General features: G+C 36.4%; 2 protein-coding genes across 4 annotated transcripts in view; both read right to left on the bottom strand.

Moving 5' to 3' along the window:
• Positions 1–2,118: 2,118 nt before the first annotated feature.
• On the bottom strand, positions 2,119–39,409 carry LOC121384323 (flotillin-1-like). 2 transcript variants are annotated; one of them, XM_041514663.1, is made up of 12 exons: positions 39,254–39,409; positions 35,894–35,969; positions 23,670–23,760; positions 20,540–20,683; positions 19,647–19,766; positions 15,588–15,683; positions 11,056–11,208; positions 9,241–9,422; positions 8,939–8,984; positions 7,406–7,543; positions 6,277–6,441; positions 2,119–5,091 (listed from the first exon to the last, which is right to left on the bottom strand). In XM_041514663.1, the coding sequence occupies exons 1-12, from the start codon at positions 39,297–39,299 to the stop codon at positions 5,062–5,064; spliced, it is 1,287 nt and encodes a 428-aa protein (XP_041370597.1). In that variant the 5' UTR covers positions 39,300–39,409; the 3' UTR covers positions 2,119–5,061. The 2 variants fall into 2 exon arrangements, with proteins under 2 accessions (XP_041370597.1, XP_041370596.1); XM_041514662.1 differs by lacking the exon at positions 15,588–15,683 and adding an exon at positions 14,653–14,748.
• Positions 39,410–47,888: 8,479 nt separating this feature from the next.
• LOC121382708 (SH2 domain-containing protein 3C-like) overlaps positions 47,889–61,363 on the bottom strand; it is a 67,184-nt gene continuing 53,709 nt past the window's right edge. For both annotated transcript variants that reach the window (XM_041512251.1, XM_041512252.1), the window contains exons 2-7: positions 58,920–59,049; positions 56,825–56,936; positions 55,901–55,967; positions 53,653–55,212; positions 51,015–51,183; positions 47,889–49,860 (exon numbers count right to left, since the gene is read on the bottom strand). In XM_041512251.1, coding sequence (XP_041368185.1) covers positions 49,357–49,860; positions 51,015–51,183; positions 53,653–55,212; positions 55,901–55,967; positions 56,825–56,936; positions 58,920–59,012 — 2,505 coding nt within the window. In that variant the 5' untranslated portion in view covers positions 59,013–59,049 and the 3' untranslated portion in view covers positions 47,889–49,356. The remainder of the gene's footprint in view (positions 49,861–51,014; positions 51,184–53,652; positions 55,213–55,900; positions 55,968–56,824; positions 56,937–58,919; positions 59,050–61,363) is intronic.

Genomic DNA, 61,363 nt, shown 5'->3' with positions numbered 1-61,363 from the left:
AGTTTGTACATACCGTGTATTTCACACAACATAAGCCGCCTTTCCGGGTACTTCTCTTTGTCAAACATCCGAAGATCCGTTTCGACATGCAAGCTCTTGGTTACACATAAATTGTGGAATTTCAGTTAGATTCGGCAAAGCGAAACGATATTACCGTGTTTATTATTAAAGTTAAATTTTATTATTATATTTGAAAACCTGAATTATTTGAAAGAGAATACGAAAATAATCCATTTTTGTAATTAATTTTTTTATAATATATGAGACGAGATGTTTAATTATGGTGACATACAATTGACATATATATATATATATATATATATATATATATATATATATATATATATATATATATACATGTATATGTGTGTATGTATGTATGTATGTATGTATGTATGTATGTATGTATGTATGTATATATATATATATATATATATATATATATATATATATATATGTGTGTGTGTGTGTGTGTATATTATTATTATTGTTGTTGTTGTTGTTGGTAATTTAGTATTTAAGCAACCTATTACCATAGTAAAAAAAAGTTAAAGTTTGCTTTGTTTAATGACACCACTAGAGCACATTGATTTATTAATCATAAGCTGTTGGATGTCAAATATTTGGTAATTTTGACATAGTTTTAGAGAGGAAACCCAATTTTTTCGATGAGTAGCACCATCCCACAGACAGGATAGCACATACACAGCCTTTGATATACCAGTCATGGTGCACTGGCTTGAGCAGGAAATAGCCCAATGGGCGTACTGATGGGGATCAATCATAGACAGGGGGGGGGAGCAGGGATCCCATTCCCACCAAATATATATTCAAGTATCTCTGTTTCCTGGGGTTTTTTTTTTAGATAAGTGGGTTTCCCTTTTTATTATTTGGATCATGTGCTCTTTTTGTTTTAGTCCTCCACCAAAATATTTCCTGAAATGCTCATCTGTTTAATAGGTACCGGCCATCGGTCTGCAGGCTGGTAGGTACTGGGTTCGGATCCCAGTCGAGGTTGGGATTTTTAATCCAGATACCGACTCCAAACCCTGAGTGAGTGCTATGCAAGGCTCAATGGGTAGGTATAAACCACTTGCACCGACCAGCGATCCATAACTGGTTCAACAAAGGCCATGGTTTGTGCTATCCTGCTTGTGGGAAGCTCAAATAAAAGATCCCTTGCTGCTAATCGGAAAGAGTAGCCCATGTAGTGGCGACAGCGGGTTTCCTCTCAAAATCTGTGTGGTCCTTAACTGTATGTCCGACACCATATAACCGTAAATAAAATGTGTTGAGTGCGTCGTTAAATAAAACATTTCTTTCTTTTGTTTCTGTTTAATAGGCTTACTAGTAATTATAATTTTATTCGCTGTAAATTGTTGGTTTAAAAATCAATAATTTTTAGAACATGCCATGTCCACACATTACAATGGAAGAAGCTGAGGTACTTTTTAAAACCCATTTCACGAAAAATGTAGAAAATATGTACTGGCCCTTAATTTCATGTACTTTTGTCGAGTATACTTTGTACATGTACACACACACACGTAATATGCCAGGGATCGTTTATATTTTCACAGACAGGATAGTACATACCTTGCCGTATTAAGTTAATGTACCAGTTATGGAATACTTGATGGCATGGAGGGGAAAATTAGGCTTTCAAATTTTAACAGAGCACTTCCTCTCTATATGAACAAAGAAGTTGTGTTGCACTTGTGCAAGGAACATGATGAGGTCCATCTAATAGCACAGTGCAATACAAACATATATGGAAAGGTCCAGCAAATGGTGTAAATTATATCTCATATTATATAAATGTATTACATAAGATAGATAAGTACATGTACATGTTTTGTTCTTTATGGCGTGTGTGTGTGTGTGCATGTGGTGTGTGCATGTGGTGTGTGCATGTGGTGTGTGCATGCTTGCCTGTGTGTGCGTGTGTGTGTGCATGTGTTTAACAAAAAAGTAAATGTGTTGAGCCTCAAGAGGAGGCACAACTCCCCACACACCCCCACCCCTGATCTATATGTAATGTCTGATATTAATAAACAAGTAGTGAAAGGGAAAACAAGAGACATCCATTGATTGGGAATGAAAAAGGAAAACAGCAAGTTGATTCACAACAGATTTTTATTTCTGTAAAAGGAAAGGATACAAAAATGGTACAAAGTTTGAAATAATATCACTGTAATACAAAATTACACATTAAGATGCCTAGACAGATATACGAATTTACATGGTACACATATACATGTATTGAACTTTTAGTTAAATATGCCAGAAATACAAATGTAAAATCGAACATGATCATGATTCTAGACAATCTACCACTTGAATTCCATTTCACTTGTACTATACATGGTATAGCTAAAATGTGGTTAAAGATGATTTTAGTTGTTTTTTTGTTTTTTTAATTTCTGTTTCATAAAGATGGGTTTTTAAAATTTCTCTCGGTCATATTTTGCATTGAGTGTAAATGAATAAATCTCGCATGTCACAATGTCCATTTCATTCAGCATCCAAGCTCAGGCCTTAGTCGCCATGTTCCAATCTTTAAAGCTCATCTAAATCTCGTCTCACTGAACAATTAACGTACTATTCCAGTATGCTATTAATAATTCATTGCAGAGACAATAAAGCCCAAGTCACAGACGGTATTAACCTGATCATCTCGTTTCTTCTCAAATGAAAAAAGGTGTTAAAATTCTACAATTATAACCGAGTGACGTGGGGTTTTTTTTAATCAATATTTTTTTTAAAGCCCTCAAATGTATGCAGATCATTGGTGACTTACAGCAATTTTTGTTAAAAAGAATTTTCCTTGTATTCCTTAAATGAACAAAGCAGACTTTCAGAGGTAGGCTACATCAGTCTAAATAGTTTGACACTAGGGTCAGTGCCTTTAATCATTACTTTGTATTAATTCATTTGGCTGTTCTGTGAATTCAAATAAATCAATGTGTGCTGCCTGTGTGAAAACAATCACAAACAAAGCCATTCCTGATTAAAAAAAAAGTGAAGAATATTAACAAAGTAAAGAGCAAGTGTAACATACATAACACTATGAAAAAACTAACAAGTGTGGAAAAACAATTGTGCCAAAGCACAAATCATTGTAAATAATTAAATTTGAGTTTCTTTAAAACTGTAATAAAAAAACGTCTACTGACTAGTATTAAAGTATGTAATCATGGTGTCTGGGATGAATCTAGATGTTGACGACAGTAAGTTTGTATATTATTGATTTGAAATATGACGTGAAAGATCTCAATTAATTTGTTTTTAAATATTTAATATGGAAGCTATAATTTAGTCTGTAATATAAAACTTCAGGAGTCTTCCCCCACCCCCAACCCCCCAAAATAATGAGACCTCCACTGTTTTCAAGTTTTTCTGGACCAAGTTAAATACTTTGTTAAAAGTTACTTTACAAATTATTGTCTTGAAAAGTAAAGGGGGACAGCTGAGTCGATGACCAAAATGCATCACACCAACAGGTGTCCAGCATGTGGCAACTGTGATTATGGCTCTGTTTATTAATTAATGTGTTCGGCTGTCAGTCAGTCTTACCATTTTCCTTTAGTGCAGGATTCTACTGCAATTACTGGCATGACATTCTTTTTTCATATCAAATGTTCAAACTTATTCCCCCTCAACAGGATTATTAAAACTCTCAATACCCACAGTATAAAAATGGAAAATATGCCAGAAAAAGTTGTACCTAAAATCAATTAGGGTCTGCCATTCAACAATGTAAACAAACTTGTTTTATACCCCTTGCCTCTCCTGTAGGCGTATCTTTTCACAACCGAACATGCCTTTTTGTTAAACAATACTCGACAATATATGATACAACTGAGCAAGTACACTACATATTGAGCTGTTAATACTGCAATAATGTTTAATTAATTAGAACTGTCATCAAGATAACATTAACTTTTAACATGGCTAAAGGAATCTCCAATGTGTACATGTTATGGGGGTGGAGTACTCGGTACACCAAACATAGGCCTACTTCTACAAAGAAGGTTAATTTTGTGGATTAAATGCAAAGAAATTGTATTTTAAACCACCAAAAGTTCAAAACTGCTGTTTTCACACAATTTGCAAATACGCTTTGTATTAATTATTTTCCTTTCTTTTTTCTTTCATAAAACCTAGATCTTCCATACTTTATTCAAATATCCTTCCTGCATGCCTGTTTTACGAGAGGAATGAAAGGTGTGCCAACACCTGTTCTCCACACTCCCACACAAGGAATAAAAACACAACATATACAGTATACACAAACAATTCATATGATGGATTTACAACTGAATAAATGAAGTAACATAATGACAAGAATATACAAACATAATATACATGGTTATAAACAATAATACAAGTGCATTTTTTACCCACAGGTGTTCTGTCACTGGATTAGGTGGTTACAATGGTTAGTTAACTCTTAATCTTGTCGGTACGAATTGTGACAACACTACACCATGATCTACGAAAAAGCATGATGTCAAAGAGTTTCTCTTTTTTTTCAGTTTTATTTTCAGTGCTAAAATGCTGCAGTGGAACTGTTAAAATATCATTTGTAAAGCATGCATATCTTTGCTGACTTCTTTATTGAAAGTATCAAACATTAAAACTGAATGAATAAGCCTTTTAAGATTATAAAACTGAAAGTCATAATCATTTTAATTTGTCATTGCTAAAGTCTGTGACAAATGAAAATTCATTTGGAATATTATAACTAAATCATTTAATATTTGTTACATACACCATCATGAATATTTCTGTAAATATATCAATGAGCAGACCAATAACTGGCCAAACAGTGATTAGATGACAATCATTATAAAAAGATCAAATTATGTTAAAAAACATTGATATTTACAATTATGATGTACTACACATTGCTAACATCAAAGATAAGAGAGTAACAGTGAGAACTACAACAAACAAAATGTCAGAAATGTCAAGACCGTCTAAAAGGCAAATATTCAAAGATGGTGATTATGACAAAGTTCTTTGCAAATGGATGAAGTTGGTGCTGGTCTGGTTGTCTTATGCCTTCCTGTGGGTCAATTTCATGGACTGGAACGAAAAAAGAAAAGATGTCTTTTAAACATGTCTCACAAGATTATCAAGACTTATCAGCATACATGTAAGTATCAAAATCGTAAAGTCCAGGAGCATCGGAAGTAATTAAAAGTTGGTACAGCCATGAAAGCAATGTATATGATGAGATCTATACTACGCTAGCACCAGAGGAAGAGAAGACCTTCCTGGCCCCCAAAATGCCGTACCATTTCAGGGGACAATATTTTAAAATCTCAAGTAACCGGAAGTCGGTTCACGTGAGTTTTACTTAGGTAACCGATTGTTCGGTTACGTGAATATAGTTCTAGTAACCGATGAGTTAGTCCTATCTAACTGTAAAACACATGAACTACGGTTCTATGCTACATTGGTATAAACTGATTTTCAGTTTGACTTCCGATAAGGTACTTTTAATTATTTTAATTTTAGAAATTAATTGTTCACCACGTAACCAATTGGTAGTTCACAAGATGTTAAAGTTGCGTAACCGACACACGAACAGCACAATGGTTATCATGAAATATTGTGCCCTGCGCTTCAGGTGCCCTTGAAGTCTAGTGTAATTCTTAAGGTTCATTTGGGTAATGTTATTAAGTTTCTCAAAATAAAACGACTCAGCTTATGTTGTCAAGATTTTCTACATTCAACTCAGGCCCGTAGAAACTGGGGAGCTCCCTACATTTTTTCCTGTTATTGTAATTCATCACTCCCCTAATCTTTTTCATGGCTACACACCATGCATAATACTCAGTAAAACATTATATGCAATCCTCACAATGGAAGTATAATATGCAATGTTTGTACTGTCCAAGCCAGTGCTTCCAGAATTTTGATAAAATCCACTATCCATGGGATCAGTGATTTTAAAAATTTACTAGCCACGATTAAAATTTCACTAGCCCTACTTTACTTTAAGTTAATAGCATTTACTAAATAATAGTAATAATCAGATATGTCATTTAAACAGGTAGATGGAGCTTAAAAACACTAATATTGAGGGTTGGGGTGGGAAAGGATATTCATATTTACAAAATAAGACTTAACTGCAACATTTTGACCAAAAACATTCACTAGCCGTCGGGCATGGCAATAGTATTTATTTACTAACCCAACATTGAATATCACTAGCCATGGGAGTAGGGCTACCATAATCTAGAAGCCCTGCCAAGCAATACTCACTCTGGAAATGTTGATTCCAGTAAGATTTTCAACAACCATAGGCAGTTTCTCCATAATATTCATCACCTCGTTGGTCAGTTTAAGCGCACCCACATCACCCTTACCACTGGATACCATTGTAACTTTCCTGCATTTTGTCAAAGGAGCAGAAATTTCTGCTGCAACCTGAAAATAAACAGAAAAGCCACATTTAAAACTAAATCAATGTAATACAAGTAACAATAAAACATAAAATAATAAAACAATGTAATACAAGTAACATTTAACATAAAACAATGTAATACAAGTAACATTTAACATAAAACAATGTAATACAAGTAACATTTAACATAAAACAATGTAATACGTTTCTTTTGTTCAATGACACCACTAGACCACATTCATTTATTAATCATTGGCTATTAGATGTCAAACATTTGGTAATTTTAACTTTATTCATCAGAGGAAACCTGCTACATTTTTGCAAATGCAGCAAGGGATCTTTCATATGCCCTTTCCCACAGACAGGAAAGCACATACCAAGGCCTTTGACCAGTTGTGGTGCATTGGTTGGAACAAGAAAAAACCCAAATCAGCTGACAATGTAATAAAGACATGTCAACATAAAACAATGTAATAAATTGACAAATGAAACATAAAACAATGTAATAAATTGACAAATGAAACATAAAACAATGTAATACAAGTGGGAGTTAATAGAAAGCATTGTAGTAAAGTGACTATGTTATAAAAACAATGCAGTATCACTTGTTAGGTACACATAAATAAAATAAAAAAACCCACTCTTTTGTACTAAATAACTATTTATTTCCACTTGTGCAAGAAGATAAAAGAAACAAAAACAGCCAGTATCATTTTATACCTAATTCACCCTTTAGTAAAGATGTTGGCTATCATGTCTTTAAGAGAATTACTCAATTTAAAGTTTTTATTATAAAGTTTTTATTTTGTTTAACAACACCACTAGAGCACATTCTTAATTAATCATCGGCTATTAAATGTCAAACATTTGGTAATTCTGACAAACAGTCAACAGAGGAAACCCGCTACATTTTTCCTAATGCAACAAGGGATCTTTTATATGCACTTTCCCACAGACAGAATACTGAATTTAAAATGTGATTCGCACCTTTGGTAGAGTCTCAAGTACCATGTCAACCATGGCAGCATCCTGGTAATCCTTCCAAGCATCAGCTTTCTTCGCCATCTGTTCAGCTTCTGCTCGGGCTTTAGCTTCAATAGCAAAAGCCTCAGCTTCACCCTTCATCTGAAAAGACAAGTATTAATATCAAAAGCCTCAGCTACACCCTTCATCTAAAAAGACAAGTATTAATATCAAAAGCCTCAGCTTCACCCTTCATCTGAAAAGACAAGTATTAATATCAAAAGCCTCAGCTTCACCCTTCATCTGAAAAGACAAGTATTAATATCAAAAGCCTCAGCTACACCCTTCATCTGAAAAGACAAGTATTAATATCAAAAGCCTCAGCTTCACCCTTCATCTGAAAAGACAAGTATTTATATCAAAAGCCTCAGCTACACCCTTCATCTGAAAAGACAAGTGTTTATATCAAAAGCCTCAGCTACACCCTTCATCTGAAAAGACAAGTATTAATATCAAAAGCCTCAGCTTCACCCTTCATCTGAAAAGACAAGTATTAATATCAAAAGCCTCAGCTACACCCTTCATCTGAAAAGACAAGTGTTTATATCAAAAGCCTCAGCTTCACCCTTCATCTGAAAAGACAAGTATTAATATCAAAAGCCTCAGCTTCACCCTTCATCTGAAAAGACAAGTCTTTATATCAAAAGCCTCAGCTTCACCCTTCATCTGAAAAGACAAGTGTTTACATCAAAAGCCTCAGCTACACCTCCACCTTTGAAGAAACCAGTAAATCTATATCATATATCACATATTTATATCATATATCAAACATCATATATATCTTAGGGATGATTCACAAGTATAAAAAAATTTGGCGAGTGGGGGCTTAATGCCAGTGTATGCTTTTAAAACAAAAGTAAAAAATCACTATAAAAATATGCAGGTAAATTCAAAGTTTTTTTATGGACGCTTTAAGCAGATAAGGAAAGAGGTTAACAAAAACAAGTGTGCTTTGTATGTTCATTTAAAATATATGTATACATCATGAATGAATAAATTAATTTTTAAAGCCATCCCACCTTAGCACAAACATTCATTCATGGTTGTTCATTATACATGATAATAGTAGCCTGTAACTTTGGAAGAATAACAGTGAGAATTGCAAATTAATTAACAAATGAACAAACAAACGAAATAACGAACGAAGGAACAAATAAATAAATTTAAAGTTTGTTATGTTTAAAAACACCATTACAGCACATTGATTTATTAATCATCAGCTATTGGATGTCAAACATTTGTAATTTTGATGGAGTCTTAGAAAGGAAATCTGCCACATTTTTCCAGTGGTAGCAAGGGCTCTTTTTATATGCACCATCCCACAGACAGGACAGTACATACCACAGCCTTTGATATAACAGTTGTGGTGCACTGGCTGGAATGAGAAATAGCCCAATGGGCCCACCGACAAATGAACATATACATCAGATGTTGCATGTCAAACAAAGGCAAGTATTTGAACTTCAAATTAAATTTCAGGTAACTTTTAAAACTTACGCGGACTGATTCTGCTTCAGCTTCTGCTTCCATAACAATACGCATTCTGAAAATATTAATAATAAAACTGTAATAAAATGCAAAAGTAATACCAATATCATACACATAATTAACATAAGGAGTGCATTCAAGATCACTGGCCTTGAACAATTTTTTTTTTTTTTTTTTTTTTTTTTTAAATTAAGAAATTGACTGGAAATGTTTTTATACCTTTTCAGCAGCCATACTGTCTTCTGGATACTTTTTTACCTTTTTTTTTCAAACAATTATGACAAAATAACTTCAGAAAGGTAAACACTTACCTGTTTGCCTCGGCAATTTTCTCCATTCGGTATTTCTCAGCCTCTGCTGGTTTGCGCACTTGGGCTTCGAGTTCTCGTTCTCGGCGGGTGATTTCCTGGTCCTGTACCATGATCTGCTGGGCGCGCTCAACCACCGTCACCTGCATCTGTTCTTCACGGATACGCTGCTTCGTCTTGGCGGCCTGCAGTTGGATGAAATCACATCACTATTAGAATGCTGGTAAGATTGAGATAATTTTTAGAAGTTTTTTCAGTTTTTAGTAATATTTACAGGGTAACCTGGGCCCAATTTCACAAAACATCATAAGACTAGTTTTGCACGTAAATGTAAATCTACGACTAAACCACAATTTTTCTTATTATTATAGTATAAGAAATATAGTTTGTCGTACACATATTTAATTTTTTTTTGTCCTTAAAATGCTCCATCTTCCGTAATAATGTAATTTGCTGCGTGAAATAGATGTCAAACATGTGTAAATGAATGACTGGTATAACTGCTACTTACAGACGTAAACTTACGATGTTTTGTGAAATAGATGTCAAACATGTGTAAATGAATGACCGGTATAACTGCTACTTACAGCCGTAAACTTACGATGTTTTGTGAAACAGGCCCCTGACCTCTAACCGTATGGCATTCCCCATGTCAATCTCACGGACAGGTTGAAACATCCTAAAAGTCAAACAGGCCCCTGACCTCTAACCGTATGCCATTCCCCATGTCAATCTCACGGACAGGTTGAAACATCCTAAAAGTCAAACAGGCCCCTGACCTCTAACCGTATGGCATTCCCCATGTCAATCTCACGGACAGGTCGAAACATCCTAAAAGTCAAACAGGCCCCTGACCTCTAACCGTATGGCATTCCCCATGTCAATCTCACGGACAGGTCGAAACATCCTAAAAGTCAAACAGGCCCCTGACCTCTAACCGTATGGCATTCCCCATGTCAATCTCACGGACAGGTCGAAACATCCTAAAAGTCAAATAGCCCTAATCTTCCACAGTGTCAAAGGTGCCTATTTCTTATCATATTTGGGGTTGTTTGAACCAGTCCTTATGATTATGACAGTAGGAATGCACAAAAGTTAAAGAGGCCAGGTTAATGTATGAAAATAAAAATATCTTAAATGACAGTAACTTGTTACTTCACTAATTTTGTAAATGCAAACAGGGCTTCTAGATTATGGTAGCCCCACTCCCACGGCTACTGATATTCAATGTTGGGCCTGTAAATAACTACTATTGCCATGCCCAATGGCTAGTAATATTATTATTTTTGTCAGATGTTGTAGTTAAGTCTATTTTGTAAATATGAATATCCTGCCCCTACTCCAACCCTCCAGTGTTAGTGTTGTTAAGCTCTATCTCCCTTTTTAGGTGACATATCTGATTATTACTATTATTTAGTAAAATTGTATTACTTAAAGTAACGTAGGACTAGTGAATTTTTAACTGTTTCTAGTAAATTCTTTAAATCACTGATCCCATGGCTAGTGGATTTTATAGAAATTATAGAAGCCCTGGCAAATCAGTATTTACAGATACTGAAACTCATTTTATAAATTAAAAAAAATTGTACCAGACTGTTGGGTAAATATTAAGATTGATAATTAAGCTATACCATAATTTTGTTGAAATAAACACTCAAAATACTTAAACACTCAAAACTACACAAACAAAGAGAAAAAGCCAAATCAGCCTGAGCTTTCTTTTTTCTGTTATTTTCAACTCAGGTTTTGGATATAATTTTAATCAATTAATATTTGTTAAAAAATTTATAAAATATCAAATAAAAATTATGCATGCACCTGAAGACTATATGCCAAATCAGCCTGAGCCTTCTTGGTTTGGACTTCCAGGTCGTAATAAGCTTTCTTAAGCTGGAAATCTCTTTGAGACTTGGCGATCTCAATATCGTTGGCATACCGAGACTCCATCCGCTTCTGCTCAGCATAGGCTTCCTGAAGACATGTAAAATATCATGTAAAATATATACATCTATTGCAACCGTTCATATGAATCTGGAAAACATTTAAAATAATTTTTAAAATCCATAGTATAATTATCATAAGCTTCCTACAAAAATTAAAAATACTATTTTAAAATGCATTTTGTGAATTTTTCATACAAGTCTAAAACAATATATAAAACTGTTTTGAAAATAGATTATGAAATTTTCATAAGCTTTTTGGAAACATTAAACAAATAATTAAAAATATATATATCAGTAGTTTGTCTGGAAAATACTTATAATAATAATCTGGAAACTGTTTTTTAAAGTATCCTGTTAAATTCACTAAATCCATTTCAAAGATTGGAAAGTAATCTTAATACTGAAACACTGTCCAATACATAAAAAACAGTACAAGTTCTTTAGAAAGTAAAAGGCTCCAGCATAAGCTTCTTAAAGGGTGCATATTCCACCAAATCAATGTGGCTAAAACTCCTACCTGCAACGTATTAATAGGCATATACACCACTGATATAAATATCACCCTTAAAGTAAATCAGAAAAAAATGGGGGGTTAAGCTGCTCATTTCAGAGATAACGGGTAGCGTCTATGACTACCCTAGTTTGTGGTATTAACTGCTCTATCAAAAGTTAGGTGCACCTAGAACTTTTACCCAGCCGGATGTCATTTGGTTTAGTACTACCAAAACACATTTCAAGTAACGTATCATTTTTAAAAACACATTCAAAATTTTCAATAAGCTTTTAAAAACAATTAAAGAAATGATATATTGTGATTTTAAATATATTTAAATACTTTGAAAAACATTTAAGAACAATGACTTATTCACAGGCACGTGGAAACGGGGTAGAGGGGGCTTTAGCCCCCACCACAAATAATTCTGAAATAAAAAAATTAATTGACATTTACAAAAAAAATTTATGAAAATTTTACTTGTAGAATGCAGGAAATTCAATTTCAGGACATCTGTTTAAAAATGATCGAGGAGTTTTTACCCACAAACTGGTCTAGAATTCACATAAAAATGCTACGATGGAGTCAAACAAGTTTTTAAATATAGTTTCCTATACAATAACTGAAAAATTATAATTGCTAAATGACATTGATTAAATTGATATTTATGATTTGCAATTATAAATGAAACAAATTTAATTATTGATTATAGACTTGTTTGTTTTAAGTAACTGTTAGTATCTGATTGGATCCAACAATTTGGTGTTTATATATTCAATCTATAAATATGCACGTATGTAAAAAAAAATTCATCAATCACAAAAATGTTTTTTAAAAGTGTTTGTCATGATGATTTTTACCTGTAGAATGCGTAAAATTGCATTTTAGGATTTCTTGTTTTCAAAAATGTTTGTGAGAATTTGCTCCAGAACCCTCCCCTACAAACTTGCACCTCGATCTCATCATACACAAACACACCCAATATTCATCATGTCTGATTCAAATGCTACCTTTCAATGTGGGCATGCATATACACTGCATACAGTGCTGACAGCATGCAGTGTATGGAATACTAATGCTGTGCCATTTTGTGAAGAGATGATTACTAAACTATAGTGTGTTCATACTTCTAACCAGACACTAATATTTATATCTTTGTATCTAGATTTATTCTCATGTATACCCCAAAAATCCTTATAGTCAAATTAAAGGTTAGTTTTATTCCAGTGTTAACCCAGATGACCACAGAATATATTATCAGAGTGGTACTGAGCCGAATATAATAATGGGGGCAGGGACTGGGTATTTAACAACAACAAAAACCCAACCCCTCCCCCCCCCCCAAACAAAAAAACCCCATATAATATAGGGTCTCCTCCAGATAGACAGAAAAGGTGTTTTTTAAAACTAAAAGTGGCACTTTTCATATTGTTCGGAGATGGCATCAGCCCTACCTAGCCCTCAGGTATGGCCCTTGATTATAAGCATACATTTAAACATATATTTATCTTTTTGCTGTAGAGCTTTAGAATTATTTTTTTTACTAATTCTGTTAAAATTATGTAAACCTAAATGAATGAATGAATGAATGAATGAATAATGACATCCAAGCACAAAAATACACATAGGTTACTGTGTCAAACATCTCCTTCACCTGTAGGTAAGTTTAAGACTTTACCAACATAAAGATATACTTTCAAGTTTAAGCATTTAAGCAGATCTCTTTAATTTTCTTTTTAACACATTCTGTTAACATTCTGTAAACTTGTATATATTCAAAATGACCACCACACACCACAATCACCTACAGGTAAATTTTAAGGCTTTACCAACACAAAGATATACTTTAAGGTAGCAAAGGATGGGTATGCTATCACCTGTAAATATTCAGTGATTAGTACAAGCGTTATATTCATGAGTATTCATTTAGGTCAATGCGGGTACACTTCCACCATATTGAATTTAATAAGACCAGCACAGGTATACACTCACCTGTATCTATTTGATCTGACGAGCACAGGTATATTTTTACAGCAAAAATTCAATGATGAATTGTAACTGAAAACTGATCGGACGAGTTAATGTTTATTTTTGTTTAATGACACCACTAGAGCACATTGATTAATTAGTCATCGGCTATTGGATGTCAAAAATTTGGTAATTCTGACACGTAGTCATCAGAGGAAGCCCGCTACATTTTTCCTAATGCAGACAGGAAAGCACATACCACGGCCTTTGACCAGTTGTGGTGCACTTGTTGGAATGAAGACTGATCAGATGAGTTCTACCAATGTAATGATCAATTATAAAGTTTATAAATGACTTGTTATGGAAACTTTTTACTTTAACTGTTCCTACAATTTAGATAATGGAATTGATTTAACTATGATGGGGTTTGTGTTTGTGTTCATGTATTTGTAAAGAAAAAAAAAGAAGATATTTTTTGTTTGTTTAACGACACCACTAGAGCACATTGATTTATTAATCATCGGCTATTGGATGTCAAACATTTGGTCATTTTGACAAATAGTCTTGGAGAAGAAACCCGCTACATTTTTCCATTAGTAGCAAGGGATCTTTTATATGCACCATCGCACAGACAGGATAGCACATATCACATATTGTCTGGAATGAGAAATAGCCCAATGACGGGGATCGATCCCAGACCGACCGTGCATCAAGCTAGCACTTTACCACTGGGCTACATCACAGCCGAATATTTGTAAAGAAAACAGATACGGATGCAGTCCAAATTCAAATAGTTCTCGAGTTCATATAATTCTGACTGTACAATCAAAATTTGATCGGTTGTTGCAAACCGATTACAATCAACAATCAATGATGAAATTCCAACAAGTTTCCCACACTAATATCAACAAAAGGTGTTGTATTTCTCGGTCTGACCACCATTGGTGACCTACGTGTAACCAAGATCATTTTACATTGACACAGAACTAAAGACAATTTGTTCAATTTCACCTTGATGCCCGAGTCTCGCTGTGCCTCTGCCTCACCGATTCTCGCATCTCGTTTGACCTGTGCTGTTCGTGCCATACCTAAAGCTCTCAGATAGCCCTAACAGGAAGAGATAGACAAATGACACGGTTTAATTAAATATGATTGTGAGGTAACAGCATGCAAGGTGGGTTAGAATATGTAAAATCTTGGACACTCCTGGGCACAACTCAATGTCTAATGAATATACAGAGATTTTACTTTTTATGCAATACAGAATGTGTGTACTAACAGATAACATACATGTACTCCTGCAGATGAAAACAGTAAACAAATTGGACAAAAAAAAAAAAAAAAAAAAATGATTGGTCTCATTCTACAATGCAATGTAAAATACTTGCAATTCATTCCTTCAAAGCTCATAAAGAAAGAATAGAATGGTATTTTATTAGTGAATGAAAACGACCCCAGAAAATGCTGTCATCATAGTTTTAATTAGCAGCAAGTAATCTTTGACAGGAATTTTCATCAGGTTTTAATATGAAATGTTTGGAAGAGAGAACAACCACCGAGTTCTCTTGGGATGTTTCCACAACACAGAGCTAAATCCTGCTACTTATCAAATTACTGGAAGTCCAGTTTCGTACAACCAAACTGTGGTAAAAAATAGTAACCAAAATATTTTTCTTCGATCACAAAACAATTATCAAAACTAGGCCAAAAAAATAATAATAAAAAAAACAGGGGATGGTGGTTTTGAATTAAAAAAAAAAGAATTAAATATTAGTAAAAAAATAAAAGACGCTATTCATTGTCCTGCTGTCTGTACCCACATTGTTATATTTTGTATTGTATACATGTAGTTGTGAATGTCCCATGAATGTCCAAGAGAAGCGGTATCTAGTCAAAGCAGGGTCCAGCCTAAGCATATGAGACAGCAATGGTTAGCCATCTTTCACCTTGATTCCAGAATCTCTCTGAGCCTCAGCCTCACCAATCCGGGCATCTCGTTTCACCTCAGCTGTTCGTTTCATGCCTAAAGCCTTTAAATAACCCTGCAAACACGCTCAAACTATAAAAATCAATATTCACATACCAGCGAAAAGAAGGATGATTGTTTAATGGCATGTCGGCACATGGTTTAACCAGTGGTCATTACATGTCAAACAAATAAGGTATAATTCAGATCTAGAGTGTGAATTTTACAGTTTGCTTTCTTTAAAGACACTATAAGCATATTGATTAATTAATCATTGGCCACTGATGTCAAATATACTGATGGAAAGAAATAAAGGACCACTCAGATAGCGACAAGAAAAAATTACTGCATCAAAAATCAATTCATATTGTCAGAAATTGACTGGGAACATATAGGCAGCTCATTCAACACTACAGACATTCAATCCCACATTACAACTTGGTATGAAATACAGATATTACTACGCTAGTTGTGAATTAAACTTGGTCTACAATTTGATGCGTTCTCTTATTTCTTTCCATCAGTATATTTGGTCATTATTCTGTTATGTAATGTAGTCTTCAGAGGAAACTCGCTACATTTTTCAATTAGCAGCACGAGATTTTTTATAGGCACTTTCCCACAGATGGGACAGCACATACCAGTCTTTGATTATCAGTCGTGATGCACTGATGGGACAGCACATGCCAGTCTTTGATTATCAGTCATGATGCACTGATGGAGAAAGCAGCACAATCAGAGAGTGTAATGCTAGGATCGAAGCACCTCAGGCAAGCACTCTACCAACTAAGCTAGAGTCTTAAGAGACAAACCTACTGCTACTACAGTTAATTTGTTTTATTAGCAGGGGTATTTTAAAACACTTCCAAACAGGACAGCACATATCATAGCCTTTGACGTTAAAGTTAATGGAAAATAAACCAATGGGAACAATAATGAAATTAATCCATAGGTCATAAAATATTTCTAGAAACACAATAATAATAAATAAAATAAAGACACACACACAAATTTTTATTAATTCATTAGTTAAAGCTAATGATCAGCCATCATGTATTGATTAGTTCAAAACAGTCAGAAATTATATCATAAAATCTCTTGACAATTTATGAATATAATTAAATAAAAAATTAATTCCAGTTTATATTTTGTGGAGAACTAAATAAAATAAAAATATTTTTTATTTATGACAATTGTTTGGAATGTTGTAATAAATATTACTCATTGGGAATGTTTTAATAAACATTACTCATTGGAAATGTAGTAATAAACCTTAATAATCATTGGGAATGTTGTAATAAACTTGATTCATCAGGAATATTATAATAAACCTGATTCATTAGGAATATTATAATAAACCTGATTCATCGGGAATATTATAATAAACCTGATTCATCATGAATATTATAATAAACCTGATTCATCATGAATATTATAATAAACCTGATTCATCGGGGAATATTATAATAAACCTGATTCATCAGGAATATTATAATAAACCTGATTCATTGGGAATATTATAATAAATAAAGATTATTATACGAGCTTGTGTGTCGTATTGATTTTACGAAACAAGTGTCAGGATTTTCGAATTGCCTGAGTGGGAGCGAGTATACTAATTTCTTTATTATTCATATTATTATTGTTGTTTTCTTTATGAATAACAAGACCCAACTCAAAATGTTTCAGCCACAAGGAGACTATGAAATGACTTCATATTTCAAATGCACAGTCTGAGCTAGGACTGGAGAAGCAACGTCATGTTATGACGTCACTTCCCAAAATTATGTCATTACACTTGTTATTACACATGTGCTTCGTATGATTGTTATTAACTCGGTTATGTTGAACCATATGGATAATAAATCTGATTCATTGGAATGCTGTTAATCTAAAAAAGTATTTATTTTGAATGTTGTAATAAACAACATTTATTTTGGAATGTTGTAATAAACCTAATATATTTGGAATGTTGTAATAAACATTACTCATTGGGGAATGTTGTAATCGATCCCACACTGACCGCACATCGAGTGAACATTTTACCACTGGGCTACGTCCCACCCCGGAATGTAGTATCAAACCTGGTTCATTGTGAACGTTGATACAGATCTAGGGCCTAATTCACACAGCTCTCTTAGGCTCTGCTAGACAACAAAGCATCCTCTTTGCAAGTCTTTTAGCATTGCACTGCGAGATCGCAAAGTTGTGAGTCTAGTGAATTAGTCCCCCCGATTCATTGGAAATGTAGTAATAAACCTGGTTCATTGTGAACGTTGATACAGATCTGGGGCCTAATTCACAAAGGTCTCTTAGGCTCTGCTAGACAACAAAGCATCCTCTTTGCAAGTCTTTTAGCAATGCACTGCGAGATCGCAAAGTTGCGACATTCTAGTGAATTAGGCCCCCCGATTCATTGGAAATGTAGTAATAAACCTGGTTCGTTGTGAACATTGTTACAGATCTGATTCACTGTGCTACTCGCCAACCCCCACAGTTGCCCACAGCAATCGGCAATGCAGTGGAGTTTTTATTTCTCCACAGCACTTTTTTGCCGTGAACTATATTCAGGTTTTTTATTGTGGACATTTTCTTAATTGCAGGTATTGCTGACACAGTGATATTCAATGTCAGGGCTCAACCTGTGTATGACCAAATTAGCCAATTGCTAATTTATATTGTAAACTGATAGCGAGTGTGTTGTTTATTGTGATTGGTTAATTACATTCTTTTTCAGGGATCAAATGAAAATAACATCCGGAAAGCTAATGACGTTATTAGAAAGTGAAGTCATTAGCAATTGGAAGAGGTGAAGTTGATGATTTAAGGGTCTTCAGTTAGATTGTAGCAAGGTATTTTTTTCAAGAAATATGAAATATACAGTTAGTTCCACAGAAAAATGATTCAGTTTACAATGGACATAACCAATTTGAGTTTTTAGATTTTTAGATGCCCGCAAATGTTTCATTTTTTCACCTCAGGCTAATGCCTTTAGTCAAAAATTACATTTGCAGGATCAAATAGAAAATAACATTCGCAAATCTAAAAACTCCATATGGTTATCTCCTAATTCAAAGGGGGCGGGACGTAGCCCAGTGGTAAAACGTTCACTTGATGCACGGTCGGTCTAGGATTGATCCCCGTCGGTGGACCCATTGGGCTATTTCTCGTTCCAGCCAGTGCTCCAGAACTGGTGTAACAAAGGCCATGGTATGTACTATCCTGTCTGTGGGATGGTGCATATAAAAGATCCCTTGCTGCTAATAGCCCATGAAGTGGCGACAGCGGGTTTCCTCTCTCAATATCTGTGTGGTCCTTAACCGTAAATAAAATGTGTTGAGTGTGTCATTAAATAAAACATTTCCTTCCTTCCTAATTCAAAGTGGCTACAACATTTAGTTTTTGGTTAATAAAATATTCTTTAAATTAACCACATTTTAATATTTTTTAATAATTGACATACATGTACATATCTGAGAATTGGCTAAACCAAAATTGTTCCAGAGTGAGCCCTGAATGTGTACTAATCTCTTTTTTTCTTGAGATATTTTATTGATCAGAAAAAAGTCAAAAGGATTCCACAACAGGCAGCGCCTATATAAGTGCTCTCCTAAACAAGATGGACATCCGACAATAATCAATATTCATAATCATATATAACATGTAACAACATAATGTCCAATGGCATAAAGCATCTAACATACTTAATATTTATTAATATATAGCAATAAAAGGTAGAGAGTAGATAGAATAGAAATGGGATAGTTGAGACAAATTACGATAGTGATAATCCTATTGTTGGAGCTAAACCTTATATGGGGCAGTTATTTAGTTCAACTCAAATCTCTTACTTTCAGCTATATATGTATGTACTGCTTTAAAATCCGTCCTGGGTTGGGATTCCAGCTATCCTGAGGCGGAACATGGGACAGACATGCTCGAAACCTCTGTGGTATATGAGCATAATTGCAAGTCACACACACACACACACACACACTGCTTTAAAACATAGTTTTCTTCAACTGGTAGGTTTACTGACCTCCTCATCCCGGATGTCCTTCAGTGTGTAACTGACAACACAGATACCCATGTTAACCAGGTCAGACGATGCAACCTCAAAGACAGCTTTCGAAAACTTCTTCCGGTCTCTGTAGATTTCCTGCAAATTAAGCAAATCATTTGAAATTTAAAAAACCACAAAGAAATGCTGACAACAATTCAAGAGTGATTTATAAAACTTGTTACGTTCATACAATGTCAATTTGAGGAAAACAGCATTTTAGTTTTACGAAAAAATTTAACTTTGTGTATATACTACTGGCTTATAATTATCAACCATATGAACTATATTGTGCTACAGTTCATTTCCCAATTCATATTTCCAGCCGTTTAGCACACAGCACTCACCAGCAATAATAATAGAACACAGGAAATAGACAAATTGTGAGATATAAATTGCTGTAGGTCGGAAGCATCACTGTGCCATCGGCAAAGCTCCTCAATAATGGCAAAATGTTTACATCTGGTGTACACTGTACATGTACATTTAAAATATGACTATTGACAGCAAAATGATGTTTCAGTTGCTGTCGGTGGGCCATTTCACCAACAGCAATTGTGTTTTTAAATTACCGTAGGAAACAAATTCTTAAGTTCAAGCCCTGAAAACGTGATATGAAATGGTAGCAAGTTTAATATCTTATTTATTACCCGTAATCGATTGCAGTTTATATTACTGAACTCATTTGATTAATGTTCCGATAAGGTTACAGAGTATGGTTGTATGACCTCATCGTATGACATTGAAGTATTACGTCCCACTCGACATTCTAGTGGGACATATCACTTTGATATGAACCAAGATATATGCTAGACCATATGGGTAATAATTTCCATTTTTGCACCGCTGCATGCACATGTTTTTATTCATACCTCAACTGTCATGTTGCCCATAATGGCCCTCTGATGACCTTCCAGCGTTTCCTGGGCAACAGTACAAATCTCTCTTACTGACTTCCCAAGGAAGAGCTCACATGCTGACTGAAGCATTTCCTGGTTTGAACCTTGAACTTTTACCTAAATAATCAACAGCAGTAAAATCACGATTTATGAACAAAATAGTAAGAAAAAAAAGAAAAAACCCATCAAGAATAGTTTAATTTGGTATTAAAATTGGCAAATTTTAAGAGAAGTGGAAAATCAATTTTCAAAAGAAAGTGATTTTCAACATTTTGCAAAGAATCAGTCTAGCTAAATAGTTTATGTTAATGAACAAACAATAATCATTATGAGTTTTAAAAAACAATTGAGCAAATACAACATTTACACGTCTCCATTTTTATCAAACTGCATGTAATATATGTAAACATTTATAAAAGATTTAATACTAAAATAATATTATTTGACAATTACATGAAAAGATGTAAATAAATGAATGAATCAGTTAGTTTAGTAAATTTAATACCTATATATATTTATATATCAAATTCTTAAAGGTACATGAATCCTAGTGCAGAAATTAAACTATATCAAAAGTACACTTATCATGAAAATATTTTAAGTCAACATAAAATACATACAAACGGTATGTACCGTACAATGTGTAATTACAATGTAACCCTATTCATATCATACACCTTCTATAACTAATTATAATAAGACACATACCTTACACTTGTGTTACTACAATGTACAGATAACAAAATACACTACATGTACAGATAATGTACATACATGTATGTAATTACAGGTAAAATACATACGGTATCTTAAAGGAACAGACCCTAGTTTCAGCTTGTGAAAATGGACACTAATTTTAGTTGATCTACAAACCTGCAACACATTTGGATACAGTTATATCAGAGAGGAACTAAAAGCAATGATGTTTAAGAGGGAAAATACCATCTAAAAATATCTATAGCTTGTCCCGATAACCATTACTTCTCCGATAAACGTGCGTTTTTAGAATTATGGAAAATGTACTTTGAGGTATTAGAAAACTCTGGATGAGCAGAACAACTTCAGGTGTTCGAAAAGGAATATTCTAAATAAATGTAAATACTTAAATTATAAAAAATATCTGTAATTGAGATAAATATGTTGTAGTGTTTAAAAACTAGGGTCTGTCACTTTAAACACTGTGTAACTGCGATGGACATGGTACAGGTATAATATACATACATGTACCTTATAAATACTGTGTAACAACTATATACCAACCTAGGAAGTATAGTGGGTAAGTCATTGGCTATACAGCTGACCAGTAGGTACTGGGTTCATCTCCCAGCTCCCACCCAGAGCGAGTTTAACAAAACAATGGGTAGGAGTACACCGACTTCTCTCTCACTAACAACTAACTCTCTGTCTTAGCCAGTCCAGATAGCTGAGGTGTATGCCCAGGACAGCATGCTTGTACATAATTGGATAAAAGCATGAAAATAACTATAAATGAAAATGTATAGCTATCAAGTGCAGAGATTGTAATTAAGATGTGTGTACATACCTTGCATTATTAAGTTGTATACTTTTCAGATGTATATTGAGTCTGAGTCAAATTAAAAACTTCACAAACTAATTTTTTTAATAAAGTCGAAAACAGGTATTTTTCAGGAATAAATCTTATAATGGCAGTCTACACTCCATTTGAAGCCGATCAGTCGACGTGACCTGATCCATAGCATGTGCACAGCACCACTGAGACAAACGTGGTTTTGCAGAGGGTTTGGAGACAACGTGGTGAATGTCATGCTCAGTGTTGTGTCAGTGCAGTTGACAGATTCGAAAGAAAGAAATGTTTTATTTAACGATGCACTCAACACATTTTATTTATGGTTATACGGCGTCAGACATATGGTTACGGACCACACAGATTTTGAGAGGAAACCCGCTGTCGCCACTTCATGGGCTACTCTTTCCGATTAGCAGCAAGGGATCTTTTATTTGCACTTCCCACAGGCAGGATAGCACAAACCATGGCTTTTGTTGAACCAGTTATGGATCACTGGTTGGTGCAAGTGTTTTACACCTACCCATTGAGCCGTGTGGAGCACTCACTCAGGCTTTGGAGTCGGTATCTGGATTAAAAATCCCATGCCTCGACTGGGATCCGAACCCAGTACCTACCAGCCTGTTGACCGATTGCCTAACCACGATGCCGGTTGACAGATTCGAATGCAGAAGTATAATAGTTTGGGGTGCTTTCTGTGGAAATGGACGTTCTCGACTTCTTGTCATTCGTGGCAACCTCAATATACCAGGTGCTGGCCCAGGAACATGTGCCCTTCATGGCAGCTCATGGTCCAGGCCTGATCTTTCAGCATGACAATGCCTGACCTCACACAGCCATCTTGACAAGGGATTACCTGAGGAACGCGGGCATCAATGTCATGGATTGGCCTTCAAGGTCACCCGACCTGAATCCCATCGAGCATGTCTGGGATATGCTGGGAAGATGCCTGCTCACTCTCAGGAACCCTCTACAGACTTTGCAGAAACTTGGTGTCTCATTAGTGGAACAATGGCGTCATATCCCTAATGCAGTCTTTACAGGTATCAGGCAGTCAATGAGGAGGTGTTGACTTGCAGTTGTGGGTACACATGGAGAACATATGCGCTACTGAACCTGTGATTTCATCAGACGACCCTGCTTGTGAATTACAATTTTGACCGTTTGTGGTTTTGACGAATGCTGTGGGTGCATCGAACAGATTTTCGACTCATCATTTATTACTATTCTTTCTTTGGACATCATACAATAAAAAATACCTTATTTAACACATGCTAATTAGCCAAGATGAAACGGTTGTGAAGTTTTTAATTAACTCAATATATAATACATAGAATCCATCCTTGACCATCCTAGTCCTGCACAAATATTGTCTTGCTAATTTTAATTTACAACAGTACCTGGTACTGTGATACTACCTATATAGTTTAAATCATAAAAATCGTAAAAATGTACTAACCATACACTCTGCACTTAAGATTCTGAAAGCGAGAAGTTATTTGCCATACTGTTATCGTATATCATGTCTGACTGCATGCTCGTGATAAAAAAACTTACCTGGGCAATACCTGTGATTGCAATAGCCACACCTAACTTTGTGTACACCTGTGGACTTTCTATGACCAAGGTCATGGTATTGAGTGAAAGCCTGAAATAAACCACAATCACTAAGACCAACAATCAACAACAACAGGATAAAAACTGGTAAATCCATCATATGAGATGACACTATAAATCTCCTGTGTTTATACAGTGACATGTAAATTTAAAGAACAAACCACATGATGTATTTACCAACAATGTATTGACGTTACTTTGAATATGGTATGCCGAAAATCTGAAAATTGTGAAATTTGAATTGATAATTACGAGAACTTCACCATCATAAATTTTCAAGGCTGTACTTCCAATTGAAATTTAACTCTATAATCATTTAATTGTCATCTCATATGATGCAATTACCCCATCACCAGCAAGCAAATTAATTTGTTAAGCAAATGCCATGTACATACATGTATACATCTGTATACAACAACTTAAGTTCTTTGAACATCACTTCCAAGATTCACTTCCATAGATTTTCATGGATTTTTAGGATACCGCCAGAATGATACAAATTATGTAAATCCAGCTATTTTGAGATTCCATGGATCTCAAAATGTTAAGATTCACGGAAACACAGAATACAGCTAAATTGGCAGCATGATTTCCAATAGCATCATATGAACTTCAGCTAGCAGGTAAGTAATATGGACAATATTACATGTCTTTAAAACTATTATAGCTTATGTATATACTGTTACTGTATTATATCTTTAACCGATGATTAGTGGTAAAGGTTTGAACCCATTCAGTTGTTTTTCAGACAAAACCAGGCTACAGATTTTTTAAGCTATCTTAGCAATAAGATATAAAAACCACTGTATGCTCCGACATAATCAAGCATGGTGGAAGCAAGTAAACATTGGGGGGAGGGGGGTGACTGAGATCGAGGACACAAAGTTTCCCTGTAAAATTTAAAAAACTGAAATGCAATCAAATGCTGGTAAATGTAGCACTACTTAAGTGCATTTTTTTTTACAAGGATTTACTACCAATAATATTTTGCTATAGCCACCCCAGCCCCTCCTGCTTGGCTGTGCCTGATAATACTTTTAATAGCCTACAAATTTTACGATATAGTAGTGCTAAGGTAGCTTTGAGAATCTGGGCCCTGTTCTTCAATACTACTAGTGTGTCGAAGGCTGTGGTACAAGTGCAACATATTTATGTAGGCAAGGGCTGGACATAGCCCAGTGGTACACCCGTCACTTGATGTGCGATCGGTCTGGGTTCGATCCCCGTTTGTGGGCCCATTGGGTTATTTCTCGTTCCAGCCAGTGCACCACGACTGGTATATCAAAGGCTGTGGTATGTACTACCCGTCTGTGGGATGGTGCATATAAAAGATCCCTTGCTGCTAATCGAAAAGAGTAGCCCATGAAGTGGTGACAGCGGGTTTCCTCTCATATTATCTGTGTGGTCCTTAACCATATAACCGTAAATAAAATGTGTTGAGTGCGTCGTTAAATAAAACATTTTTTTTTTTTTTTTAGGTAGGCAAATGTCACTGAAAAGGATAGCATATGTAAAGGTAGTAACTTTCACCTCATTAAGTTACATTTATGGCACACAAAAAAACAAGGCTTTTGAGTAATAATCGTGACAAAAATACAGGTATTTGCAGTTTAAAGTTTGTTTTGTTTAACGACACCACTAAAGCACATTGATATTTTAAACAGGTATTTGAAATTTAAAAAAAAAAAAAAATTAAATGGTGAAATTGCTCAAATCACTGTTAACTCTACTACAACAAAGCAAAACTCATAAGTCATAAACATAAACATGTTTTTTGGCTAGCTCTGAAAGTCTTTTAAAGTTTTTCTTTAAATAATAATAAAATGACATATTTTTCCATTATTATTACATAAGTTATGATATCCATAATTACAATTCCAAGAAGAAAAGAAAATACTGTTTATCATGAACAGTAGACCACAAATTAGCAGCTACATGTCTAAGATATTAACCGTGACAGTTGCAAATGTTTATTTCAGGGAAGACACCCACTTCGATTATATAGACTGTTCCTATCAATGAACAGCAAGGGCCTCTTGTTGGAGTTTTTTTAATCCACTGAATGTGATCATGGTAACAGACGTGTTGTAACAGGTGAAGTAAGATGTTAGATGTGGTAAAATAACAAGTTAGTCACAGAAATTAGGTGAATAAAACTCTGCTGATAACTGGTAAAACAAAACAAGAAGCCTTATATTGGCACTTCTACAAAGAGAACGATACATAACAGCCTTTCATACACCAGTCATTGTTAGAACGGGATATAACCAAATGGGTGCACCAAGGACGGGACAGGGGTTCCTGAGGCATTAAACCACGAGCAAGCAATATAACCACTGAGCTACACATATATTTTACTTTATGTTCAGAAGGCAATTTGTCAATACATGACTTGCCAATGTGTAATTAAAGAATTAATATTATACATACAACTATTTCTGATTCAGGTCTACTAAATTAATATATGTATTTCCATGGCGTTATTATTAAAATAACACACTGTATACAGTAATGCTTGGAAGTGATAATCTGATAACTCATGTTGTTGCAGATATTTGTATCATGTACATATATTCACAGTGCACAATATTCTAACATGCAAGTACTGGTACATATTTCAGCCCACCCTAAACATGCTTTAAAAAAAATAACTAAATGTTAGGAGACATCAGAACTGGATTTAAACTAAAATTATTTATACTTTTTATACTTAATATGTAGGTAAGCAAGTGACCAACATGACAAAATTATAAAACAGGTGAAAATGTATGTAAAATGTGTTAATGTTATGTGTGCTTATAGTAGTTCCCTGTAGTTTCCCCAATTATGGGGATGCCAGGCACCAAAAGGGTATGCACACTCTGTGCAGACTGAGACATGTCTGTGTCCTCCTCCATTTAATGTTTTTAATTTTCTAAAATGTGTTTAGGCTGTAGATGTGCATGGGTATTTTGTATACTTACATATACAGATGTACAAAGTCAGTTGTCAGATAATGCATACTACCTCACAGGCTATTATTTTCCTCAAGGAGTCTCTTCACCAGCAAGAATAGGAAAGTACCCAGTATATCAATGCATTGAGCACTTAACAATATTATATCAATAATTTATCAGTGGTTGGAACAGGATAAAATAATAGACTAATAACACTGATTGATCAGAAATCTTTCAACTCTTGGCAAAACAAAATGTCCTGCTTCCTCAAAAAGTTCATAAGAAAACGTTTGCAGTGGTATAAATAGTGAGCCATCACCTGTCTTGACTAGAACTATGTGTGAGGGAACAAAAACACTCTGAATCTGAAAATGAGCAAAGGAGAAAGAAGGAAGCTTCGGTCACATGACCAGAACAGGACATAGAGATCTAAGTGCAAAATTTTAAGCCATCCCATTGGCTGTTCGGACCAGTGTACTAATTCAGGGGGTAAATGCCATTTGTTTGAGGTCAGGCTAAGTTAAAAAGAAATCAATTTTCCAGTTCTGATCACACTTCATAACAAAACCCAATGAACAGACCAACAAACATCTAAAGTGGATCTGAACATGTATGTTCCAGCACTGCATTCACTTCGCATAACTTACTTGCGAAATTCCTGTCACGGAAAGAGCTACCCCATGCAGGGTATAAACGTGTGGACTTGATATCGTAAGTGTCATAGTGTTCAAGCTCAATCTTTATCACACAAAAATAAACAAACATACACATCTTTAAATCTCGGCCAAAGCAAACTTTAAATTAATCAGGTTAGTATATTTTGCATTTTGCTTTGATTAACTTTGAATTAAATACACAACTGGTCATAAATGTGCTTTTAATGTGTTGATCAATACATTTACTAGTACTGTGTAAAACATTAATATTATGTGCTTATTACAAAAATTGCTTGGGGTACTTGCGTCACAGGATTGAACCACCTCAGTGGATCCATTCAACTGACTGGGGGGTTTTCTCATTCCAACCAGTGTACCACAACTGGTCAAAGGCCGTGATATATGCTTTGTCTGAAGGAAAGTGCATATAAAAGATCCCTTGCTGCATTAGGAAAAATGTAGGTTTCCTCTGAAGTACCAAATGTTTGATATTCAATAGTCGTTAAACAAAACTCTTTTTTTTATTCTTTGTTTTTATTCTTCAGTAGGCTGTACCACGACTATATATAGTCCAGCTACATACAGTTAATAATTAAAATAGAAGTGGATGTCCTGGGTACAGAAGCAAAACTGGTATAGGGCCATATGAGCAACCAGCACCCTCAATAGTTTAAGAAGTAGCAGGCTACAACAGTGATGATAGCAGGGGGCAAAGCTGGGGGTCTGGGGGCCCTCCCCTAGAAACATTTGAAAAATCGAACCTCTGAGATGCATTCTCATGGCCTCTGTTAGCGCAAATCAGTCACTATGAAAAGTAGGCGGCGGGTACTTTTGAGGGCTCTGAGCAACCTAGGGAGACACCACAGCATCGTAAAGGTCTAAAATTAACCAGCTACTCTCGATTCACTAATATCAAAACCTATATTAGCTCGGCCATTTACCTTTCGACCGACCGTTCAAAATTGCGCCAAATTCCCTCAATCAAAATTGCGCACCCTTTTCTCTTTGGCATTTAACTGCTCCATTCAAATTCCATAGCACCACCACCACCCCCACCTGCCTGCTACCGATTTGATCGGGCTGCTGGTGCTCCCTTGCACTTGTCAGTGCAGGCAGTCCCTCCTCTTCCCTCCCCCCACCTTTCCTGTCATGGACGGAGGAGCCGGCCAAGGCCGGCTCTTGTGCCCACAACAGGCGTGCGCTACAACAGCCTGTTCTAAATGTGCATGTAAAACCCTATGACATGACATGACAAAACTATGGTATGTATGTTCTGGTTCTTGTAGTCAAACTAAATAGTTATTACTTTTATAGGTTCTATTTCTACTTCCCAAAGCCCAATACAGTAAATGTTTTGTACAGGTAAGTTCTGGGCTTTGAAACATTGAGGTTTAAAACTGTTTAACCCTTAGAATTTTATATATTCTGGGTTTGAAACATCAGTTTAAAAAGGATTCATCCTTGATGCTAATTTAAATGTTTTATGTCCTGGTCTTGAAACATCAAGAGTTTAAAACATTTTAGTTCTTTAAGCCAAAACTATAATTAAAAGTTTTATGTGGTGCTGAAGCTAATGACATTGAAACCGAAAGGCCTGTACAGTTCTGATAGTCTCCACTGCAAAGCTGCACTAAAAAGCAATAAACAAACATCTAACATGGCAACCCCTGCAATTGCCCATGGCAATCAGCAATGCTGTGGAGTTTTTAGTTCTCCACGGCACTTTTTTTTGCTGTGGATGTTTGTTAGAAAAAAAAATTCACTGCTTGTTTTTTTTTGCTGTGGACGTTTTCTTAATTGCAGGGGTTACATGGGACTCAGTACCACCATGACATCAAGAGACATCACTTTGTACGACTTACTTGTGCGATTCCCGTAACCAAAATAGAAACTCCATGCTTCGTGTAAACCTGTGGACTCTCTATTGTAAGGGTCATTGTATTCAGGGTCATTCTTTACGGTGCAGCAAATAACAAATATATAAGAGTTTCAAATTATTTAATTTATTGTTTGGGTAGTGGGTATTAAAAACAAAACAGTTTAGTTTCTACTCTTCCTGTGACACACACCCTCCCATCAGTCATTTTGGAGAAGATTTTATTGTGCCAGTTTAGAATAACAAAAACACTGTTGTTCAACATAGATCTATGCTAGTGAAAACCCCACAGATAAATGTGAATATCACATTTAATATAAATTAACATATCACCTGTAAGAAAGTGCCGTATTTATAGCTAAACAATATCCACTTTCTATGTGCGTGTTTTGCACCAACTAAGATATTTAATTTAATACAGTATTACAAAAATACAAAGAATAGAAAGTATTGTTTGTTTAACAAAGATGTTTAACAAAGATCAATTAGGCAAAAGTGACACTTATCTAAAAAAAAAATAGATAAATGTAGAAAACACATAAATCATATACAGGTAGGCTACACTCAAATAGCATTAGCAGCATAGGATCGTGTAAATATGTAATTTCCCAACCAGGACAATAAATACCACAACCTTTGATATACCCTGTACCTGCTGTGAAGTGATCGTTGGAATTTGAAATATGAAATAGGTCCAATAATGGAGTTCGATTCCAAAGCAACTTAAGCATTTAAATATAGAGAGTGACACTGCATTATTAAATTGTCGGTTTAGATACTCGGTCTTTAGCAAGTTGGTTTACAAGATATCCTCTGGGAGAAAGACATTAATAAAGGCATTGGCTGTTGGTCAATCCTCAACGTTAACACAAACGTCAATAAATATTGTTTAAAAAGAAAAAAAACAAGATATCCTCAGTGGTGAAAATTTCAATCTTGGGACTGTGCAAGCCTCGATCATCCCAGATTGAAATTTCCACCACCTGATGGAAGTCTTATATTATAAAGACAAGCGAGAGCTAGAGATATAAAACAATTCTCAAACAAGTTCCATACATTCTTTATGGCACAAAACCAAGTGTGATAATTTATTTATTATCCACAAACTGTAATTTATAACAAATATTAAATATGATTCTATTTGCTACACAATCAACGTTAATATTCAGCAATGTCAGCTACAAAACTTTAAAAAAAATAGATCATGTTTATATTATCAAATTAAAACAACATAAATCCTGCTAACATAAGTTTTATGATTCATTCTACAGTCCGTCTAATCCTCCTACAAATATGTTTTTTAAAAATAATTTCTGTTTTGTTTGACATAAGAAGAAAAGTAAAAGTGTTTTGGAAATAACAAAAAAATAATACTATTTTTGTGTGCAATTTAGAAAACAATCAGCTCAGAAATAAAGCATTTGTAGTAAATTCCACAGCATGAAAAAAGGCGTTCCCTGTGGGACAAACTACAGTATATGTGTTTACAACTTGCTGTCAGAAGTGTGCCAAAACAAGACTGTTATGACACATAGCATAAAGAGTGCATTAAAGCAATACTGTTCTGAGTGTTCATTGAAAACCATGTTGGTAATAAGTTATACACAAACATGTGAAGTGCTACAGGTACATACAGCAAACTATAGGTAACACAGCTTAACAAAGTCTTTATTAGATTCTCAATAGAATTTAATTACCGGTATATACCTTTATGCAATAGGATTAAGAAATCTGTATTATTTTCTGGAATACTTACTAGTGTTTAAATTTTAAATTTGGCCCTCAATACATTTACATAATGCTTTGTATAGATTCGGGTAGCATAAACTTATATTGCTATTTTAAGGTCATTCTTATCTCCACCCCTACCCAAAGTTTTCCGACTTGTCAGACTCAGAGAAAAGTTGGAAATAAGGCTCCAAAAAAGGCTAGTTAATTTGAGTTAAAGAATACCGTATTGTTCCTATTTGTAGCACCCCCTCTAATATAAGCGCCCCCTATGATCACGAGAAATGTATCATGAAACGGTACCCGTAAAATAGTAAAACTGGCTTACCTGACTGCCGACTTGCAATGATTATAATCGGTAAACAAATAAAATCCAAACAGGTGAAGCACTACGACACTAGTATGGGCGAACAGTATGTCACACATGTCGTTTATCAAATGTATGTCGCTGTTATCTCCACGCAGAATGAACGCTGTTCAAAACCGGAAGTACAAACATACCGGTAGGTATTTACACCGACACACCATTTAAAAAACGGGTAAATGATAACTTTAACTAAACTGCAAACTGCAGTCAAATGTCAACAATTTAACTTTAACTAAACTTAAACTGGAGTCAAATGACAATAATTTTTGTACAGTGACAATCGAAACGTGTCAGAGCTATCGTAGTCTGTGCTGTCTGACTGATGATCCTCGTCGTCTGTGGAATCGTCGTCAGATAGAACAGCTGGCGCGTTCATAGCTTCCAGTAACTGTTTGTCCATTTCCACATCTTCAGGGGAAAACCCGTCAAATTGGTCATCACCATCGTCATCATCGTTAATGCAGTTAAAAGGGTAGTCTTCACTGCCGTCTAAGGCACTAGTGATGCCGCACTTCTTGAAAGACTTTCTGATGATGTCAGGGGTGATTGCCGCCCATGCTTCTTTCACCCATCGTAGCAATAACGGTTTAGGTGGAGCTTTACGATTACCGAATTGAGTGTTTTCAACAGGCCCGTTGAATAACCACTCGTATAGTTCTGAAAGCCGAGCCTTGAAAGGGCGGTTCCAGGACACATCGGCAGGCTGTAGTTTCGAAGTGCAACCTCCTGGTATTACTGTCATGTTGGTGTTTTCACACTCGATTTTACAGATTGAGTGAGGTGCCCACGAAAGGCATCCCACACCAGTAGACGACCATACAACTTGCTCAACCAAAATTTTATACTAGTCTCGTCTGCCCATGACTTTCTTTCCAGCCCCGCACATGTATACAATGATTCCACTAGGGACATCGTTCTTGGGCAGTGGCCTAAGCCCTGGTAGGTGAACTAGTGGTGAAAGCTTTGTGCCGTCAGCATACGCACCTAATGTCACTGTAATGCGCTGCTTCTTGTGGCCCGTCGACGACATAGCAACTTCATGAACACCTTTTACATTGAGTGTCGATTTTCCGGGCATTTCTAGCCAAACAGGGGTTTCGTCCATATTAATAATATCTCTGTCATCATATCTGCGAAGCTTCCTTAACTTGATAACGAAACGTAGAAATTTGTCCACTTTATCGTCAGTTAAAGACATGTGGGTTGTGCGCCGAAAAGTAAAACTGTGACGTTTCTTAAATTTTGAAAACCAACCCTGTGAAGCTTTGAATGACTGGTTGCCATTAATCTTATGAAGTCGCAAGGCTTCATATTTGAGTGCCTTACCCGTAACGCGCACACCCGCCGACCAACGCTCATTAAACCAAGACAGCAAAGTGTTTTCAATATCAGTGTACTTAACTGGTCTTCCGGCACCTGCCTTTCTTTTTTCTGTTTTTTTTGTCGATTTAAGGTGTTCTTTCGATTTACACCAATTTTGGACCCGTTTGCAGTGGACACCAAACAATTTTGCAGCATGATGCTTGCCTTTTTCTTCAGCAACGGAAATGACTTTCAGTTTAAACGCAGCGGTATAAGACCTGCGCGACATTGAACTACTAGTGCTCGCCATGTTTGCAAAGAGCAGACAGAGTGTGTACCGAAATCCTAGGGCATAGGCCGCTGAGCCGGGGGGATGGGGCTGGGGGTCCATGGCCTCCCAACTTTTTGGAGACGACTATTATTTATTTTTTTTGCTAAATAAAAATATATTCAGACTGGGTGACAAAATGAAGTGGGCGAGTATGAGGGGTCTCAATCACACACCCCTCCCCCACCCCACTTTCAAATACACTCCACAGGCCCTATATGCCTACGTGCACAGTACCATGTATTTCGATAAATCAGCTGACGATGTACGGTATGCTACGTCATTTCAACAAGAAAACGTCACTGGTGGAGTGACTCGGCGGCAAAGCTTTTGATGTCTCAGCGAGCCAGACGCATTGACAGTTTGATACAAGGATTTTTCACACATATTACGAAACGTGTTCTAGTACTCTAATTAGCGCGCCCCCTTTGTGTTTTGCATCGCCGGGCGCGCTACAAATAGGAACAATACGGTATTTATTGTCGTTCAGAAACAATAGTGGTCTGGGGATTGGCCAACATTTTACAATACAAATATTTCACAAGTAATAAAAATAAAACATAATGATTACAACTTCTTCCAAATTTACTAGTTAATTTGACATGTGCATTAAAATGGATTTTTTTAATTAATAAAATAGGGTTTTAAAAATAAGTTAAGAGTAGGACTTAAAATAAAGTTTCATCCATCATCTATTTTTAAAAGTAATACCATCTGTAATTATGAATGTTAGTTAATGGCTATAAGTACACCCACCCACCCACAACTATAAGTACACCCACCCACCACAACTATAAGTGCATCCACCCACAACTATAAGTACACCCACCCACCACAACTATAAGTGCATCCACCCACCCACAACTATAAGTACATCGACCACAACTATAAGTACATCCACCCACCCACAACTATAAGTACACCCACAACTATAAGTACATTCACCCACCATAACTATAAGTACATCCATCCACCATAACTATAAGTACATCCATCCACCCACAACTATAAGTACACCCACCCACCACAACTATAAGTACACCCACCCACCCACAACTATAAGTACACCCACCCACCACAACTATAAGTGCATCCACCCACAACTATAAGTACACCCACCCACCACAACTATAAGTGCATCCACCCACCCACAACTATAAGTACATCGACCACAACTATAAGTACATCCACCCACCCACAACTATAAGTACATCCACCCACCCACAACTATAAGTACATCCACCCACCCACAACTATAAGTACACCCACAACTATAAGTACATTCACCCACCATAACTATAAGTACATCCATCCACCATAACTATAAGTACATCCATCCACCCACAACTATAAGTACACCCACCCACCACAACTATAAGTATACCCACCCACCACAACTATAAGTATACCCACCCACAACTATAAGCACACCCACCCACAACTATAAGTACACCCACAACTATAAGTACACCCACCCACAACTATAAGTACACCCACCCACAACTATAAGTACACCCACCCACAACTATAAGTACACCCACCAACCCACAACTATAAGTACATCCACCCACCATAACTATAAGTACACCCACCCACCACAACTATAAGTACACCCACCCACAACTATAAGTACACCCACCCACAACTATAAGTACACCCACCCACAACTATAAGTACACCCACCCACCCACAACTATAAGTACACCCAACCACCCACAACTATAAGTACACCCACCCACCTATAAGTACACCCACCCACCTATAAGTACACCCACCCACAACTATAAGTACATTCACCCACCATAACTATAGTACATCCATCCACCCACAACTATAAGTACACCCACCCACAACTATAAGTACACCCACCCACAACTATAAGCACACCCACCTACCACACCTATAAGTACACCCACCCACCCACCCATAACTATAAGTACATCCACCCATCCACAACTATAAGCACACCCACAACTATAAGTACACCCACCCACCCAAACTAAAACAGAGTTGGCTTTCAACAAATCTGGGCAGGATTGGGTTGAGAAATATACTGATGGAAAGAAATAAGGGAACACATCAAATTGTAGACCAAATTTAATTCACTACTAGCTTAGTAATGTCTGTATTTCATACCAAGTTGTAATGAGGGATTGAATGTCAGTAGTGTTGAATGAGCTGCCTATATGTTCCAGTCAACTTCGGACAATATGAATTGATTTTTGATGCAGTCATTATTTCTTGTTGCTATCTGTGTGATCCTTTATTTCTTTCCATCAGTATATTAACCCTCAACAACAACTTGTCCTGTCTCTCCATATTCATTTGTCCTATCTGAAATATGCATGTCCCACCCAAATGTTTTTGTTGAAAGATTTTAGCACTATAATAGGGAAATTCTGCAATTTTGAAAACAACTGGCGAACTGTATTTTAATTTGGCGGAAAAAATTATATTTTGTTGGTAAATTACTAGGTTTTTTAGGTTATTGAAGTAAATTTGGTAAAATTTTCTGGTCGCCCAGAGCTCGTCCTACTACAACAACTAAAACATCTCAATTAATAATAGCAAAACTGTCAAACATACCACAAAAGTAATTTTGTCCAAAGGTATGGTCAGATGAGGCCCCATGCTCCCACTACCCCCAAAATCACACTTCCCCCCCCCCCCCCACACCACCTTTAATATTAGCTTGTCACCTCATACTATAACACATTTAAAAGACAGTGCTGTTGCTACCCCAAATGTAGGGCTGCCCCCCCCCCACCCCCACCCATCCAATATAAAATCCCAGCTACACCGATTGTTTTGTCAATATATTGTTATTTTCAGTTGACAGGGCTTGTAGGACAAGTTGTTTGAAGAATGTATCTGTTCTACACCCAACACCGCTTGTTCTGGACAAATGAACATGCCTTAGCATAGACTCCTGTGGTATATTATGATGATATGACACCATTGCTATCATTACCTTTGTAATCTCTGGATGCCAGGCCAGACGAAACAACGGCCTCCTGGTATAAACACAGACTGACCATGGCAGCATCCTGTGAAAATAAAATAACATACATGTATATATACATGTATATGTAACTACCCAATACTTAAAAATACATATAGAAACATGGGATTCTCAATGAACAATTGGTACACATATGATCTGTCTCAAGTCTCAATCCAGCCGATTTTTTTTCCTGTATTTTTGTTTTGTTTTTCCGACGCCATATAACCATAAGTAAAATGTGTTGAGTGCGTCATTAAATAAAAAAATTCCTTTCCATCCAGACGTCCACTGTAATTTGTAAATTAAGCCCATAGCCAAATTAGCCAACTGCTAATTTTAAACAATGTACTACAACATTGACTTTTAGCTAATATTTTTCAGGGCTTTTAGATCTCACTAATTTGGGCACAATGGTGACGTTTGTCTTTTTTCAGTGATGGAAGGTTGTTTTAATTCAGTATTGTCAGTATTGTCATTAACAGCTGCTGTAGAGTTGTGAATATCCAGAAATGCATTTCAAGTTGTTTTAATGTAATTAAACGTAACATTTCTATGGTTTGGAAGAGTAATATTTTGAGGTCAGCTGGTTTGTACTTAATTTGTGGGTGATTACTTTGGCCACAATCTTTATCGCCTTGACTTTAAAGCTCGGATTTTTTTTTTTAATCAGCCATTTTTAAAATATGTTTTAACTATTTAAGACAATAATAATTAATTATCGGTCACTTTTCTTCATGAAAATTGGCCGAGACAAAAATAAAATTCTAGTCACACATGAGCCCCATCAATGGTCCATTCCCAATTATCTTCTTTTTTATATACAGGGAAGGGTTAAAGTTTGTTTTGTTTAACAACACCACTACAGCACATTGATGTATTAATCACTGGCTATTGGATGTCAAACATCTGGTAATTTGGACATACATGTATAGTCTTAGAGGAAACCTGCCACATTTTTCTTTAGGTCAGGTCACAGGGCTCAACATGCATATTCAGAGCAAGCTGTTGTAGCGAACACCTGTCAATGGTGCAGGTGTCCACTTACGCTGGCTCATCTGTCCAGGACAGGATTTTTCTATTAGTAGCCAGGGGTCTTTTATATGCCAGGATTTTTCTATTAGTAGCCAGGGGTCTTTTATATGCCAGGATTTTTTTGCCATGGATCCATGTCTGATGATACATATATTTGGAAAATTAACTTGAGTAAAGATACTTGGGATATTTTCTCGGGCTACTGAATGATGCACTGTTGAATTCATTTATTGGAACAGACATAATTAAACATATATTTGGGGAATTTTTAGCATAGAATTAGAAATGGGAAATTTTCAGTGCCACTTTCTTTCTTATGTTCAGACCCAAAGAACGCCTGGATAAATCCACAGCCTTTGATATAACAGTCGTGGTGCACTGGCTGGAATGAGAAATAGCCCAACGGGGTCACCGGCGGGGATCAATCCTAACTGACCGTGCAGCGCTTTGCCACTGGGCCACGTCCTGCCACCCACAGGGAAGAACAAAATAGGGAAAAACAAGTTATAGATGAATGTATTACAAACATTGAATATTTTTTAATTTTAATTAGTGATGCACAGGACATTATATTGCATATTTTGAGTGGCAACAATTCCTGTCAATTCTGAGCCTAGCTTGCAAGGAATATTGTTTATCAAAATGCCAAACGTTTGTTTAAGTGTCCACTGGCATTAACCCCTCCCTATTAATAGTGTATGGTGAACAGCCCCCAACTAATTTGTCCATATGCATGAGATGGGGGGGGGGGGGGGGGGGGGCAGAGAGGAAAAGCTCAGAAGGGTTTTGAACGAACACCCCACCACCTCAGTGATGGAGCCAACCTTCATATTCAGGTAAAAATAGTGGAGATATTAAGACAAAATGTATTTGCATCATTCTACTTGCAGTATTAGTTGTCATGTCATCCATGGATGTAAAAATGTGTAGTGATTCATTAGGAATCCTACATGTATATGTTTGGTATTGTAGTACTAGTAGTGCAAACCTGTCTTGGATATATTCGCCAAGAATTTCAGAATATGCCAAAGTCAAACGTGCTTGTACCTTCAATGGATGTTAGGGTGTGTCAAATATGGTTGATTGATTTGTTTTGCAAATATGAATTCATGAATAAAAGTTGTTATTGAGATTCTGGCATTTTCATTTAATTCAGGCAAAAATCAATCTGCCCCCCCCCCCCCCCCCCCCCCCCCCCCCACAAAAACATATTGGAGCCTATGTGCCTATATATTTGTTCTGCCAGATGTCTGTCTTTTCTTCACAACCAACATACTGACCACATCATAATATTCACATATGTAATATTGATCATATTGATGACTTTGAAAACATATTACCGGCCTCGGTGGCGTCGTAGCAGGCCATCGGTCTACAGGCTGGTAGGTACTGGGTTCGGATCCCAGTCGAGGCATGGGATTTTTAATACAGATACCAACTCCAAACCCTGAGTGAGTGCTCTGCAAGACTCAATGGGTAGGTGTAAACCACTTGCACCAACCAGTGATCCATAACTGGTTCAACAAAGGCCATGTTTTTTTTTGCTATCCTGCCTGTGGGAAGCACAAATAAAAGATCCCTTGCTGCTAATCGGAAAGAGTAGCCCATGTAGTGGCGACAGCGGGTTTCCTCTCAAAATCTGTGTGGTCCTTAACCATATGTCTGATGCCATATAACCATAAAATAAAATGTGTTGAGTGCATCGTTAAATAAAACATTTTTCTTTCTTTCTTTGAAAACATATTGTGCAATACACTACAAATACAACAGTTAGGTTTGCACAACAATTTATCATGGATTTCGCAATACCAATCCACATAAAATACCGACATATTAACAATGTCATGTGCAGGCTGTTAACCCGGTGTACAAACAAGATAAAAGAAGATGAATAAAAAAAATAAAAAAATAAAAAGGAATCTGAATATTTACACAACAAAAGTAAGACCTTGAACTGGTATGTTTATCCCTTTAAAATATTGTAACTCAACAGTTTACATGGAAACGCCTTATAATTTAAGAAAAACATGGGACTATTCTCGTTACCAGAGTTTTTAATTACATTATAATTATTACATATTAAACTGATGCTGCCTGGATGTATAATAAATGTCACAAATAATGTATGCAAGCGGACATTTTTGTCATCTGCATATCATAATTGATCCGGAACAGACTCGAAAGAATTCAAGGCCAAAGCATTTCGCAACCACGGTACCAGCATTTTTGTTTTGCTCAAAATCGATCTATAGACTATACCTTTTCAAAGTGTTAATGCATAAGACATTTACAAACCTGATACAACCATTACTTCATTCGGACCACAAGTTTCGAAGCCCATCTTGGCTTCCTAGCGAAATATCAAACCACCCGAATGACCAAGTAAATATTGTGCTTATGTCCGTCCTTGTTGGCTAGCTTCCTTGCCCAGCGATTGGATGAAAAACAAGGAGTCGGGGAAATAACACAACGCATTATCTCCCTTTATTTGACCCAGATGCTTTCTTAGGAATGTCATTTAGGCTATAGTAAATTACCACGGTGTTTCTTTTGTCGATAAAAACCATACTGTGATAAAAAAAAAGAAGTAACAATTATGGATTAAGTAATAAAGCTTACCAATATGAGTTTGGCGGGGAGGGGTTTAAATAAAAAGTAACAAAAAAATTTAACTCGAAAAACAGCTAATTATAAAATACACGAAGGCCTACAATCGTAACAATGTTACATGTACAAACACATTTAATATGTGCATAAATGCACATGCAAACTGTGTGGAGAATATAAAGCTTTTGTAGGCTATTTTGTTATTATTATTTTATCTTGTACCTTATATACTACTCAAAAGAATTTAAGGGTCAAAAATTTATAACCAAATAAGTTTCAGAGTGTATTAGATTGATGATGTAAACTACACCAATTTTTTTTTTTATTGTTCCATATTTACAAAAAACCCACAAATAAACGTCACTGTATACAAGAAAGTCACATGACATGCTGTCAAAGTTGAAGGTTGTCAAACATGGATTTTACACATTAGAACATTCGTTTAATAGTGTGTGAATCCACCCCTGGCGCGAATACACTCGACACATCGTTGCCTCATGCTGTTGATCAGATGTCTGAAGAACTCTTGGGAAATGGCCTGCCACTCTGCCATAAGAAGTTGACCCAGATCATGAAGGTTGGCCGGAGGGGCATGGTTATCCCGAACTCTCCTGCCTAATTCGTCCCAGGCGTCCTCTATTGGGGCCAAGTCAGGCGAATATGCTGGCCAATCCATCCTGGCGATACCTTGTTGTCTGAGAAAGTCCGTTACCATCCTGGCGCGGTGGGGTCTGGCATTGTCATCTTGCAGAACTGCCCCGCCGCCAATCTGCTGAAGGCCTGGGAGAACCAACGGCCGGATAATCTCATTCAGATAGCGGATTCCATTCAGGTTGCCATCCACCACATAGAGGGGGGTCCTGTGGTGAATAGAGATGCCGCCCCACACCATGACGCTGCCACCACCGAACCGGTGACGTTGTCTAACGTTAACGTCAGCGAAGCGCTCCCCAGGACGTCTGTAGACATGAACCCGACCGTCGTTGAACTGGAGACTAAACCTGGACTCATCAGTGAACATCACTCGACCCCACTGAACACGTTGCCACCGCAGATGAAGCGTGCACCAGTGACGTCTGGCCGTTCTGTGACGTGGTAGGAGTGGTGGTCGAACAGCCTGGCGACGGCAGCGTAGATTATTAGCTCTCAGACGATTGCGTATGGTCTGATCAGACACTCGAGTTCCAGTCCTAGTCCGCAGATTGTCACGTAATCGGCGTGCAGTGGTTGTGCGTTGACGTAGAGCCATATTGGTGATGTAGCGGTCCTCTCTATTTGTAGTGCTTCGGGGTCTTCCCGAACGTGGACGATTTCGAACAGAATTCGTTGCTTGGTACCGTTGCCACAGTCGGCCAACGACACTCTGACTAACACCAAGTCTCAGAGCAACATTTCTTTGCGTATTTCTATCCTGAAGCCAAGCAATAGCCCTTCCTCAATCTTCGATAGTCAGTTGAAGTCGTACCATTGTCGAATTTGGAGTGTGCACCGTACACGAACGCAAGCTCCAATTATACGGAAATTCAGCATTGGGAACCTGGAATACACGTGCAAAGCGTGCAAATGAAGCGCTTTGTGAAAAAGCAAGTTATGGGCACTTAGCAGACCTTTCGCTTTCGCCCTAATTTACGTGCAAATGTAAGCATGTTTTCGCCATTAGAACTAGTCGACAGTGTCAATGACTGGATTTTAATTCATTTATGGGTTGCTTAGACCCACTTTCGTCAAAATGGAACAATACCATGCGTGACATTATGGTCTAGCTAATATAATTGACATTCAGAAAATAATGTCGAAAATATCGTCTGACCCTTAAATTCTTTTGAGTAGTATATATTACACGTGTATTATATCCATACTAAAGACTTTAAATTTATGTAACGGATCAAGCGAGTATGGTTTATTTTCTATTTCTTTCTTTTTTCTTCTTCATATCGGTACATGCATTTGTCAGGGCAGAACCTAAAGCGGTCAAGGGGTAAAAATACGTAAAAATTTCCGTTTAAATCATTATAAATGCTCATTTTTGTTTTCTAGCTAGTTCAGTATGGTTTATTTTCTTTTTCTTATATATATATATTTTTTTATCATATCGGTACATGCAGTTGTCATGGCAGAACCTAGAGCGGCCAAGGGGTCAAAATACATAAAAGTGCCTGTTTAAATAATTATAAGTGCTCTTTTTTGTTTTCTAGCTAGTTCAGTCTCCATATTTATATGCCCTGATTCTAATTTTCTACTTACCGTAAATGCTTTTATTTATATTATTTTTTTAGAAATCAAGCGATTCAAGGTGTTCTTTTCCCACTAAGATGATTAGCAGCAGATTGTCTTAGACTTGTTCAGAGGCAAGCTGTTTGGGAGTCAATACGTGTGCTAAAAAGTGGCTTGTTAAGTTTAACCCTGCAAAAACTGAAACCTTGACGTTTAGTCGTAAAACTAAAATTACAAATAATCCTAACTTATTTTTGGACAATGTGCAAGTATCAAAAGTTGAAGTTCACAAACATTTAGGCCTTACATTAAAAAAATCTGGAAAATGGGATTTAAGCTGATATTATCTGGGATAATTGTACCCTTCTGCAGGCTCAGTCTCTTAAAAATATTCCACTAGACACTCTTCATACAATTTTCGGTGCTGTTTTAGGGAACATGTCATCAGTTATTATACACTGAAACTAACTTTTTATACCTTTATCAGAAAGGAGAAATCGTCATAAACTATGCATGATGTACAATCTTTCAAATAACTTGTTACCCTCTTGTTTCACATTACAATTACCCTGTTTTACTGTTGAGATAAATCCATACCATACACATAGGGCAGATTATCTGTATACATATTTTTGCCGAACAAAACTCTTTTCAAATCTTTCTTTCCTTCCAGTGTTAAGCTATGGAATAATACAGCATCCGACATTAAATACAGTCTAAAAGTTCAAATTAAAAAAGCAGACCCCACTGTACCATCTTAATTTCATGAAGGTGACAGAAGGTAACAACTATTACATAGTCGACTCCGTCTGGGTTTCAGCAATCTAAATGGTCCTAAATTTGCATAACATTTAAATGACAACCCATCTTGTGCTTGTGGGCATCATATTTAAGATGCTGAACACTTTTTGCGCTATTGTCCTATTTATCATGTGGTTCGTAATACCCACTTTTTCTAATTATTTTTATCTCAATTGTAACATTTTATTATGTGGTAATATCCGTCTCTGTCCCTCTCTCTCCACTTGTTCTCCTTCTCCACCCTTTCTCCTTTTATTCACTTTGTTTACAAATATTAATTTATTAAATTTGTCATCTTGGCTGCATGTCTTTGTATTTGAAAAATGTAGGGAGAGGCCTTAATGTAGGCTTATGCCTGTTGGCTGATCCCAAAACAGCATATTTAATGATTAATAAATATTGTTTAAACCAAAGCCTCTCTGTTCCAAAACAGTTTTATCTTTTTTAATGTATTTTCCAAGTGAGTATAACCCCACACCCTCATAAAATGTAGCTCAGTCTAGATCCCCCCCACCCCCTGCACATTTTTGTGCACACACACCTGTATTTACACATTAGATTAGACCGATAGGCAGAGATCCTCCACTTGACAGCGAAAATATATGGTTTTATTTGTCCTACTCTACATATATTTAGATAAAAAAGTGACTTGTGCCACCACCACTACTTGCCCCCCCCCCCCCCCCACCACACACTCCAGATACCATTCCTATGGGCCTGTATGATTTTGTTAGTAGTCTGTAAATTTGCAGTCTATTCAGTACAGTTCAATTCCAGTTGAGTTAATGCATATCTTAGAGCCACAAGTTTTACCAATTAAGAGGCATACAGTCGCATACTTGATGATGCTATTGTTCAAGCTACCTTGCTGACCAGTGTGTGTGGATGTTGCTCTTGGTAAACAACCATTGTTTTTAAATAAGATGTCCAACATTATGCATCTGGTGTGGAAACAACACTGGATAAAAGAAATATGGAAAACATGGGTTTTGAAATGAAGAGGTTTTATTGTTGACTTTTCATCAAGTTAATATTTATTTTGTTTAATGACACAATTAGAGAACATTTGATTTATTAATAATTGGCTAATGGATGTCAAACATTTGATAATTCTGACATAATCTTAGAGGAAACCTACTACATTTTTTTCATTAGCAGCAAAGGATCTTTTATATGTACTTTTCCAAAGACAGGGCAGCACATACCATTGCCTTTAACATACCAGTTGTGTAGCCAGGTACATGTATGTGTACAAGGGGAGTTTTGGGGATCAAAACAACCCTGATCCAAGCAGATTTAAAAAAATATATTTTATATATTTTCCAGAGGATCATGACTCGACCCCCTAAAAACTTTGCTCGCCTCAAGCTAGACACCCATACACAAATTCCTTCACAGGTACCCGAGGGTTTGTATGACAAAAAAAACCCTGATCAAAGAATACGTCCATATGGAGAGTTCAGTCCTACAACCCACACACCTTAAGAGTCCTCTATTGATGGAGCTAGATCTCTTCTACCCCCCCCCCCCCACCCACCCACCCCCACCCCTATTAAAGAACAATGGCTATTCTTAATTAACAGCATTACCAGGAATGCGTTCAACTAAACCGAGCCGAAAAACATCCAAACTAAATGGCTACATTGGGAAACAATCAAATAATTTGTGAACGTTAGCAAAATGTTTGCTGGCTAAACTTGGGGCAGTATCTTTTTTAGTATAGGGGAGAGATGTAGCCCAGTGGTATAGTATAAATGTACGCTTGATGTGCAGTCGGTCTAGGATCGATCCCCATCGATAAGCCCTTTGGGCTATTTCTCATTCCAGCCAGTGCTTCACTACTGGCATATCAAAGGCTATGGTATGAGCTATCCTGTCTGTGGAATGATGCATATAAAAGATCCCTTACTACTAATATGTAGAGGGTTTCCTCCTCTGTAAGCCTATATGTCAGAATTATCAAATGTTTGACATCCAATAGCCGATGATGAATAAATCAATGTGCTCTAGTGGTGTCGTAAAACAAAACAAAATTTTACTTTTTTGTTTGTGCATTTCAGTTTCAGTACCGGTATATAGCACATACCACTGATTCTAATGTATCAGTTAGGAAAGAAACAAAGAATGAAACGTTTTATTTATGATGCACTGAACACATTTTAACCTCACCTCCCTCCACATAAAACAGAAAGCAAACTAATGAGCATATTGTTTTATTTAATGTTTCAACATTTATGAAACTTCCTCAGTAACATCAAAAATACAAACAAAATGAACTAGCACATTTCAAAACATTTATACTGCACCTTTAAGTTTAAAGACAAATGACAAATTAAAAAAATATTTTGCCATTAAATGTCACTTATATTAAATACATATATAATTATGTACAACTTGCTTTCAACAAAGTACAAAACTGAAAATCAAGTAATATGTGTTCATTAAATAATGTCACATGTTAAATACACATACATATGTGTATGGAATTTCTTATACAAACAAAAATACAAAACGTCATACAAAAGAATCATGTATCTTTGTTGTAAGATACTTAACTATTATTTGCGATGGTGGAACTACATTTCTCACACACCCATGTTACAAAGTGCCCATCATTTCCATCTCCAATAGACATTGGGGGTGGGACGTAGCACAGTGGTAAAGCATTCACTTGATGTGTGGTTGTTCTGGGATCAATCTCCATTGGTGGGCCCGTTGGGCTATTTCTCGCTCCAGCCAGTGCACCGTGACTGGTATATCAAATGCCGTGGTATGTATTATTCTATTTGTGTAATGGTGCATATAAAAGATCCCTTGCTGCTAATCAAAAAGAGTAGCCCATGAAGTGGTGACACAGGGTTTCCTCTCTCAAAATCTGTGTGGTCCGTAACCATATGTCTGACGCCGATATAACTGTAAATGAAATATGTTGAGTGCGTGGTTAAATAAAACATTTCCTTCCTTCAAGTTAACCTGAAACTGACTGCTCTGTGATGCATGCATTTCCTGCATGTATGAGTACAGTAAATAAATTTTAATTGGAAAAGATATTTAAATTTATTTTAAACCTGGATATTTAAGAAATAGAATTATCAATACTACAATCATGCCCGTTAAATTCCATTTATTTTACAATTAATTGTTTAAAAATGTATCCAATTTGCTAATTAAATACATTTTTTATAACAATGGTATTTATTGGCCACTCACATAATATTCTCAATCACATTGTATTTTTTATAACAATGGTATTTATTGGCCACTCACATAATATTCTCAATCACATTGTATTTTTGGAACTATGCAAGTAGAATTACATTTGGACTGAGGATAGAATAACCACAGCATGACATGTTAAAATTACATACTATAATGAAAACAGAATGCAAATACTTTTACCAGAAAAATAGACCACCATTGATATAATGGAGAGCTTTTTCCAACTCCATAACCAGGATGGATCCCCACCATGCTGGTGTAAGTTCATGATTTTTAAAAGTACACATGCCGTACTGAATATTATGCTGCTATGCTTGCACAGTTTGTATTTCCCTTCAAATTCAAACTATTTTCATGTACTGGTCTATACAGGTTTGCCATTTTTTTAAATCCCAGAAGAGAAAAATTGCTGTGAACGATGTGTTGCATCCCTTAGGGACTGTTCAAATATTATGTAAAACTATTTTTGTCAAACTTAGACAAACTCCCCCCCCCCCCCCCAGTAACACTCTAGACCATACATCCCAAAAAATATTACATAACGCTTGGAGACACCCCCCTCCCTCCCATTCACAGAGAAGTGAATGTGATGGGTGTAATATAGGTTTAACATACTGTTTTGCAATTTGGGAATCGATCTCATGGTGCATCTAAAGAATGGTAAATGCAGCACACTTTATTCTGCATTTTAAAATTAGTTTTGCAATGCACATTTGTGTAGTTTTCAACTCGATATATGTTTTTTATTTTATGCCGATCATTTGATGCAATATAGATTTATCTTTACCACCAATCCATACAGTTTCCATGTAGCCTAATGTTTGTTTTGGTCTTTTTGAAGATTCTATTTTTGGTACGTTCTGTTGATATGAGTCATTATGCCTTTCATGAATGTTTACTTTGTGGTGTATTGATCATTTCAGAATTTATGATGTTGATCATCAGTATTACCTTTGTCTAACACACAATAGCCTTTGACGTGTTTTTCATGCTGGGGTGTTATTATATTTATTCAACTGGCCTTGGTGGTGTAGTGGTTAAGTCAACTGGCCTTGAGGCTGGTAGGTACTGGGTTCACCTCTCAGTACCCGCTCCCACCCAGAGTGAGTTTAACAACTCAGTGGTTACATGTAAGGCAACTACACTAACGTGTCTCTCACTTATGACTAACCATTGTCCTGGACAGACAGCCCAGATAGCTGAGGTGTATGTCCAGGACAACGTGCTTGAACCGTAACTGGATATAAGCACAGAAATAACTATAAATGAAATGAAATATTTATTCTGCAAGTTGCAGTAGCGGATCCAGTGGTCTGGGGACCCCCCCCCCCCCTTGAAAACTGACCATAACCTTTAAGGGGAAACGTGATTATATCAACTGTTCTGTGTAAAAGGAGAGATCAGTCATCACATATGGACCCCCCCCCATTCAGAAATCCTGCATCTGTGCCCGAGTTGAATATTGGGAGTGAGGTGAGGTCAGTTATAGTTAAAATACTGCCATTAAACTAACATTATCAGTGATGTAAAATTTTCAAACCTAATCAAAACTTAGCATGTTTTTTTTTTTATTGGAATGTATAGAATAACTCTAACTACAAAAATATATCAAATATTTGTATACAGTTAATAAATTAAACAGTAAAATACACAGTAATTATTCACATATATAATTGCCATTATCTAAATGTCAGTTATTTCTTTTATTCATATTTACATATTTTCATCTTATTGGTCTCAGGGAAACTGAAGCTGATCTGTCATAAAACACAAAGATATGGAACATTGCATTTACAAATGAACATGTCAAACTATAGCAAAAATGCACTTTATTTATTCCTTAATTGTTACATTTTAGAAACTCTCAAATTTAACCTGTATATTTTTAATTTAATATTCCTTAACATTTTGGGGAATCAATGAGGCGACTTCTTTCAACATAATTACTTGTCTTAACATTTCATCAACTCTGTAATAAAAGCTAACAGCATAAGTTTCATAATTCAGTTCAAGTTAGGAGGATACACAGTGTATAATGTTGAAGTTACTAACACTTTGGACATTAAATATACAATAAACAAACATTAAATTCCAAAATATTTTTATAATTTTCTTTATCTGGAAAATTGCCTCATGTGCATTTTATATTCACAAATAAGTATCTCAAATTGAAACAGTAGCTAGTGCCCTCATATGTACAGCAGAAAAAACAACAATTTGTACTTATATATATGTGTCAAACTTCATAATGAATATCAGTATGAGCTACTCCGTATCACGCGAGTGTGGGGGCATGTAGAAGGCACTGAAATTATATTTTATTCTTGATGGGTTACTTGGAATTGAAAAAAATGCAAATAAGTTGTATGGAATAGTTAAAAGCAGATACATGTCCCTCAACAATAAGTTGTCCTTTCTGAAACAGTCCCAATAATATACTGTGAAATCCTCTAAACCAGACGCCCATGGAACCAAGTGAAAAGTCTTGTTTCAAGAGGTATCTGATTTAGAGGGGTTAAGTTCTGTATTGATATATAAAAAGTAACCATGAACAATGTTTGGTTTTGAAGAATTTCTGGTTTAAGGGGTTTCACTGTATTTATTGAGCAAATTAGCACCACCTTCAATATCTTTTCTGTCATCTGAGAAAAGCAAAACCAAAACCAGTCAATTAATGAGTTACATTTCCGTAAAGGTTCAAACACATCTACCATGGATACCATCACCAGAGATTCTATCCAAGACAGAAAGGTAAATAGGTTGATCACCGGCTGGACAGTGAGCAAATACGTTCAACATGACATGCTTCACCTTTACTTGCAATGCTGGCAGATCATGCACTAGAAACCGTCGACAAATCGCAATACATCTGACTAGACACTTTGAAACAATGTATATTAGTATACAGTAACAACTACAGGGTTGGTTTTTAATAAGAATCTAAGAGTCCATGTCTGATATTTCTGTAAATAAAAACCACAGGAACATGATTCAATTCCGATAATGCACTGAATCAGGTAGCAGCAGTGATAGTTTACACATATTTATCAGTTAGTCCGACATGTAGTCTTCAGGCAATATCTAAATGTACATGTATTTTTATTTCCAGATAATATTTATTATAATATTTATTAGAATCATCTTCTTGATTAATTAGTCACTTAGCACATCCATGAAAACCAATTGAATTCTTGTGGATTCCTGCGACAATGCAATGTTGTTCGAATCCAAATGGGATGAAAAATGAGACCTGATTTTCGAAGCTATCTTAGCTTAGTGCTACGAAATCATAAAACCATCATAGGCTGTGATGTCACTACAGCAAACATCATAGCAGTCCTCTACATTAACTTTTTCATCTAGAAGCCAGATGGTGCCTACTTTTCTTTTTATATAGATAGTATAAAATGTTTTAGTTACCAAATGAAAAAAAAAAGGCGACCAAATCGGTCGCTATGTAAAGGGTTGCATAGTGACATCACAGATTATATGGTTTTACGATTTTCATAGCCCTAAGACGGCTTTGAAAAAATATGGGGCCTGAATTGTATATAACTTTACACTGCCGTGCCCTCATCATTGGGCGGTTCCGCCCGATTAGACAGAATCATCAACAACTGTTCAAACTTGGTGTGGCGGTCCCTGCGGTTGACGCCGCATCCTTTCATGCCCCACAACAAGCGCATGTGGAACTCTGTCCGAAACACGTCAACCAGCTCCGGGTTCTCCTTCATCTCACTCAGCACTGAGCTCCCGTTGATTCTGTACAGCCCGAACTGTGACGCGATGATGCGTGCGACATCGAGGTGCGACAGCATGATGTCGAGGCCGTAGTTGGAGTCTTCCTCCTCCCAGGACATCAAGGACAGCACGTCGTCCAGGTCGCGTTCCAGCAGGTGCACGATGGGGCCGATGTGGGGGATGCTGACGTTCTGCAAGGGAAGCTCGCTCGTGCCATCATTCATGCTGTGGAAAGCCGGCCGCAGTTTGGTGTCCAGGGTGTAGGCACTGTTGGTGTGGTTTTTGCGGAGCATCAACAGTGTGTTTGACAAGCGCTGGATCTGGAAAATTGGTAAAAACAGTATGTGGTAATTTTAACAGTCAACAGTGTATTCAACAAGAGCTGGATCTGGATGTGGTAATTTTAAACTTCTGAAACAAATACAGGTACATCAACAGTGTGTTTGTCAAGTGCTGAAACTGGAAAATTATAAAACAGTATGTGGTAATTTTGATCATCTAAAACATATACATCAACAGTATTCGATAAGTGCTGGATCTGAAAAATGGTATAACAGTATATGGTAATTCTAAACTTATAGAAAATTCAGCCAACTCCAAGCAAACAATAGAAACTTTTAATTTTGTTTGGGATATCATCACTTATAAAACAATGGAAGTTGTAATCGTAGTGTTCTTTATCATAATTACATCTTGGTTGCTAAATAATACGTGTATCGACATTATAAAAACAAAACTACATTTATGGTCTAATGAGGTATGGTTGTTTTACTCGAGGAAGACAGAAGTAAAAGAACAGCAGTGTTATTCCACATCTGAGGACCAATTTCAAATTTTTTGGTAGTTTTGAAATGTTGATTTCACCAAACCGAATGAACCAAGATTCATTTTGTTGAACCTGTAATTTTGATTGGGGGGGGGGGGGGAGGTGAAACTAGGTCCCCATGTCACCTCTATTAGATTTATCCTTGAGCTGCACTCACATACATGCTAACACATGTACTACATCCCCAAACATGTTAAAAAATAAACATTGAAAACCATTCTGATGATCCATGAATTGTACATGATGAAGAAGACCTATGTATGCTTTATGATAGACAAAGTTGAGGTGATGATGATAATGTATTTTGAAGTTAAACTTTGTTTGTTTTGTTTAACAACACCACCTGAGCACATTGACTTATTAATCATCAGCTATTAGATGTCAAAACTTTGTTAAGTTTGACTCATAGTCTTCAGAGAAAACCCACTACATTTTTTTGTTATTGACAGCAAGGGATCTTTTAGATGCACTTTCCTATTGACAGGACAGCACATACCATGGCCTTTGGGGCACTGGTTGGGACAGAAAAACCCCAATCAGAGAATGGGTCCACTGAGGAGGTTCAAACGTTTGACCAAAACAGCTTAGATGAGCACTCTACCCACTGAGCTAAGTATTCCGAAGGTATCACAAGAATAATACAAGTACCTTATCTGACAGCAGACCCTCCATGACGTTGGTAAAGCCAAATAGGTTTCCCATCGTCTGTTTCAGTTCCCTGGCAGTCTCAATCCACTGACTCAACATCTTGGCTCGCTCTATCACGGAACTGCATGTCAGAATGGTAACCATGACGATCAGTTTCATACAGTGACACCTGTAAACAGAAGAAAACAAGTAAGTATATAAATTGGTATAATTAATATAGAGTATAATGTCATAAGTAGCAATATATAATCTATAGGACTTTCTGCACCACATACGTAATATAGTAGTACCATAACAAAATTAAAATATACTCTTCTAAAAAATGTAGGGGAATTTAAAATGCAAATGCCAATGGCAATTATTGGAACAGAGATCAGCTTTTAAAAATGACTGCCTAGGAAACAACGTTCATGGCTGCATGACCTAACACACAAACACAGTCGAAAATGTGCATGTGCAACACACAGTAGTCCGGTATGCGTGGGTAGGGTGTCATTCGCAATTTCGACTGATAAATCTGTTCGAGTGATTACTACTGTTAATTTTTTTGAATCTTATGATCAATTAACCTTTGATTCAGTTATGATGTCAGGTGGCATCATCACTATGACTGACAGAACACCACTCCATATTATTTCTTTCCAATTCCTTCATCATTACCATGCATCTACTTCTAGACACTTTCTTGATACTTCTCTTTAATTGGCTGTTATTTCCTACATTCCCCTACTTTTTTTAAAGAGTATATAAAAACTAGTGTAATGTACATAGAATGAAAAGTAAAATATATCTAACACTGAAACACCATAACAAAGTTAAAACATGAAGACTGTAATATAGAAGGTACTGTAACATACAGGTAATATACAAAGTTAAAACATGAAGACTGTAATATAGAAGGTACCCGTACTGTAACATACAGGTAATATACAAAGTTAAAACATGAAGACTGTAATATAGGAGGTACCGGTACTGTAACATACAGGTAATATACAAAGTTAAAACATGAAGACTGTAATATAGAAGGTACCGGTACTGTAACATACAGGTAATATACAAAGTTAAAACATGAAGACTGTAATATAGAAGGTACCGGTACTGTAACATACAGGTAATATACAAAGTTAAAACATGAAGACTGTAATATAGAAGGTACCGGTACTGTAACATTCAGGTAATATACAAAGTTAAAACATGAAGACTGTAATATAGAAGGTACCGGTACTGTAACATACAGGTAATATACAAAGTTAAAACATGAAGACTGTAATATAGGAGGTACTGTAACATACAGGTAATATACAAAGTTAAAACATGAAGACTGTAATATAGAAGGTACTGTAACATACAGGTAATATACAAAGTTAAAACATGAAGACTGTAATATAGAAGGTACTGTAACATACAGGTAATATACAAAGTTAAAATATGAAGACTGTAATATAGAAGGTACTGTAACATACAGGTAATATACAAAGTACTATAATAAAATTAAAATGTGAATATGTGAAATGTAACAAGCATTTTGAGAGTACTGCTAAAGCAATACATGTTCCCTACTGGGGCCAACAATTTTTCGAATCTCCTAAATTCAAGGGCCATTTGTAACAGTATGTGATAAACATATACACAAAATTTCGCTCAATATTTAACGGTCTTCTGAAGAAAGAAAAGTCCAGAATTTTTTTTCTTCACATTTAATAAATTCTAGGGCCATAACTCTGTCAAAAATGGGTAAATCGTCATGAAATTGAAAGTGAAACTTGATCTGTAACAGTACATGATGAAACTATACACAAAAGTTCAGCTCAATATCTCAAAGCCTTCTGCAAAAAACATCCGGAAAATATGTGGGATAGACAGACGGATGGATGGATGGATGAATGGACGGAGATGAAACCTATAGTCCTCTCCGGTTGGACCGGTAGAGGACTAATAAATATGTGACTACGTTTTTTTTTATTATTATAAATAAAAGGAAGAGTAATAAATTCTTTATCAAACACACTACTTAAAGACATTTCATCTCATTTGAGACATGACTGATAATTAATACTGTGAGAAAATGTAGAACTAGCTTTTTAATTATAACCTGTGATCTGTCACACATATATGACGACCTTTACATCCTGAATGAATGAATGTTTAACAACTAGTAAACTGGGAGTCGATGGTAAATAGATGTAAAATGGAAATATATAGTGTTTTGCTAATGTAACCACTATCCTAACAAAGGGGCGGGACGTAGCCCAGTGGTAAAGCATTCGCTTGATGCACGGTGGGTCTAGGATCGATCCCCATCGGTGGACCCACTGGGCTATTTCTCATTCCAGCCAGTGCTCGACAACTGGTGTAATAAAGGCTGTGGTGTCTAGAATGGTGCATACAAAAGATCCCTTGCTGCTAATCGAAAAGAGTAGCCCATGAAGTGGCAACAGCGAGTTTCCTCTCTCAATATCTGTGTGGTCCTTAACCATATGTCTGACACCATATAACCACAAATAAAATGTGTTGAGTGCGTTATTAAATAAAACATTTCCTTCCTTCCTATCCTAACATGCCACTAGTACAAAAGAGTACATCATTAAAACACATACCAAATCCTGTACATCATTTAATTAAATAATTTTTAACTTGCCTTTCAATAATATACTGTCGGAGTTGCTTCCCATGTGGTAGGGTAATTAATTCCAATCCAGACTGAACACCAACACCTAAATCTTGTTCAAGTAATACTTGCAGTACCTCTAGATCTACCTTGGTTATATGCTGAGCTAAGTTTTTAACGTTTTCCTCCAAAAGATACGATTTCACAGCAATCAATGAAGATGCCTCCAAAGGTTTGTTATCTTTTGCTATCATGGTCGAAGTAAAGTCTGCGAGGTTTACACTCAGTTTTGATTTTATGTGCGGTATTGTGATCTTCCTAGTTTTCAAATGATGAAGGTCATATATAATACTACTCGTTTCATATTCGTCTACAGCATTTTCTTTAGGCGACTCTGGACTTCTTTGGTCAATTACAGAAAATCTAGTATCAGAAAAAAGCCGTTCTCGTGGACTTTTAGCTAACACACTAGAGCCAGCAGCCACTGTGGACGAACTGACATTATAGTTCTGTGACAGTTTATTGAAATTGTTGTCATAAATGTTTTGCTGCCTACTGCTGCTGTTGCCAACAGGAAATCTTTTTTCTGAACTGGCGCCCAACTCTTTCTTCAGCCAGCTGGGATCTTCCTTCACCTGTGAGTAATCCGTGTAATCACGGCCGTCCTCCTCGCTTATCTCCCTTCGTACGACCACGACCGGTTTCCGTTTGTATTTTATAGACGGGATTCTGCTCGGCTTGGGAGGCGGAGCTTTATGCAAGCTGGTCTCCGACCCGGCGGGTGTCAGCATAATAACTGGAGTTGTTCCCCCTGAAGACGGAGTCACGGGAGCACTGCCACTCCTCTGGTGATAAACATGAACCTTCTTCTTCCCAGCTGGTTCGGATCTGGGCGTGTTTATCATAGGCAGACTGTCGTACCGGTCTATAGACGGCGACCGACTGCGATCGATGTTATCGTCATCGTCAAGCGACAACAATGGTTGACTTCCCGCTCGTCTAGGCGTTCTCCGATTCATTTTCGGACTGCCAGACGGACTTCCCGTCGGGGTTGTCACCGGACTATTTCGAGGACTGGGCTGCACCGAGTAATGTCCTATTGATGCAAACCCAAGGAGAGCACCATATTTAGCATCATAATAACTCAGCGGCATCGACCGTGGCACCGGGTGTTTTAAAACAGCCGCCGATGATGATGTCACCGATTTCTGGTTGGTCTCGTAGTACAGAATCAAGTCCTGAATACTGTTGAATGATTCCTCCTCAAACTGATACGTTATCTTCGGCAGTGACCCTAGCAAGCTGTCGCCAACGAAAGCGTTTATCATGAAATGTAACGGGGTCCCTCTCCAACAGCACGTCAACACGAAGTCCCCGGGGCGAGATATGCAGTCTCGCACCAAATAGTCGCCATCATTGAGCACCAAGCCCTCGGCGTGCTGTCGCGAGATGTTGCCATGGTACCAGGGTCGACTCTTAAGTTCGGAGGGGTCAGCGTGCAGCTCGTTGTTCAGATCAACTGCGAGTCTCTCTGGGGGAACTCCCACGAGCTGGTAGTCAGGGTGGATGAACGGAGAGGGCGGTGAAATTCTGTAAATAAATGAGAAAAGTGTATAAAATGGCAAGCTATAGTCCGTCCCATCGTCTAACAAAAATGTGTTTTTTGTAAATAATTTCAGTTTTGTTTCATGTAAGAAAAAAAGTAAGTGTTTTGGAAATTACAACAAAAAAAACTATTTCTCTTTTCAATTTAGAAAACAATCATCTCAGAAAGAAATAATCTGTAGTCAGTTCTGTAGCATCAAAAAAGGCATTCCCTGTGGACGGACTAAACTTCTCTAGGATTTTGAGGTTGTATGTGTTACATTTATTAAACAAAAGAAGAAGTTAGTTTTGTTTAACAACACCACTAGAGCACATTGATTTATTAATCATCGGCTATTGGATGTCAAACATTTGGTCATTTTGACAGACAGAAGGAAATCTGCTACATTTTTCCATTAGTAGCAAGGAATCTTTTATATGCACCATCCCACAGACAGGACAGCACATACCACGGCCTTTGATATACCAGTCGTGGTGCAATGGTTGAGATGACAAATAGCCCAAAGGGCCCAACCGATAGGGACCGATCCCAAACCGACCGCGCATCAAGCAAGCGCTTTACTACTGGGCTATGTCCCCCCCCCACCCCCCCCCCCCCGACAATTATTAACTGAATAAGCCATACTGATCAGATATCCAATATACAAAATATAAATGAATATACTATACTCACTGAGGGCTGGCTGGGTAATATTCATATTTTTCTTTTCGAAGATGGTCGATGTGGTGTGTGTGTTTGCCTAAAATTTTATAAACAGTGAACATTATGCTATTTCATTTATCATTATACTAAGGAGACTTAAAGCTAAAATGATAAGAACTGCAAGATATAAGATCAACTGGCTTTGATAGCAGTACAACAACTGAAGCAGCACTGTACAAGCACAACTGAAATAAGTTGCATCATCATCACAGAGATAAAAAGGGTCACCAAAAAACCCCATCCAGAAGTTTTAATACTGGGTACTGAGACTGGCCTAGAATGGCAGCCCCCATACAGAATGATTGCAAAGCGTCGGCTACAACCATATCATATGTTTCGGACAGATAATGTGGAACATTTTCGGACAGAAAGGAAAAAACCTGAAAACACTGTACAGGTGATTAAAAATGTGGAATTCTGGATAAATCAGGAAAACTTTCATTTCTGTCATCATATCATGTTTTGTTTGACAGTACATATTCTTATGTACCGGTTACGGTGTTTCTGTTTCTATAGAAGACACTTAAGCCAAGTGGATAAGATGCTGGAAACATGCCAAATGACACTTGATGATTTTAATATTGTATTTATAATGTACCATTGATAAATTATTCCAGTAATGAATGAATGTTTAACACCTGCACCCCAGCACAAAAATACACATCGGCTACTGGGTGTCAGAAAAGGTAGGTACATGTATATGAAAATATCATTTACATTCAGAATAAAACTTATACAATCAGTGTAAAGAGCTGTGGGGAAAAGTATAATACGATACAAATATCAAAGTATATTTTACAACTTTGTATAGAAATCAAAGTGTTTTAAAAACTTTAAAATTCTGGGTTGAATTTAAATGATATTGAGCCCTGTAGAATAAGTGAGGTAGATCACCTTTCTGATACTTGTCCCGCAGGATGCGCAGACTGGAGATGATCTTAGCACGGTGAGCACTGTTTTTCACTCCTAGCTGGCGGACCTCTGCTTCATGAATATTCAGCAGTTCCTAAAAACAACAACAAGGTAACACTTACTGCAAATACTAACACCAATCTTTCTGTTTTGTAGATACAGAGACCCTCCTAATATTAATTCATATATATTTAATCTTATTATATTAATACTGTGAAATCACTATTGTTCATGGTTGTTTATTTTTTGTGAAATTTGTGGAAAAACTAAAAAAATATAATACAAGTATACATATAATATAAATGTATGATATTACCTATTTGATCCACAAATTTAAGTTCACAACAAAAGGTCCTTTATAGAAAAACCATGAACATTTAAGCCCACAAAAATAAAGGGTTTTAAAGTAAAACTCCTTTTGACCCATTCAATAAAAAATATTATTTTACTGCACAAATGTTGTCACTATCAAGTTGTTTCATTGTTGGCTAGGCTAAGAATTCTGGACTGAGTTATTATTGTTAAATCCAGCTAATTACTTTAAAATAACATATTAAGTGTTAGGAATTTCAAATGTCTAAATGTAACAGTACCAGATATGATGGCGAAAGAGTAACCCATCTTCTTGTTGTGATTAATAATTACGAAATAAAAACCACATCAGGCCCAAATATAAACTTGTCAAATTAGAACACTTGACATCAGTATGATACTTTCCTTTATTTAAAATCTGTTTCAAAATTTGTCATCCAAAATGTTCCTGAAATTTGCTAAATTATTTTTGTCTTATATATATTACAAATCATATGAAGATAATATCTCAGATAAAATTCATATTATGAAAAAAAAGTGTAGAACTTAAGAAATGAACTTTAGAAAATATTACTCAGTTATGTTCAGAAAGTGATATATTTCTTTGTATAATTAAGCTATCACTGGTGTGCAAATGATGAAACAAACTATATGATGACAAGTGTTTGTATACAGGATGTGTGTGAGATCCTTGAGGAAGTAAGACAATTGTCACACAACAGATGGTCCAATACATGTACATCTTCTAATATAGCACTTCAATCCTTAAAGTTAGGTCATCTCTTAAATATAACTGGGAGAACAAAGGTAAGATAGAAACACCATAATCATAATATGAAAGATATAATTTTTTTCTATGGAGATGAGATTAAATAAATGTCATTTTTCTTTTATATATTATTACAATAACTTTTACATTTACATCTTTTTATATGGCACTTCAATCCTTAAAATCAAGTCATCTGTCACATATAATTGGAAAGAAAGAAAGAAATACTTTATTTAACAACACACTCGACTCACTTTACTTAGTTATATGGCACCAGACATATGGTTCAGGACCACACAGATAATTAGAGAGGAAACCCACTTCTGCCACTCCATGCAATACTATTTTCAATTAGCAGCAAGGGATCTTTTATATATATCATCCCATGGAAAGGATGGTACATAGCAAAGGTAATCAGGGTTTTAGATCTCACTAATTTGGACACAGCAGGTTTTTTTGTCTGTTCTGAGCACATCTATTAATAACATCAATTAATAACAGATGGTAAACAGTTGCCATTTCCTGTTCCAGCCAGTGTTCCACAACTGGTGCAACAGAGGCCGTGGTATGTACTACCCTGTCTCGGGGATTGTGCATGCGAAAGATCCCTATCTGTTAATAAAAAAAAGACTATCCCATGGAGTGCCATATAACCTAAATAAAAAATTTCTGAATGTATCATATTTTGTCTTCTTCTATCAATCTTAAGTCCTGTGGTTTAACATCTACCCCACTGATGCCAGTTCTCACATCGACTCCACTATAATCTCTGAATAGTGACAGGTACTCACCTCGACGCCACCGTAGTCTCTGAACAGTGGCAGGTACTCACCTCGACTCCACTATAATCTCTGAATAGTGACAGGTACTCACCTCAACTCCACCGTAGTCTCTGAACAGTGGCAGGTACTCACCTCGACTCCACCATAGTCTCTGAACAGTGGCAGGTACTCACCTCGACTCCACCGTAGTCTCTGAACAGTGACAGGTACTCACCTCAACTCCACCATAGGCTCTGAATAGCGGCAGGTACTCCAGTAGTCCCAGAGCCTCCAGCCATGTGGCCACGCTGATATGCTTGCCAGCCATCACAGGCCTCCGCTCATGTCTCCGCTCAAGAACCAGTCTGTAACGTTCAATGTAAGTTATCATTATATATTCTAACATCAAAATAAATAAAACAAACATATACGAACACAAATTAAACAGCTTAGTTTTGTTTGTTTGTTTTTCTTGTAATAAAAATATAAATGCTATGAATATGGATGGAGATTTTTTTTTAGTAACAAAGTTTTAAGTTTTAACAGAAATCCAATCGTACTGTTCACTTAACCCTGGAGGCCTCTGTTAATGGATCTGAGATGAATTTTTAATGTGTTGAGCTCAGAGCTGTGTTTTATCAGTCAAATGAATGCTAGATAATACTGGTCATGGTCAGATCTATTGAAGGAGGCAGTACAGTAAGATCTGAATAAAACTGTATGACTACCATCCAGATAAATCTACACTGAGTCTTGCACAAAATATTCATCTTTCACTTGCAACTGTAATAATAAATCTTTAATATAGGTTTGACTATAATATGTAATAAAGGTTTCTAACAAGCATAAATAAAAATTCTACTTAATTAAATGTCTCACTTTCAATAAATCTATTTAGTGTTGCTCATAATTGTATCCATAAGATATTCATCTCAATGCATGTTATTATTTTTTTTAAATTAAATTAAAATTTTAATTTAATAATTTGAATGAGTCTACTGGTGAGGTACATGATACACCCATCAGAGGTTTGAATATGTTATGGGTATGATTTAAGTCTAATTATGTGGTATTTTTTAAATGGGATGGTAAAGTAAAGTAAAGTTTGTTTTATTTAACGACGCCACTAGAGCACATTGATTTTTATCTTATCATCGGCTATTGGACGTCAAACATATGGTCATTTTGACACTGTTTTGAAGAGGAAACCCGCTGTCGCCACATAGGCTACTCTTTTTTCGACAGGCAGCAAGGGATCTTTTATTTGCACTTCCCACAGGCAGGATAGCACAAACCATGGCCTTTGTTGAACCAGTTATGGATCACTGGTCGGTGCAAGTGGTTTACACCTACCCATTGAGCCTTGCGGAGCACTCACTCAGGGTTTGGAGTCGGTATCTGAATTAAAAATCCCATGCCTCGACTGGGATCCGAACCCAGTACCTACCAGCCTGTAGACCGATGGCCTGCCACGACGCCACCGAGGCCGGTCTAAATGGGATGGATGAACAGTTTGTTTTGGACAAACTACTGATGATACTGTATCCAATGGAGAAGGTGCTGTCTGATTAATGAAGTTATTGTTCTTTATTAGAACGGGAAATGTTGTTTAGCATGGATACTCTGGTGACACATTTATATTGGCAGAGAATCAGTTTATGTATGTAATGTTAACAATATAGAACCGCCAAGAAATTAGCATATGTGCTAAACAAGATTTTCCTATGATGTTCTAAGTATAGACAAATTATTTGATTTATTTGTATCACAGTGACCTAGTAATTGTATGTGACACATCACCATCCCATGTTGTTCCTACATGCGAGGTTTGATGGTCCTGTATGCATCTGTATGCAAGATATGATCTGGACAAGGATTTACTGTTATGTGCAGTAGACTGTGAAAATTAGGTCACAGTGACCTAGTAGTAGTATGCGACATACTGCCATCTCAAGTTGTTCCTACATGTCAGGTTTGATGGTCCTGTATGCAAGATCTGATCCAGACAAGGATTTACTGTTGTATGCAGTAGACTGTGAAAGAAAAGTAGGTCACAGTGACCTAGTAATAGTATGCGACACACCACCATCCCAAGTTGTTCCTACGTGTGAGGTTTGATGGCTCTGTATGCATTTGTAGACAAGGATTTACTGTTATATGCAGTAGACCGTGAAAAGTAGATAACAGTGACCTAGTAATCCCTATTGTTCCTATGTGTGAGGTTTGATGGTCCTGTCTGGACAAAAAAAACTTAACAGACGGACGGACATATGGATGGACAGACAATGCCACACCATAATATGACCCACCATAGATGGGCGTATAAAAACATTGTTCACATGCATTGTGATAAGCATTTATAGGTGCAACTATAAACCAAGTTTCACTAATCTAGGATGTACAGATGGTGAGAAATGGAGCTAAATACAAAAGTTGATGCCATTATCACCACAGCCGTCAGAAATATAATACATGTATCTATAATCTTGCTGTATTACTTCGTTAAGGCAAGACAAAAGGTAACTATAGTTATTAATTATCACAAACATACCTCAGTAGAGAAGTATTTGCATCATTCATTTCACACCTCTCAACACCACCAACCAGACATCACAGGTAAAGTCAACTTCTAACACCACATCCCTATCAGTGGGTGATGGAATTTCCACCACATTCATT

This window comes from Gigantopelta aegis, chromosome 10, assembly GCF_016097555.1.
Source record: "Gigantopelta aegis isolate Gae_Host chromosome 10, Gae_host_genome, whole genome shotgun sequence".
NCBI lineage: Eukaryota > Metazoa > Mollusca > Gastropoda > Neomphalida > Peltospiridae > Gigantopelta > Gigantopelta aegis.
The sequence above is the reverse complement of the archived record's forward strand: the minus strand, read 5'-3'. Positions and strand labels throughout refer to the sequence as shown.

What these genes read in the sequence shown, in the direction of transcription:
- LOC121384323 (XM_041514663.1), bottom strand. Translation starts at nt 39,299, where the DNA reads ATGGGCTTCGAAACTTGTGGTCCGAATGAAGTAATGGTTGTATCAG. An exon ending in AAAATTGCCGAGGCAAACAG is followed by an intron (nt 8,985 to 9,240) that starts GTAAGTGTTTAC and finishes TAATATTTTCAG; the next exon opens with AATGCGTATTGTTATGGAAG. An exon ending in TACTTGAGACTCTACCAAAG is followed by an intron (nt 6,442 to 7,405) that starts GTGCGAATCACA and finishes GTTTATTTTCAG; the next exon opens with GTTGCAGCAGAAATTTCTGC.